The sequence below is a fragment of the Sarcophilus harrisii genome, chromosome 6 (assembly GCF_902635505.1).
Source record: "Sarcophilus harrisii chromosome 6, mSarHar1.11, whole genome shotgun sequence".
Classification (NCBI taxonomy): Eukaryota; Metazoa; Chordata; class Mammalia; order Dasyuromorphia; family Dasyuridae; genus Sarcophilus; species Sarcophilus harrisii.
In genome coordinates, this window is record NC_045431.1 from 27,243,865 (window position 1) to 27,315,953 (window position 72,089).

General features: G+C 40.4%; 2 protein-coding genes across 6 annotated transcripts in view; one reads left to right on the forward strand and one right to left on the reverse strand.

Annotated features, from left to right (window-relative positions):
• The first annotated feature begins 11,075 nt into the window (after positions 1–11,075).
• KLF3 (Kruppel like factor 3) lies at positions 11,076–42,346 on the forward strand. 5 transcript variants are annotated; one of them, XM_031943089.1, is made up of 6 exons: positions 11,076–11,373; positions 22,200–22,295; positions 31,254–31,749; positions 32,753–32,906; positions 37,786–37,946; positions 38,739–39,238. In XM_031943089.1, exons 2-6 carry the CDS (start codon positions 22,239–22,241, stop codon positions 38,918–38,920), a joined length of 1,050 nt encoding a protein of 349 aa, XP_031798949.1. In that variant the 5' UTR covers positions 11,076–11,373; positions 22,200–22,238; the 3' UTR covers positions 38,921–39,238. The 5 variants fall into 5 exon arrangements, with proteins under 5 accessions (XP_031798949.1, XP_023361817.1, XP_012407744.2 ...); XM_023506049.2 differs by lacking the exon at positions 11,076–11,373 and adding an exon at positions 13,152–14,956; XM_012552290.3 differs by lacking the exon at positions 11,076–11,373 and adding an exon at positions 19,051–19,519.
• A 28,337-nt stretch (positions 42,347–70,683) lies between these two features.
• TLR10 (toll like receptor 10) overlaps positions 70,684–72,089 on the reverse strand; it is a 12,186-nt gene continuing 10,780 nt past the window's right edge. The window contains exon 2 of the mRNA XM_012552287.3: positions 70,684–72,089. This exon is cut by the window's right edge and continues 1,136 nt beyond it. Within this exon, the coding sequence (XP_012407741.1) occupies positions 70,775–72,089 (1,315 nt within the window). The 3' untranslated portion in view covers positions 70,684–70,774.

Sequence of the window (72,089 nt, forward strand, 5' to 3'; positions counted from 1 at the left end):
ATTGGAAAAATTTGGAGGGGGGAAGTATGATGAATGATTTCTAAACACAATGCAGTAGGGGGATATTTAAGTAAAATTATAGTAATTGCTACTGTGTGATACTGGGAAGTCATTTTTCTGAGCTTTCATTTCCTCATCGGTAAAAGGAGTAGTTTGATTAGATAAATGGAACTCCTCTCTCTCTCTCCTCTCCCTCTCTCTTCTCTAAGTTTCAAAACTATGACTCAAAAAATTTTTTTCCAGATATTCCTGATCAAATGATACACATTAAAATAACTGTTTTTGAGAATCCAATTGTATTTCCCTTCACAAGTTCCAAACGAAAAAAAATTAAAGGCATTATTAAGAAACAGAAAGATTTTTTTGTCAGTCAACTTTCATGAATTCAAAGGCAGAAATACATCATGATAGTGGGACTTCATTAGATTACAAAAGAAGTAACTTTGGAATCATGTAGGGTAAAGAATATATCCTGAGACTAGATTTAGGGGTGCCATATCTATCTCCCCCATAGCCTAATGGCAAGGACTGTGTTCAACATAACTTCTGAGTCATTTTGTTTCTTCCTCAACTTCAAATTTCTCTATTTTCTACCTACAGTGTGTGAAAGAAATGGTTCTGGGCTCTATTTGGTTTCTGACTACTGGTTTCTACTTCTTGTGACTCTTCCTTTTTATCATCATCAGCAACTCGACTCTAATTTATCACCTTTGCATCCTGGGGCAAATTACTTTGCACCCTCACTTTTGTTTATCTGTAAAACAGGCAAGTTGTACCACTAAGGTCTCTTCACTTCCTACATTCAAAGATATCATTAAAAAACATCAACAACAAAAACAATATGGTTAGCATTAAGGGATTGCTTTAAGGGTCAAGGCACTTTACATATGTTCTATCTTTTGGTCCTTACAACAATACTGCGAGGTAAATGGATCATTATCGCCATTTTACAAAAAGAGAAAACTCAGGCTAACTATAATATTAGGTGAAATTGCATGTGGCTAAAGTTTAACTTATTGAATTTTGATTTTCCTTACTTTTGTTCCTTAGCTCTTTTTCAGAAAATGAATGCTTTCTGTACAGTTTGACAATGAACTGGGTACTATGACCATAAAACTAAAAACATTTACAAGTAACTTCATTTAGTAAATGTGAAATAATTATATGAATAAGGTATGCTCTTAAATTTAATATACAAAACAGGAAATTTTAAGGAGCAACACTATGCAACGGAGGGAGGACAGAGGATCCAAGAATTCAGTGTTATCAATGATATTTCCCCTCCTCTTCTTCCTCCTCCCTTCACTACACAGAAGGCTAAATCTAAGTTTTCACCTCTCCACTGTAGCCTCTGCTTATTGCCACATAAGCAAGTCCACTTTGTAGGAACCTCTCTTTCAGCTCTGGTCTCTTGCTAGCTAAGGCTCAATTCAATTTTCTCTTATCTCCACTTTTATAAGCCGAAGTCAAGGCACAAATCTAAATTTAGAGAACAAGGAAGAAGAATCAGCGGTCCTAATGCAAGAAAATAAATTTGATTTCACAGTTCAGTTATGCTATTGATGGAGTAAAAACTACGATAAGACAATAGTCTGTATGGTATGCCTGATGATATGGGTAAATTTTATTCAAAAGAACTGAGATGGGCAAAAAGAGGGGTACAATAAAGTAGTATATTAAGAAGAGATATTCAATGTGCATAAATCCAGACAGCAAGGTGAGAAAAAAATTAGATGAAGATAAAAGATGGAGAAACAGAAGCGATTTTTTCATTGGGATGTATTATGGACCACCTGGACAAAAAGAGGAAGCAGATAAATTGGGGAAATAGAATACAAGCCAAGAGGCACGATGAAGTAGTGAAAGGAGACTTCAATTCTCCAGACATCTGGAGCTCTCTTCCTTTGCCAAAAGCAGAGCAGCTACCAACTTAGTGCCTTGCCCCTTGCCTTGCTGATAATTCCATCTTTAAAAGGCGAAAGAACCATCAAAATATATATATTCTAGACCTGCTTGTCCCTTTATGGAAAGAACTGGCTGCTGGAATATAAACGATGGGAATTTTGAAGCAGGGATGGATCGAATATAGAGAGTAATAGGGAAGGAGAGAAAAATCAGAAGTCAGTTTTCATGAATACCAGATTCTGAGACAGTAGATAGGATCCTTTCTCTCAGGGAAGTCAAAAGATGGCAGTAAGAGTAGGAGAGAGATTATGAAGAGAGGAATAAGACACAGACCTGTGAAAATAGCTCCAGGAGACACTTATATTAAAACTGAGGAGCTGTGAAGCTATTGAGGAAAACCAAGGACAGCAACAAAAGTGTTTTTGTTTTGTTTTGTTTTTTTAATCTATATCAGGGAGAGAAAGAGCATGATAGAAAGGATAGGTGTCTGGCTGAGGGATGGTGATGACTGATAACAAAGAGAAAACAGAATTGCTTAATTCTTATGTTGCTTCTGTTTTTTCTGTCAACAAGAATGACCTTTGTACATAAATGACAGAACCAAAATGGTTAAGACAGCGTGGAGACCAAAGTAAGGAGGTATGGCAGTTCATGGAACCCAAACAAAAATTAATTAGGGCATTAAACCCTCAAAATCAAATCCAGAAAGGCAGAAATAATAAATACATCTTTTTCAGATCATGATGCAATGAAAATTACAAGTAACGAAGTGCAGGGGAAAATAGACCAAAAATTAATTGGAAACTAAATAATCTGAGAGGATGAAACAACAAATCACAGACACAATCAATGGTTTCATCCAAGAGAATGACAATAATGAGACAGCATACCAAAATTTGTGGGATGCAGTCAAAGCAATAAATATTTAGGGGAAATTTTATATCTTTAGATGCTTACTTGCATAAAGTAGAGAAAGAGAAGATCAATGAATTGGTCTTGCAAGTAAAAAAGCTAGAAAAAGAACAAATTAAAAAAAACCCAAATACTAAACTTGAAATTCTAAAAATAAAAGGAGAGATTAATAAAATTGAAAGTAAGAAAACTATTGAATAAATAAAATTAAGAGTTGATTTTATGAAAAATAAAAACAACAAAATTGATAAATCTTTAGTTAATTTGATTAGAAAAAAGAGAAGAAAATCAAATTGTTAGTCTCAAAAATGAAAAAGGAGAACTTTCCACCAATGAAGAGGAAATTAGAGCAATAATTAGGAGTTATTTTGCCCAACTATATGTCAATAAATTTGATAATTTAAATGAAATGGAGGAATGCCAACAAAAATATAAATTGCCCAGGAAAACAGAAGAGGAAATAATTTATTTAAGTAGTCCTATTTTGAAAAAGAAATAGAACAAGCTTTTAGTCAACTCCCTAAGAAAAAATCTCCAGGGCCTGATGGATTTACATGTGAATTCTATCAAACGTTTAAAGAACAATTAATTCCAATACTATGCAAACTACTTGAAAAAAATAAGGAAAGAAGTCCTACAAAATTTCTTTTATGATACAGATATGGTGCTGATAGCTTAACTAGGTAGGGTTAAAACTGAGAAAGAAAATTATAGACCAATCTTCCTAATGAATATTGATGCAAATATCAAATAAAATATTTGCAAAGAGATTACAGAAAGTCATCCCCAGGATAATACATCATGACCAAGTAGGATTTATAACAGGAATAGAGGATTGGTTCAATATTAGGAAAACTATTAGCATAATTGACTATATTAATAACCAAATTAATAAAAACCATATGATTATCTCAATGGATGCAGAAAAAGCATTTGATAAAATGCTAGAAAATATAGGAATAAATGAACTTTTCCTTAAAATGATCAGTAGCATCTATTTAAAACCATCAGCAAGCATTGTATGTAATGCAGATAAACTAGAACCATTCCTGATAAGATCCTGATAAGATAAGGGGAGAAACAAGGTTGCCCACTATCACCATCACTATTCAATACTGTATTAGAAATGCTAGCCTTGGCAATAGAAAAAGAAAAAGAGATTAAAGGAATTAGAGAAGGTAATGAGGAAACCAAATTATGACTCTTTGCTGATGATATGATGGTATACTTAGAGAACCCCAGAGAATCAACTAAAAAACTAGTAGAAATAATCCGCAACTTTAGCAAAGTTACCGGATACCAAATAAATCCACATAAATCATCAGCATTCTCATACATCACTAACAAAATCCAATAGCAAGAGATAGAAAGAGAAATTCCATTTAAAACAACAGTTGATAATATAAAATATTTGAGAATCTTTTGCCAAGGGAAGGTCAGGAACTATATGAGCAAAACTACAAAATACTTTCCACACAAATAAAGTCAGATCTAAGCAACTAGAAAAATATTAAGTGCTCTTGGATAGGCCGAGCAAATATAATAATTACAATACTACCTAAATTAATCTACTTATTTAGTGCCATACCAATTAAACTCTCAAGAAATTATTTTACAGATCTAGGAAAAATAATAACAAAGTTCATCTAGAAGAACAAAAGGTCAAGAATTTCAAGGGAATTAATGGAAAAAAATTCAAATGAAGGTGGCCTAGCTGTATTATATTATATTATAACGCAACAGTCACCAAAACCATCTGGTATTGGCTAAGAAACAGACTAGTTGATCAGTGGAATAGGTTAGGTTCACAGGACAAAATAATTAATGACTATAGCCATCTAGTGTTTGACAAACCCAAAGATCCTAACTTTTGGGATAAGAATTCACTATTTGATAAAAACTGCTCGAAAATTGGAAACTAGTATGGCAGAAATGAGGCATTGACCCACACCTAACACTGTATACCAAGATAAGGTCAAAATGGGTTCGTGATCTAGACAAAAAGAATGATACTATAAACAAACTAGAAGAACATAGGATAGTTTATCTCTCAGATTTGTGGAAGAGGAAGGAATTTCTGACCAAAGAAGAACTAGAGACCATTGGACTGATCACAAAATAGATAATTTTGATTATATTAAGTTAAATTTTTTTGTACAAACAAAACTAATGCAGACAGGATTAGAAGGGAAGCAATAAACTGGGAAAACATTTTTTACATTCAAGGGTTCTGATAAAGGCCTCATTTCTAAAATATAGAGAGAATTGACTCAAATTTATAGGAATTCAAGCCATTCTCCAATTAATAAAAGGTCAAAGGATATGAACAGACAATTTTCAGATGAAGAAATGGAAACCATCTTTAGTCATATGAAAAAGTGCTCTAAATCACTATTGATCAAAGAAATGCAAATTAAGACACTTCTGAGATACCACTACCCACCTCTCAGCAAGATAATTATATAAATATATATGTAAATATTGGATTTAACATATATTTTTACCATGTTTAACATACATTGGATTACTTGCCATCTAGGGGAAGAGGTGGGGGGAATTTTTTTTATTTTTAATTTTTTTTAATTTAATAAAATAAAGCTTTCTTAGAAGCCTGTCTATCTCCTTGGTTCAGAGAGCTTGACTCCCACTGCCAGTCCTTTACCTCTGCCAGCTTCAGCCACCAGCCACCACAAAGGTGGACAATGGAATGAATCCAGCTCCGCCTCCGAGTGTGGGCTTCTATGTCTGGCCCTGAGAGCTTCTGACTTATATGCTTGCTCTACACTGAATATACACCAATCATTATATCACTAGGAAACCATTATTTGTTGTAGGATTAAATCAGTGCTAAATTAGATTTAACCACTGTCTCCTCAATTCTACTTAATACCTTGTTTCAAGTTCTGGCTCATAACAGCCCCCTCCAAAAAGAAGAAGAAATAATAAAAGTTTAAAAAAATATGCTTTGACTGCATGAAGACTCCATCAATTTTTCTTTCGAGGTGGATAGCATTTTTCACCACAAACCCTTCAGAATTGTATCAGATCATTGTATTGCTGAGAATCAGTCATTCACAGTATCTGTATTCAACATTCTCCTGGTTCTGCTCATTTCACTTTGCTTGGGTTCACAGGTAGGTCTTTCCAGGTTTTTCTATAAGCATCCTGCTTGTCATTTCTTATAGCATAATTCCATCACAATAACATACCACAACTTGTTCAGCTATTCTCCAATTGATGGGCATTCCCTCAATTTCCAATTCTTTGCCACCACAAAAAAAAAAAAAAGTTACTTTAAATATTTTTGAAATATAGGTTTACTCTTTTTTTTTTTTTGTCTTTAGACATTAAAGACACACTTTATTTTTAATGTCTTTAAGACACAGACTTAGTAGTAATATTGCTGGATCAAAGGGTATGCTCTTTAGGTATAGATCCAAATTGCTCTCCAGAATGGTTTAGATCAGTTCAGAATTCCTCCAACAGTGCAGTCCCACTTTCCCACATCCCCTCCAACATTTGTCACTTTCCTTTACTGTCTGTCTTATTAGCCAATCTGATAGGCATAGGATGGTAGCTCAGAGTTTTTTAATTTGTATTTTTCTAATCAATAGTGATTTAGAACATTTTTTTCATGTGGCTATAGATAATTTTGATTTTAATCTGAAAACCATCTGTTCCTATCCTTTGGCCATTTAGTAAGAATTGCTCTTATATTTTATACATTTGACTCAATTCTCTATGTATTTGAGAAATGAAGCCTTTATGAAAAAAGACTTACTACAGTTTTTTTCAGTTATGATTACTGTGTATTTTCTTCCATTCCTTTTCCCCCCATTTATTCCACTCTCTCTTCTTTCACCCTGACCATCCCCAAACGTGGTTTGTTTCTGTTGAGGAGCACAGCATGACGCTGTACCGGAGAAGAACCTCTACACCTCTGATCAGAAGGGGTTGGCTCTCTAGCAACGCAAAATTCCCTTTGGGGACAGCGGTGACCTTAGCTAGGAATGTTAGCTCAGAAGAGATCCCTAGGGAAAGGGGAAGTCAGGTTTCTGTTTTAATCCCACAGGGGGAAAAAAAGCTTCTCTACAGTTTAAAAATTTCCAGAAATTTTATACTTCTAGGACAATAATAGCCATATCTTCAAGTTTGCAAAATGCTTTGCATGTATTATCTCATTTAAACTTCTCAACAACACTGGAATAATGGTATCATTTATTCCCATTTTACAGATGGGAAAACAGGCTGAGCAGGCAGAATTTGGACTCAGATCTTCCTGCCTTCCAATGACTAAACTTAACCATAGTTAAAACAGAAATATGTGCATATATGGAATATGCATCAAAAGGTATTTGGAGAGATGGATAAATAAAATGTTGATTAGATCATGATTATTTCAATGATTTTATCCCTAAATAAAGCAAGTTTTAATGAAGATCATCATGAGGAACAAACAAAACATACTGAAAAGGGACTGAAAAGGGAGTGGGGAATGGGTGTGGCTGGGGAGAAAAAGCAGGGTCTCCAGGGAAATGAAGGTGCAAAGTGACAGGCCCTCTTCCAAATAACTGGCCCTACTGTGGAGGGATTCTGGGAAACAGAAAGGAATCCAGAACTTGAGTTCCTGAAGGACTGTCCATAAGCTGGCTGTGTCCACTGAAAGGCCATGAAAGGCCACGGGTCAGTCCCCAGCCCCGGCTCCTGTCCTGTCTTATGGGTAATTGCCAGCTCCTGGTGAAAGGCCAAACAAAGAGGCAGAAATGGACCTTGGCTCAAGGAAGTGCATTTCTGCTTCTTGAGAAGAAGGAACTAAAGCTTTGTCTACAGTGGTTTGCATTTTTCTTTTCTTTTTTTTTTTTTTGAGTGCTTTAAAGTAAACACATTTTTATTTACTGAAAGGAGAGGAACCCAGATCCACTGGCAGTGTGTTCTTTCCTTCTCCCACTGAATTTTGGGGGGACAGGTCAAAAGCAATTGTTTGTGCTGTTGTGTGCACACAGAGATACTCCAACAGTATTTATTATCTCTTCTAGGGAGTGAAGTCAGCAGTCCAAAGGAGTCCTTCCCTCCCTCTCTCCTTCCCTCCCTCATTAAGCTGGGTGGGGTAGGGTGGAGGTCAGAGGGGAAAAGGAGGGAAAGAGAAGGCGGGGCTGCTGCCACCTTACTGCCTGGAAACTCCTTTGTCTGCCTCAGGCCTGGCCTAGAGTCCTCTGGGTCCTCTAAGACAAAAGTCCCCAGCTCCCACTCAAGTCCCCTGAGTGTAAGCAGGGTGGGCCAGCCCTCCCACACGTGATTAAGATGGCCTGTCTGGGCCCACGAGAACCCCGCCTTGCAAACTTGCATTGTAGTTAATTTAGCACCTTATTACACACTTTTATTCCACGTTTCAAGTGTTCAAATTTTTTACAAGACGGTAAGGTCCTTGAGGGCCAGGGGTGTATCACAAGCCCTTCTATTAACCTGTGGGCTCCCCCCTCCCCCAGATCCAGCAGACACTTCATAAACTTTCAATTCAATTAAATTCAACGGTTTGTTAATTAAATTCCCAATATGTGCAATGCAAGGCACCCTTAAGCCCTGGGGATACCGAGCCAAAAAAAGCAGCTTTTTCCCCAAGAGTTGACTTGCATTTACCACAGTTACACTGAGAAGATACAAAATAATTTGGCACAATTCTTTTATTTATTTCGACAATTTTGAATTGGCTGTATCATCTCCTCTCCTACTACAACTGGCCCCACTCCCTTTCCCATTTCTTTGCAAGCCCAAGTTGTATCCATCCTTCAAAGCCTACCTCCAGTCTAGGAAGCCTTTCCTATCCGTCCAAGCCCACAGCGAGGTTCCCCTTTCAGAACTTTTTCCACATTCACTGCCTTGTACAAAGGTCACAGAATCATAGCTTGAAGCCTCCTAGATCCCTCCCTCAGCAGTTTCCTTGTTGGACCAGCTACATTGTAAGCTTCTTGAAGGTAGGCTTATATTTCTTTTATTCCCATACTACCTTGGATGGAGCAGATCCTAAATAAATACTCCACGCTGAATCATGATTTCATTTTCAAAGGTCAGTTTCCAAATCATCCTCTTTCTTACTGGAATCTCATCTCCACTTTTTCTGGATCACACAATCATCAAACCTTCCTACTCAGCGCAGAATCAGGCAAACAAAAGTCGTTTAATAAATGTCTATGGATTGATTCTGGCTCCTTCATCCAAAAGAACAATAGAAAAGAGATTTTTTTTTTTAATAGACAAAAAAATTTCCAATTCTAAACCTACTTTGAATTGTTCCAGAGAGTCAACACATAATGAATGCAAATAAACTCCCAGGCCACCAGAATTCAATGGACTTGAGCTAGTAATCATAATGCCCAGCATTAAAATAACATTTATTACCTGCATTTACACAGCACTTCACATTTTATAAAGTGGATGGCTTTTAATCCTGGTGAGGCAAATAGGGCCAATATTATTCTCCTCCTTTTATAGATCAGGGAATCGGGGCTTAGGAAGGGTAACTGACTTGCCCTGAATTACTTACTTAATGACCAGACCCCAGATTTTCTGAGACAAGTTTACAAGTTTGTAAACCAACTGCGTGCGTTTTGTGGGAGCCTTCTCTTTGTACTTTGGCTTTGTCTTTCGCCCAACCAAAACGCTCGCGATTTAAGTTTTAAATGTCATAGGTTACGCGTGGTTTATGGACATGTATCGAAAAGGTGAGTTATGGGCAGGCTAGTTCAGAGGCGGGCGTGCAAATCTCTTCCCCGCTGCAAGTGTCTCCGCGTCTGCAGGTACAACCTCCAGCGCGGACGAGAAACAGCGAAGCTTCCCCCAGTTCCGATTATCCGGTACTGTCAGAATGCCTCGCGGTTCTGGGTGTTTGGGCACATTATTGGGCCCGGGCCGGGGGAAGGAGCAGCACAAGGGTGAGCTTGCGGGCCTTTTCAAACATCTTGAATCCATAAAAAGTCATAGATGGAAGCAGGGGTGTTTTGGACTATTACACAGCGCTGAAACAATCGAGCCAATTTGTCCTTTGTTCTTTTTATTGCCTTCTTTATGGCACTAATGCTGTTTTAGAAGAAAACCAAAAGGAGCCAGGAACTATACGAGCGCCGCTCTCCGGCTCTGGCCTCCAGGCCCCCCCCCCCCCCCCCCCCCCCACCCCGGGAGCACACGCGGGGAAGGAGGCGGAAGAAAGGGCAGCCGGGGATGGTCCCTCCCCGCGGGAAGGGCACGAGATGCCGCGCGGGCCCCCGCCCCCAGGCCGGCAGAGCCTCGCGCAGGGGGAGCCCACTGCGGGCAAAGTTTGGGGGAGCAGGCGCGGCCGGGGGTGCTTTGCCCGGGGGTCTCCGGGCTCGGGAGGGAGGGGGGGGAGTCCCCTCCCCCACCCCTTCCTCCCTCCCCGGGACGGAGCCGCTTTCCCGGAGCTCAGCGCACAAAGGGGCCGCGAGCAAACAGGATGTAGCCGGGACCCGAAAGTCCTGGCTCCCTCGGGCTGCCGGGCAGCCCCGCCTCCTCCTGCAGGCGCATTCGGCCCCGGGCGCTCGCGCGCCTCCGGTGTCCGCGGCGCCGCGCAGCGCCCGCGGGGCTCCGCACCTCGGGAGGGGTCGGTGCCCTCGGCCGGCCCGGGCACTCCCGGGGAGCGATGCGGCGGCGGCGGCGGCAGCGGCTCGGCGCGGGCGGCCCCGCCCTTCCTTCCCCTCGGGCGCGGGGCGGGGCCGCAGCGGCAGGTTTGGGAGGCGGGGCGGGGTGGGGGCGTGGGCGTGGGCGCCCAGGGAGGGGGCGGGGGGAGCGCGGGGCCGGACGCACGCCCCATGCCCCGCGGCCCCCGGCGGCGGCGGCGGCGGCGGCCCCGGGCTGGGCCCGCTCGGCCTGCGGGGCGGAGCCGCTCCGGATAATAATGAGGGTCTGTCAGTCTGTCCCCGGGTGACTGCGAGGGGGCGGGGCGGCGGGGGGCGGGGTGACTCGGCCGCCGCCGATGCCTCCACCCTAGTGGGTGGGGACCCCGCCCCGCCCTGCCCGGGCTGCGGCGGCGGCTCCCGCTCCCCTCCCTGACCCTCCCACCCGAGGTCCCAGCCTCTACTTACCCGGCCAGCCCTGGGAGGCTCGCAGAGCGAGCGGCGCCGGCGTCATGTGACGGCCCCGGACTCGGTGCCAGGAGCTTGGGAGAGTGAGAGCGAGCGGGAGCGCGGCGGGGCGCGAGTGAGAGCCGGAGCCGGAGCCGGAGCAGCGCGCGGAGCCGGAGCCGGAGCCGGAGCCGGAGCAGCAGCGGCGCGCGGAGCCGGAGCCGGCGGCTGCCAGGGAGCCGAGCGGCGCGAGCCGGACCGGGAGCAGCCGCAGCCGCAGCCGCAGCCGCAGCCGCGCATCCCCGCCGCCCCCGCCGTGCGCCCCCCGACGGCCCGGCCGGCCCGGCATGGGCCCGGCACTTTTCCGCTGACACTGGTGCATTCGGGGGATTAGAGGGAACCCTGATCCTGGCTTTTATTTCCTGTCTGCTGCGCTCAGCACCGCGGCGCTCCGAGGAAGTTTCCCCGGCAAACGTCCGTCTAGGTAGGTCTGGAGGCAGCGCTGCTTGCGGGATGGAGACCGTGCGGGCGGCCCGCGGCGCCGCGCTCCGAGCCCCCCCTGCCCGGGCTTGTGGGGGATGGGGGGCAGCTTTCCCTCAGAGACAGTGCAACAGATAAGCGACGGGGAGGGGGGCAGCCCGGCGGCATCGGGGAGAGACCGTGCCGGGCGGGGGGGGGGGGGGGGGGGGGGGGGGGCAGCTGGGAGGGCGGCGAGGAGGGAGCCCGAAACGCTTCCTTACACCTGTGTGGTCTTTAACTCCCCTCCCCCTCCCCGGCCCTGCCCGCCTCCTCCCTCCCCGGCAGAAAGCTGGGAGCTGGCTGCGGTGCAACCTGGCTTCTAGGAAGGTGGACTGGACGCCCTGGGACGCGAGCCCCCTCCCCCACCCGCTTCCCCCTTCTGCTCCTCCCCCACCCCCTCCCTCGCCCGGGGTCGGAAGTTTTCCTCGGGCTCGGCTGCTCCGCCCAGGAGGAACTTCTCCGGAGACGGGCCCCGGGGGCTCGCCCCCTCCTCGGGAAGGTTGTCGGCGCCGGGATGCTCCCGGGACTGCTCCGTGGGGCGTGCGGCGCGTCCTGCGCGGGGAAGCTGCCGCAGTGCCTGCCTCTGCGCCGCGTGCTCCCCGGACCCTCCTCGGGGGACCCGCCGCGCTTCCCGGGAGACCCCCCTCCCCCCCCCCGGCCTGTGTGCGCGCTGCATGGGTATGGCCTTGTAAGCCGTGATGCCGGTGCGGGTCCTGGAGAGGGCCCCCCCTCAGAACGGAAAAGTGGGGTCTGTCTCCCATCGCCTCTTGCATTTTTAAATTATAGGATTATCTGGGAAAACGAGAAAGAAAATTGGCTATTGGAGAAGCGCTTACATGGAGGGCAACGGGAACAAAATCTTGGTTCTGGCCGCTCAGAGCGTTGCCATACCTTGGACTCCACTGGTCCCTTTGGGTGGAATTTCCTGGGAATTCAGATTAACTTGGGCTCTCCACTTGGACTAAAGAGTCTATTCCTTACTTGCCTAAAGGTTTTTGTCTGCGCCTTTTTATACCCCCCCCCTTTTTTTTTTTTTGATCTTGTCGAAAAATAGATAAGAGGTCCTGTGATTTCACTTAGATTTAGTTGCTGAGTCTTGTGCATTATCAAGTGGACAGAATTGCTGCTCCTAGAATTTTTTCCACAAAATAGCAGTGACATGTTGTTAGTGTTGTGCATTTTAGTGAGTAACATCTGGATTTAATAATCTGGCTACCCCTAAGGAAGATTCGGGGGTTTTTTAGTCTGAAAGCAATAACATCCCTCAAGTCTAAGAGTTCAGTTCCCTAGGTTATTTGGAGGGGGGGGGGGGGAAGTTCTGTCTTTATTTTAGTTTTTGGAGAGACAGGTTTTGGGGATGAATGCTTGGAATTTAGCTGTTGTAAAAATCTAAAGGGCTTTTTTATTCCCTTAAACTTAAACTACTGAGGTCACAAGCCAGGAGGTTATCATCCTGCAAAATATTTGTACATCGAATATGTTCTTCTGTACCGGGGTCCTTGAAGATGTGCGGTTTAATGCAAGTCACTTTGTGTCTGCTTTACTATGAGTAAAGGAAAACAAGGATTTAAAAAAAAACTAAGAGAATTGCAAAAAATCCAGATATTAGGGCAAGTAGCAAAATAATATGGCTATCCTTATAGAAATATATCTACTTCATATATAATTTGGCAAGTTTCTAAATCTGGATCAATGTTTTTGGTTACTATGGTCACAGTGATGCCATTTTTTTTTTTTTTTTTTTTACTTTTAGCTGTGTTCTCCACACATGGCTTCTTAAATGTCTAAAAGCAGAGTGAGACATTTCTAAGAGGTAGCAAAGAAATAGTCTAATTTTTAAAAGGTAATGAAGGTGGAGAGTCATATAGTTAAGAATTTTCCTCATCGCCATTTTTCCAGTGATAAATTTAGTATCATGTAACAAAATTACATAACATCTCTACTAATGAAATCACAAGTATCCGTGTGTGTGACAATCATCATAGTGAAATTTAGGGTTATTCTGAGCTTCCTACCATCCTCATTTTTCCAGGAATAAATCTAGTATCATATAACAAAATTACATAACATCTCTACTAATAATCTCAGGTATCCACGTGTATGACGATCATAATAGTGAAATTTAGGCTTAATTCTGAGCTCCCTACGTTTTTTGGCTCTGGCGATTCAGAATCATGAATGAATGAATGAATGAATGAACCCGATTTGATGAGTGTTTTAGTAACTGTGATCCCATTGTGCTCCTAGGAATGCTGGGGATGGATCTAGAATCTGTGTTCTTCACTGATTTTATTCCGTCACCAGCGCCTTCTCCTCCCCAAACAAACCTGTTTGGGGCCATAATAATAAAAGTGAGAAGTTGGGCCCCCCCTTGGTCCTGGCGAGGAAGGGGAGAGGAACAAAAGGGAAGGCTGGTGTTAATTACGGTGGGCTCCCCAGTTCACTTGGGATGGTGACTGTTTTGCGGTGGCTTCTATTTGTAAATAGGGTAGGTCCACGTCGAGGCTGGTGGTGGTGTTCACACCCATGGAACAAACACCTCCACCCCCTGTTGTTGTTTTAAAAACTCCAGCTGCTCATGAATATAGGGTCAGGGAGGGCCGGCTCAGTGGAGCTCTGTGCTTTCTCTCCAGCTCAGCCAGCAGAGCCGTTTCCTGTTCTTTGTTTCAAGGCTGGCGTTTGCGTCATACATTCCTAGTGGCATATGTGTGTGCTCTTTCCTGTTTCAGGCTGTTTTCTGGTCGAGCAGTAGCCCAGACCAGGCCCCCGGTCCCTGCCCCTGAACTCCCAATCCCCACCCAGGGAGTTATCATGTCTCCACACACTCAGGATTGCTTAAGATGCCTGGGTTATGTCATAATGAGAAGGCAGTTACCCTTTTTATACACACCCCTGCACTTCGGTGTGTTTATCGGGCGAATGCATTTTTTATTTTGATCCCAAATCATGGTTTTTGATGCCTATTCACTACTATTAGAGAAGGTCTCTGAAGGTTTGGTTTTGTTAACTATGTATAGTTTTGTGTGGGAGAGCTTCATCTGGAAAAAGATGGTCTACTTTGTTCAGTTGGAACACCAGCTACTCTTCATTGCTCTGTAATTGGAGGATTTAGGTACTCTGGGCCATCTTGAATTGTCTGCTGATATTTTGAAGAACACATTTTTTTAAAAATTGCATTGCATGACTGAAGGGAGGGAGATGCATTTTTTAAGGGAATATTAGTTTTTTTTATTATTCTGGATCTGACTAAAAAAGGATTAAAAGTGAAAAAGGAGAAGAAAAGAAGAGCTGGACATAGGGAAACTTACTCTGCTTTGAGAGCTCTTGAGTCCTTTAAGAACTTAAGGAGAATTTTAGCATTTGCAGCATTGACCACTTTTCTATGTCATTCCATGTCTTGATATGATTTTTTCTATGCCATTTGCAGTTTATCATTTTGGTTTGGCTTTTTAAGAAAAATAACATTTACAAGTTATTTTACTGTTGCCTCTGCAGAAACTAATTTTCAAGGAGCCATTTTAGTTGGAAGAGAAATAATTTAATTTTTGGTGAGTTTTTATGACTTTGTTAACCTCTAGTGGGTTTTAAATTTTCTTTCAGTAGGAGAGAATTAGAGGAGATTAGATCCTTCTGTGTGGTAGTATTCATAAAGTTTTATAGAAAATCATTTTCTATAATTTATCTTCGGTATCTGAAAAATCTCATTAATGCTTACTTTGACATCCTAGGAGCTGTTTTTAAACAGCACAGTTTTAACCTCTTCTACACTCTGTGAGAAAAATGTTGGGATCTAATATGTTAAGAGAGAAACTTTCCTTTAGCAGAAGATGAGATTTTTAGAAAGTGTCTACAATTGTGCTTTCTTTTTGGGAAAGGGAAAGCCATCCCTTTGGGCAGTGACTCCTTAAAATCGAAACTTCTGTGTTTTCATTCTAAAGCTGCTTCCAGTCCAAAATATGGTATTTGGCAGACATGCTTTCAGACAGAAGTTTAACCCTTTCTGAATAGGTTTTCCTTTGGCTTCAGAGGGAATATGATACCTAGCCAGCAAGATAAAACTTTAGCAAACTTTTAAATGATAAACTCAGAAATAATGGGAAATTTTAGTGATGTCTGGTGCACAGTCATTCTATTTACTAACAAACATTGGTATGCTGAGGAACGACAGTCTCATCTCTTGAGAAAATCCACATTTATTTAATCAATTTTCCATTCATCTTTGTTCTCCCTCAATGAAATCCCCTTGTATACTTATCCCCCATTTTTCTATAAAATTGCCAAACTGAATTGTTTGTTCTTCAGCTTTCCTTGATGCTAACTTCATACCCTGTTGTCAGATCTATTCATGGGTGACCCACTTTTGTTTGAGCAAGTAAAAAGGCAAATTCATCCTGAAAAAACTAGGAAATGGCATTATTTGGGCATTTTTCTTTAAAGAAGGGAATTGGGATTAGCCTAAACATTCAGCTCTTTTATTTCCCAAGATTTCTTCCTTAAAACGTACGGCCTAGTTTATTTATCTGTGTGATTCCAATCCAAATTAATTTTAAAGTCATGTGCAGAGAGGATTAGGAGACTACTCAGCATACTTGTTTTTAGAAGAATGATCTGTTCACTTTAGTAGACTTTATTTCTCCTCTCCATTGCGGAGACAGGAAACCAGACAGCAGTCTGCCCTGATAAGGCCGGGCATTGTCTAAGGGACGTAGCCACTGCTTTCCCCCCCTCCATTCTCCTCCTTCCTTGGAGTCTAGTGGTTATTAAAATAAAGGAGACACAGTGCTGTACAAATCTACTATTTCTGAGTCCAAAGTCTGGGTGAGCTATAAATACCTCTATATGAGAATGTATTGATTTCCAACCAGTCTTACATAAACTCTGGAAAATGTGCCATTTCTGTGCAGTCCTGAAGTTATCGGTGTCCTTACAAATGAGGTGCAATGTTTTAGCCTCAGAATAATAAAAAACACAAAACAAGGTGGGGAAGCTTTTTTGCCCCCCATTGCCTAGTCAAGCAAAGTCATCTCTCTCACCCCCCAAGACAAAGAAAGGGTGAGACACACAGTAGGAAAATGTAGTAAATTAATTGAGCATCAGACCATTTACATGCTTGGGGCTGGCCCATTCCGGCCAAATCCCTGGGTCTGGTCCAGAGCGTGTGTGGGGAGTGAATGAGCCTCTTCATCTGGGGGATGGATGGGGACCTCTGCTGGTTCTGGGACACCCTTGAGATTGTTGACAATCTGTGTTGGGCCTGAGATGTCCCCCGGGATGACTTGGGGCCCGTCTAGACCTCACTCCAAGGAATTGAGCCAGAACCAAGCTGACCTCAGAACATCCATGAGTCAAACAGTCATTTAGCTCAGTACATTCTACACATTAAAAAGGGCTGTCTGTAAAGAAAGGGTTTTCCCCCCTCCCTGCTCCTATTCTTTATTTTTTTCCCCAACCACTGTCCTTTGAGCTTAATCACCTAACCCAGCTCCCTTATCTCTTTCAGTAGTTTGCATCCTGACACTCCCCAAAGCTCCTCTTTCCAGTACCACCTTGGGAAAATGTCCTTTAAAAGGGAAGGCCATCTGCTATCTACTCAACAAGATCAGTTTTTCTCTAACTTTGTTCCTTTAAATTGTTGAGGATCATTTTTTTTTTTTTTTTTTTAGCAATTAGTAATAATTATTAATTAAATAAAGTTTGAATTTTGGTCATTTTAGAGCTACAAATAGACACTAGAAGGCTTTCTTCCTCAAGTGACACCTCTTTATCACCTGATTTTGGGGGATCTATTTTGAGGTTCATGTTGGTCAGTCATGATATCTTGCACTTAAATGAAAGGGGTATGAAATTCTTTGGGGAGCAAACCTGGAAAAAAAAAAGCATGTACAATCTGATTTCTTGCCCTGGAACTCTGCTGTGATGAGAACAGTTCACTGGAAGGCGGGTTTTTCTTGGACGTCGTCCAGGGAGGTACCCCCACCAAACTGCCCCCAGAGAGCCTCTTTGGAGGGTGATTTCACCTAAAAGACCTGGCCCTCAGCATGGGGCTGCAAGGTCCTCATTACATGGAAGGATCTGAAATAATTAGGAGGCCTATTTCTGGTCCTGGCTACAATTCAGACGAGTTGTTTGATCTTGGGCACCTCTGTCCCTCTTATTTCCTCATTTCTAAAATGGGGATGAAAGTGCCTGACCCTTGCAGCTTCATAGAATTACAGTGAGGATTTCCGTATTGACTTAGATAAAGCTGCCAATTTTTCCTTTGGATTTTTATGGACAAAAGTACAGGTGTGTCAGAGAGGCAGAATAATAGATAGCTTTAAGTTTGGGGGCCTGACTGGGCTATAATTACCTGCTTTGGGGGAAGGGTGCCCCAGTTGGGTCTCCCTGTTCATGTGTGTGTGCAGGCTGCCTGGAATTATTTTCGGGGCTCCTTTAATTCCTCCATGTTCAGAGGGTCAGTGTTGGGGACGCTCCTTGGAGAAGAGCAGTGGACCACTCACTCGGTTGACCTGAAGAACCCCTGGAAGTCACAGTTTGCAGCCTTTCCTTCCTTCCTCTCTGGGTTGTTGTTCTTCCATTGGCCCTTGGTTTTTTCCCATTAACTCCTTACAGATCTCATACCCTTGAGGATGTTAAACTTGCTTTGAGTGGTACTAGGCTGTAAGCCTTCTGGGGGCTGGGCTTTCTGGCTAATATACTTACCTGTTTACCTGCCCCCCACCCCCATTCTTTGCTGCTTGAAGACATCAGTCTATTTAGTAGATGCTTCCTTGGTATTTGTGGAGTTTTCTCTGGACTATTCTAAGTATTTCTGAATAATGATTCACATTTTGTGGACTTTGAAGCCTCTAAAGCAGTTTCTTCTGAATGACTGACTCATCCAACAGGTCTTTTCCCCATTATCTTTCCTTGGGTTCTGGGCTTGACCCATTTCTTGTAAGGTGATTACACTAGAAATACTTGGAGCTCCAGATCTATTGGCCCAAGCCACACTGACTGACTTACTGACAGAAAAAACAGCCATAATTACTAAACAATTTATCTACCTCACAAGGTGTTTGCAAGGAAAGCATTTGTGAATCTTCAAACACCATCTAAGTGCAAAAGAGGGATGGATGGTGGAGGAAACCATGATTTAAGTTCTTTTTCAGTTCTGACTTCCATTGTCATCGCTGTGTATATATAGAGCTGATTGTGTCATTCCTGTGCTTGGAAATTTCAGTTTTTTTCCAGATACCCAAATATTTCAGCTTTTCTGGTTTTGCCTACTATCTGAGACATCTCGTGCATCGCTTTGCACGCTCAGGGGGCTTCATAAGTATTTGTGGGAGGAGGGCAGAGAAGATAAATCGGTAAAAGATTTTTGAACACGAACTTTGATCATGTTCTGTGGTATATGATTAGGGCAAACCGGCTGCAGGTGGGAGAGGCTATAAATAGGTGGCCGGCTCTTTCACTGATCTCACTTGGATTAGGCCAAGGAAGAACAGAAGATGGGAAGGCTTCCTTTTGGGGTGGAAGGAAAGAGGGGGGATCCCAAGGGGAGGATTATGGGTAATTGGAGCATCGTATGCTATTGATGGGGAAAAATAGGGAAGCTAAAGAGGGAGGTGGGGAAGAGGGGAGCTCTATAAGGGCTTTCTTTATAGACATACTGGATTTTATTTTTTATTTTTATATCAGATGTTTTTGTTTTAAGCTTTACGATGTTTCTCGGAGGGTAAGGGCGATTATTAAAATATTCCTTCACTTTGGGTCCCCAAGTCTCATAAAATTAGTCCATTGGATGTGAGGGGAACTTTTTTTTCAGAGCCTTGAATAAATTACCCCAGTCATGGCTGATAATTTTGGTTATTTACAAGGTTGCCAGCTCTCCCTGTTCAGGCCGGAATTTCCAGGAACTGGCTACTGACTGAAGCCAAGGGGCCCTCCCATCCTCCCACACCCAGCTGGGTGGGACTCTGGGTGGGGTCCCCCGCTGGGTGGAGCAGGGTGGGACCGCCGTTCCAGGGAGATGTGGTAGGCCCAGATGAGAGAGAAATGCGCCCGGGACAGCAGGGATGATGTGGTCCCTGCGGCCTTCTCCAGCTGCTTATGTAACCCTCCTCCAGGTCTGGGACGTGCAGGGGGAAGGCTCTGGGGAGCGGGGTGAGGGGGGTCCCGCAGTCGGACACATTGGGGGCCGCCAGAGCTGCTGCTCCCGGGGGCCGCCGACTTTGTCCGACCTTTGATTAGGGATTTCTTTCTTTTCTGAAGCTTCAGACCCGAAATGGGGAGGGAGTGTGCTTGGACTTTACCTTTGCACCTGTCCTTATTTACATGCAAAATCAATTGCTTCACTTGTCTTTCCGAAGTACAGGGTGTGGGCAGAATCTTATCAAAAGCCATGTCCTGTTTGGACAAGTTGGCCGGGCCTTGGCGGCGCTCCATTGGGTGTAGCAGAATGGGTGGGAGCCCAGAAAGCAGAGTTGGGTGGCTTGTTGGAAAGGAGAGAGGGCTGCAGAAAGGGAAGGGATGGCCAAGTGTGCTTGGTAACTCTCTGGCCCGGCTTGGAAACGAAATAATTAACTATTTAAGACATTTTAATGCAAAGGGAACTGGTTTAAGTTGCAAAGACTCCCAGGCTGTTCCATATGGTTTTTAGTTTGCTGCTTGTGGTTTCTGGAGATACTAAGAGAAACAAAGTGAATTTCCCAGGAACGCGGCTCTTTTTCCATTGTAATATTGGTAAGGTGGGACCCTGCCAGATGATTTTTGGGGTGGGGGAATCCTCCTCTCCTGAGAACTTGAGAGTCTTTGGCAGTGGAAGATTGGGATCGTCTTGTTCCTCCTCCATGGCCAGAATTTGTTTTTTTTTTTTTTTACTTGTTCCATTAACATCCTCTTTTCGAAATTACATGATTTTTTACATTTTTATATTTATAAATATTTATATCTGCCTGGGCAAGTTAAAGGCTCTCCATTTACATATTCATTCAGCTTGCTTTCTTCCTGATACCTAAGAAGACCAGCTGTACTGGAGGGAGAAGGGGAGCAGTAATTCTGTAGCACCGCGTGTGGGCTGGGGGAGGGACGCCTATTGGGGGGGGGGATTCTGCAGCAGGGGAAGGTGGGAGGGGCACCAGGAGGCAGAGAAATGCGAAATCCCACCCCCTCGCCTTCACCAAATGGCCCCCACACTTGGGGCCCAGGCCTAATGGGAACATGCTAACATTTTTTTTTTCACTTCCAAAAAGCTGACTCGGACAACCTTTCCTAAATTGGGGGCTGGCGCTGCCTTAGGCGCTTTGGGGCCTTTCAGGGAGCCCAGACCAGATAGTGTGAATGGTACCAGTTCCCAAAGTTCATTGAATGGGAAACATTTACCGAGTTTTTAGCCAAACACTGGCCCTTGCCTTGACAGCTTGGCCAGATAAGAGCCTGATAAGATAAAGGGGATTTGCAAATCTACCTTCTGCTTTGGAGGGAAAATGCTTGGATTCTCTGATAGTCCCCCCCTTACCCCCTGCTTCCTCAGATTGTTACCTGGGGGCTGTGGCTTGGCCCAAATTTAAACCCTTGGAAAGCTCGAGGTGTAATTTCTATTCAACTTTAACAATCTTGTAAATCAGGGGAGGCTTTTGTCCGAAAGGTGGCTTTGTGGCTGTCAATAATTCAGGCTCTGGGGTTTGGTTGTGGATGAATTGATTAAAAATTGAAGTTAGAGCCTAAGTGTGACTGATTAGGAAGCTTTCCTAGGGGGAAACATTACATAAGAGCTCTGGCGACCTCTTTAAGAAGAGTCTAAGTTAAGGAAGTGATTGAAAATTCCCCTACATAAATCAGCCTTCCTGGCTGCCCACCGTGGCGGATGCGTGGGCGCGGCCTGCCATCTAGCGGACAGGCGCGGAAAAGCTCCCAGAGGCCTCGCTCAAACCCGGCCACACAAACAAGCCAGACTCTGCCAGTGCCTCAGTCATCTCCGAGACACAGGCCCTGAGCCCTTGGGCCCCGAGAAGCAGAGTTAAGGATTGAGACTGAAGGTTCCAAGCAGAGATTGCTCAATTTTTTAAAAAAAAGTTAGTTATTTTCGTATTCTTTTTTTAAATATTGACTTGTTGTCAACTGACTGATTTCTCTCCGGTACCGAACACTCCATCAACATCTAAAAGTATAGTAAAAAAAATTTTTTTTTTTTGGCTGAGGCAATGGGGGTTAAGTGACTGGCTCAGGGTCACACAGCCAGTGTCTGAGACCAGATTTGAACTCGGGTCCTTCTGACTTCAAGGCTGGTGTTCTTAGAATAATATTTTTATTTCTGACAAAATGTTGCTAGGCTTGTGAATGAAGTTACTACCCATGGCCTTTTTGCTAAATATGGGTATCGGAATCATGCTTCCACGTGAATTCAGCACCAGGCTCTTGGACACAAAGCTTTCAGCTGTGATGGTATATACTTTGTGCTGGGGTTTTTTCTTGTGATAATCATGAAGCTGCTGTGCTTTATTGTGTACTTATTCCCTAAAGGAAGCTAATTTCTGCTATATTAACACTAAAGTTAAAGTTAATCAAAGTATAGAAGATGGCTAGCTTAAGCAGCAAATGATTTAAATGTGTGTTCTTAGACCCATTATCTGATTTAATCCTTCCCATTTATCCCTGTGAACCAGGGCACTAGGCTGGTTTGTGGGAAACAAATACAGACATTCTTAGTATATGTTGGAGGGGGGAATATTTCTTAATTTGGGGGTAGCGGTTTATGTTTGAAATCAGTTTAGTTTCATCTGTTTCTTTTTTGTTTTTGTTTTCTAGACAAAACACAAGAGCATCTTGGAGGATTTAACTAAAAGAATGCTGATGTTTGACCCTGTCCCTGTTAAGCAAGAGGCAATGGATCCTGTCTCAGTGGTAAGGCCTTCCAAGATGAAAGATTGGCTTTCTTCATTCTCTGTATTTGGCTCCTGCCTGAAGGGATTGGTAGCTCTCTGATAAGTAGGTTTCCCAAAGCCACCGGGGTAAGTCGCATAAATAACTGGTAATGTGACTGGCCCTGTGACCTCCCAGGTGAGCAAAGTCCCTCTGCTGAGGCAGGTAAGTCACCTTCTGGGTCATTTATAATTGGTTGCCTGGAGACCTAAGGGACTTGGCCAGGAGAGGTCAAAGGGTGGGTCCTGCAGTAGATCTTTCAGCTCTCTACCTTGAGGTGTGGATTGTTGTTGTGAAAAAAGTACTTTGCTAACCACAGAGTGCTAGATTGATCCGATATCGTTACTAATCACTTGTTCCCGATTACACTTAGAACTGGTCGCCATGTTGCCTTAGCCACCTTTCGTGGACATCTTCAGGAAATTTCGGTCAGTTTGGGCTGCCAGTCATTTGTTTTAGTTATTCGGCCTTGAGAGTAGCAAGCCAAAAGTCCTGGACTTCAAAGAAGGGGTGTAGTTGAACTTTGGGAGGATCCCGCTTAGTCAATATTCAATAACAACTCTCACTCTTATTCTCTCTCCTTCCTTTACCTTGGGCTTGGAAAATATTCACAAGGGGAAAAACTTGGACCCAGGCTGGTAATGAGAAGCTTTGAAAATTAGATCATCTTTATGTATTGGCTGTGACTGTTCCTGCTAAAAGTGTTTATTATACAAGACACATAGAGGTCACTCTGAGGCTGCAGAAATGGAATTTCCATGGATATGACTATTTGTCATTTTTGGTAGAAAATCTTCAAGTAGCCCAGTGACATTTGAACACAATTGGCTACAATTAAGTGTAAAGCAAGAATTGTCTTAAAAGGAAATAATACTTTAATATTGAGATAGAGTAATTGTATGTTTGAACAGGTTCAGGAAAACTAGTGATGAAAAGTAATAATAATGTAAAAACTTAAATTGTTCTTTTCCTCAACTCTTGAAGGATTTTCTTACTGGGCTTCTGAGTACCACTAGAGAAAATCAAGGTATAAAATTTCCCCAGATGAGCTGACAGTTACATTAGTAAGGCAATACATTAAAATTGAAATAACCAGAAAATAGGATTAATTTTGTAAATGATGCAGAACTCTCAAATGATGCATTTTATCCACTGTGATTCTAGGACTTTGAATTTGGCTTGGAAATAGATCCCAGGAGTCTGATTTAAAGCAAAAACAAAAACTTGTATTGCTAAGTTAATATGATAATTGACAGCAAGGAAATTCACCCAGTAAAGTAAATTGTGATGTTATTACTGATTTCTGTAACATCCTAACTTGTACTCTTAAATGAAATCAAAATACATGGAGTCTCTTTGCAACTAATGGTTCCTTTCCAAATGTACTTTTCTTTCACCCAGAAATAAATTGAAACCCTTAAAATTGGGGGGACCCTTGGTTAAGATATAATCAGAATTTTAGTATATTAGAAAAGAGGGTATTTCTCTGGTTCATTATATTTCTAAAATAGATATATTCCCTTTGTAGGCAGAAGATAGTAGCAGACTTTAACTCTGCTTTCTATGACCTTAACAGTTCTAAATGCTAATTCTTATTCATACAGAAATATTAACTTAGGAAGCTTGTGCTGAAGCTGAGCCACTCGATATGTGCCCAGAATGTCTCTTTATCCCCAATTTCAAATCTTTTTTTTTTTTTTTTTTTTTTAATTTGACTCTGGATTCTTAGGAGCAGAATGGGGGGGACGGGGACCTGTTCCAGTAGGGGTTCAATAAATGCTTATTGATTTGATTTAGGTTTGTTGACGTTTTCTTGTAGTTCCAACTTTAGAGTTAGGAGAGAAAATTACAGTTTCTGACTTTATAATAGAATAGTAATATCCTTTTATGCCACCTTTAAAGTTTAAAACCAGCCAAATTGAGAGTGGCCACTCCTGGGATTCCATTGCAATTCAACTGAAGGAGATAGGAAAGGGGGAGAAAGTATTAAATAAGTTCTCTTTATAGAGTTCTCCTGGAGATATCACCAAAAGGCTTATTTCTTTTATGATTTTAAAAGTAAAAGGAATCCCTCTCACCCAGCAAGGGAGCTAAAATTATATTTATGGCTATTGGAGACTCTTTTTCTAGAAGGGAAATTTTATATGAAATTTGTGCATCTGGTTGAAGGAGCCCTTTCTCCCCTTCTGTTTACCCTGAAGGGTGTGGATCCTGCTCTTCCTACCTTCTGTTTGTTTATAAATAAACCACACCTTCCTGGCCCTGGACTCCACCCTGGCCTTGGAGAGCCTTTGGAGAAATTGAGCCCAGTCTTGAGTTATGGAGGAGCACTCCCTTCTTATTAATGAACTTTAAAAGTGTACTTTTACTAGTGAAAAGCTGAGGAGGAAGAATAGCATTTACTATGAGATTTTAAAGTATGGATGTTTTGGTTTTTAAAAAAATCCCAGTGAATTGCTTTGGCAGAGCTCCTGGGTACGGTGTTAATAAAATCATAATTTTGGTGGTTCTGGGCTGAATCTTGTTCTTAGATCTATGTCAAAAAGAATGGAAATGGTAGGTACTTTACTATTACAGCACATTTTGAGTCTGTTTTTCAGTAAAGCTTCTTTACCATTCTCATTTGCAAAGTGGCTCTATGGAAGAAGTCCCCTGGATTCCTTCCTAAATCCATCCCTTTCCTGTGTAGGATATTTGTTTTTGAAAGAACTAGTGAAGTTGGGTCTCCTTGGTAGAGGGAGGAGAAGGGCTTTAGAGTCAAAATATTGGGCTCCAGTTCTTCACCTATAAAATATGGGGGTTGACCAGAGGTTCTTAACTTGGACCATAAACTTGTTAAGTAAAAAAAAAAAAATTAGTTTAAATACAACTAATATTTTAAATAAGCCAATATTTTATTTTTGTATTTAAATACACACAATTTTCTTTTTTATTGAAGTTTTTTATTTTCAAAACATGCAAGGATAATTTTTAAACATAAGTGTTCAATGCAATATAGGCATCACATAATTTTCTTAAATACAAAAATATTTTAAAATGTTTTGGGCAAAGTTACTGAGCCTGATTCATCCATGAGAAGCATCAAGTTCCCTTTTCTCCCCATGGGCAGCAGGGGTCTTCCCCACACAGAGTTAGGTCCCCAGAGCCCCATAAAAAAAGGGGGGGGGAGGAGAAAGTTGAATTCCCAGGCTGGGGTGCAGATGTGGGTACTCCCAGTGCTGCCGTCAGCCCTCGGGGTCCAAGTGAGGGGTGTGAGAGCCCCCCAAAGATCCCTCACCTTGGGACAGGTAACCTTAGAGCTGAAGGTGAGCTTGTGGATCAGGGCTTTGTGGATCAGTTTTGTGGGTACTCCTTTGGCAGTGCAATACAGTCCACGAGTCCCTTCTCAGGGTGTTTTTCCTTTTGGCTCTAGCTTGGAGTGTTACATGGAGTAACCTGAGAAAAGGCTGGGGAGGTACCAGGAGAGATGCCAGTTTGGGGATTCTTGAGCTCCTTGCTTTTCCAGGAAATTTGGGAGCCACTGAAAAACTATTGGAGCATAAGCATCACTTGATCAGCTCCATTTATTCATAAAAATAGAATTCTGGCAATTGAACGTGTGGATTTCTAAACCAATACTGAAGAAAAAGGATAGAAAATCTTTGTTATGTAGCAGCACTGTGAGGAAAGGAGCATCCAGGATTTTTTGTTAAGACATGTATAGGAATTAGGATGTTTTGTTTTATTTTTTAAGTTAAACCTAAAACCACTATTTGGATGCATGTAACTAAAGTGAAGATATTTTTTTCTTAATATCAATTCCTTTTGAGTATGGCCTGAAAAGAGAGTTCCTTTAAAAAGGGGGGGGGGGCAATTATATTTGCCCAAACTCCTTTTTTTTTTTTTTTTTTTTTTTTTTTTAAAGGAAGGCCTGCTATTAAAAAAACTTTCCCTTCCACATTCAGATCACATTTCAGAGCTACATTTTTCTGGCCATCAGTAGTCCGGAGAAATGCTGGTTCTTTTTCTCCCTAAAGTAATAATCCTGCTTTGGATTTGCTTTCTTGGTAGTTTGCATGACTTTGTTATAAAGGGAGTGTTTCAATAGGGGGAGGTGATGAACAATAACTACGCTTCTCAGGTGATCTGGGGCACACACCCAAGGCACACCCCACTATGAACCTTTTATCAGTCATACAGTAGGGAGAACTGTATTGCACACAGAATTCTCCACAGTGTTAAGATAATACTAAGTGGTAGTGTAAAACCAAGCTAATTATAATTGCTTATTAGCTCCACCTAAATAATTAAAATAAATGCATCTTTTATAAGTCCAGGTAAACATCTCAGCAAAATTCTTTAGCAAGAAGGTTTAATAACAACAAATGTCTGTCTTTTGTGGTGCAATAAGACGATATAATTAGTCTTCAGGCCTGTAAAATAAGACAGAAGTCTTAAGCTTAGTGATTTGTCCTTGTGACCCCTCTATCCCTAAATGGTTTCCATTATTCAAAGGAGAAAATGAGTTGTTATAAGAGAAGAAGGGGATTCATTTGAAACCCAAGGCCCAAGCCAAGACTGCCCATGATGTTCATGAAGCTACGTCTTATTTATGTTTTTGTTTCTCCCCGAGTTTATGGTTTGAAACACTTGAGAATGTTATGAAGTTAGAAAATCCTCCCCTGCCTAAATTCCTAGCTCCCCAAGACTGGCCACATTGGAAGCCAACAACTGCGCCAACTATAGGATGTCCTGTTTGGCCAGCCGCGATGCTCGGGGCCAGGGGAAGTCCCCAGACTTGGGATGCTCTGCAGGACCGGAGCTTCTCCCAGGTCTCCTGGGACCCGGGGCTTCTCCCAGGTCTCCTAGGACCAGAGCTTCTCCTGGGACCCAGAGCTTCTCCCAGGCTTCTGGGCCACCTCCCAGACTGGCTGCAGACAGGCAGGTGGGCAGGTCCTTCTGCTTCTGTCACTCAGACTTCTGCACGGTCTCAAGTAGGAAAGTTATTGATTCCAGTAAATTAAAGACTTGTTCATGTTTGGTGCTTAGCATTGTGTATGTAGATATATATACATAAATACACAGGCGATATATATTTTGTGCATATGTACTTATAGATGTTGGAGATATATCTAGGCTTCTTAGGTATAAAAGGTGCCTTTCTAAATATGTAAATGAGTAGATTTTGTGTTCTGATTTCAGGATAGGCTCTGAAAGTCTGTTTTGAGCTCTTGGTTTTCAGGGTTTTTTATTCAGATCTATTGCTTTTCCTTAAAGCAATATAAAAGGGGGAAATTCCACTTAGTTTGAAGTTCTAGCTATTTGCAGTTTTATTAGGAAGAAAATTTATTAGAGAGAAAAGGGGGTGAAAATGGAAGAGGAAAGTTGCTCTTTGCTGAATCAAAACAATTAGAAATCGTTCCTTCATTTTTGTACAATTTATGATCCAAGTTGAGACCTATTGTCTTGAGTGAGGCTTGAGATTGATGGAAACTTGTTTTGGTTGCCATTGTGCTGTATTTAATTGCAGTGTCATAAACTTAAGCCTTCACTATACATTCCTTATTATGTTCTTTTGTTGACTCTGCAGTGAACCTGGTGCCATTTTGGCTTCTTGCCTGCTACATGTTCTAGGACATGGTCCTGTGATATCTTAGGGGCTTGGGGGGGGGTGTGTTCTCTATAAATCAGCGGCTGCCACAGAACCCCCTCCCTGCTCAGATGCCTCCTCATGACCCCGAGGCAACCCATGTTCCCAACATTTGCCATCCAAGTGCAAGCTCTGGCAAGGCCCTGCCAGGCTGGAGATGGGAACGTTGCAGGCCACGTGTCTGCTGTTTAAGGACCGGCCTAGCCACAGACCAACATGCACGTTCTTGAAAATGACCTCCCCAGTTGCAGAGGTTTATGAGGTGGAGGGAGCATCCATGTCTGCAAAATCATAGACCCTTGACTATTGGAACAGCCCATGACTGATCTTTAGAACACACATTTCGTGTGCATTTTAAGGTTGCTTTTCCACATCCCCTGTTTTTCCAAGTGGGAATAGTGTCGATTATTGATAGAGAAACTGCATCTATGATTTACTTCTGGTATGGAGAATTTCCAGATAAGGAAACTCCCTCCACCAGTTCAATTAGGTGCCTTTTTTTGTGACTTGGAGAAATTGTCCAAAGTCTTGAAAGGCAAAGACTTGCCCAATGTGTGTGAGGGATAAGAACTAATGCTACAGACCAACAAGGAAATTTTCAAAGTTTGCCTTATTTTAATTGTTTAAAAGTTTACTTTTTTTCCTCTCCCATCAGAATATCCAACTTCATTGCAATGAGAATTTCCATATCACTTAAATCAGTGGGGAACTTTTATTTCACAAGACCATCTATTTAGAAGGCCTAGGGGCCTCATTAGTATGGATGAGATGATTAGGACCCAAGCAAGTTAAAACAACTAGTTAGTGGAAGAGACAGGATACACTTAAACATCTGGACTTTGCATTTCCAAAAAGTTTAAACTACACAAAATTAGATTACTCTGAAACTATTAAGATCAGGTCTATAATTAAGGAATTTGGCTGTGCTATGGGTGTGGCAGCTGCTTTAGGCTGGGAGAACTAACTTCTAGTTTTATAGGCCCTTGCAGGTTGTTAAACATGTTTATCTATGAGTAGATTATCAGCCCTGACCTGGGTATCCCCTGAAACTAGACCGTTCACATGAGGAGAGCCCAAGCCTGGAGTAGAAAGGGGTGGGGGGAATAAGGATAGAGTGAATTGCACTCATTCCAAGACCGAATAGAAATTATTTTGGGGGATTCTTATTGATCTTATTGATATGGACAATGAGACATAAAAGCAGTAAATTAGAAATGAAGAATTAATACCAGAATGATATGTGTCTTACTCAAGTCTGGATACAATGAGATTGGTAGGGTGGATTCGTGTGAGTTTTGAGGGAGAATTGTGTATTTTGAATGAAAATGATGTGATTTTCTGTGAGATACCACAGTGTAAAGTAATCATCATTTATGTATGCTACACATACAAAGTCTCTGGGAACAGCTGTCGATGGTTAAATGAAACAACACTTTGCAAGCCTTAAAGAGCCTAAGTAAAGGCTAGCTCTTGTTACTGGTGACCTTAGTAGGACAAATGTAATGTGTTTCTGGAGACTGGTTGTAGTGGAGTGGATACACCCATTATATGTAGCCATGGTCAGCCATTTCTAGGGGCAGGGAGGCAGTCAGATGTTGGGGGCGGGGGGGATCCTGACTGGTGACTGCGCCGAGACTTTTTCCATAAAACTGGAAGTTGGGTCTGGTTTTTACAGTGCCCCTCTCATGGTGGTTCTGTTGTTGGTGTTCTCCTTATTGGGAGGAAACAGACCTTGCCTTCCTGTGACCTGTAGGACACACAGGTGACATTTGGTGCCTCAGTTTCCCAAATGGAAAATGGAGGTAATCATAGCACCTGCCTCCCCAGGTGGTTTTAAGGATCAAATGAAGTCATAGAATGGTGTCTGGTACATAGTAGGTGCTTAATAAGTACTTATTTCATTTCCTTCTTCCCTTACGCTATATTCCATCTAATATGGATCGTAATCCGAACAATTCACCATCCAGTTTGTCAGTGTTCTTGCACCCAGAATTAATTACAGCACTCTGGGTATCGGTGGTTTGGACACCCTACCATCATTCACATAGCCCGTGATTGCATTAGTTTTTTTTTTTCTTTAAGTAGGTGCATTATGCTATTGCTCCATGTTGAGCTGTCATGTCCAGTCTTGTGCCATTTCCATATTTAATAAGCGGAGCATCCATATCTTGATCCTGGTGGTGGTTAAAAATGTTGAATCTACTCCCTGTGGCCTCCTGAGATCCTCGTACCCTTTGAGTACATTTCTTTATCCCACTCAGAATTTATTTAAATGCAGCCCACGTGTTTCCATTTGATCCACAAAATAGACTGAGTCATTTTTGTCAAATGCTAAAAAGTCAAAACTGCTTTACAAATATTATCTTATTTGATCCTCACAATAACTCTGGGAGGAAAGTGCTCTTAACAAGTCTGTTTTATAAATAAGTGTATTTGTAAGGGTATTTATTAAATACACGTAATAATTAATAAAGTGTATTTATTTATAAATAAATTTCAAAAATAAAGCTGGATTTGAACTCGGACCTTTCCAGGGTCAGTGACATCCAGCTGTTTCTCCAGCATCTTACTGTTCAATTTAATTATAAATGGGGGCAAGGATTCTATTGGAATTTAGGGTTTTAGAATCCTGTTCTCCTTCTTAGAACATTGTGTACATGTTATTTGTGGGGTTAAAGTTCTCTCCCTCTCATTGCTTTCCCTCCAGCCCCATGGACGAGTCAGAAACTCTCCCACTATTAGGTGTAGGCCAGCAAAGCACATTTTGCTGTGGGCCGGCTGCAAGCCGGATTGTAAGTCTGCAGGAGGTGGGCGGTGTGATTCATCTCCAGAGCTGAACTCCTGCTTTATCGTTGCAGCCATCAGTTCTAAAGGCCTTCAAAGCTGTTTTTCTTGAAAATGTTGTAATACAAATTGTTCTTCCAGCCCTGCTCTCTTCATCTGCATCAGCTCATAACTGTCTTCCCACTTTCTTCCGAGACTGTTGGTTTCATCGTGACTTAGGACAGAATAATAAATAACCTTTTACATTTGTATTCCACAATTTTTAGTCGTAGTTTAGTAGGTTTTCACTGCCTTAGTTTCCATTTTTGGGATCTTACAAACACAGTTTTGCTGTAAATGGGTCCTTTTCCTCTGAATTTTGGGAGTATAGTAGTGGCTGGATCAAAAGTTTGGGATTACTGGGATACAGGACCACATTTAAAACCATCAAACTTGTTTTTTTTTAATCAGTATTTTTCTTCTTAATAGGCTTTCCCATATACATGTTTTTTGCTTACACAATTCTTTTTTTTTTTTTCTTCAAATAGTCCTATCCATCTAATTTCATGGAACATATGAAGTCAAACAAGTACAGTGTCATTTATTCTACACCGAACATGTTACACAATAAATTCTATCCGACCCCGGAAGGCCTTAATTCTAATGGAATCCAGATGGAGCCCGTCGATCTCACGGTGAACAAGCGGAGTTCCCCACCTTCGGCCGGAAGTTCCCCTTCCCCGCTGAAATTTCAGACTTCTCACAGGCGAGCCTCACCTGGATTAACTATGCCCTCGCCTAGCCCACCTATGAAAAAGTTCACACCGCCCCCGCCGGGCGTCCAGCCCTTCAGCGTGCCGTTGCCGATCCCACCAGTAATGGCGGCCCTTTCTCGACACGGAATTCGCAGCCCTGGAATCCTTCCAGTTATACAGCCGGTTGTTGTGCAACCTGTACCTTTCATGTACGCAAGTCACCTTCAGCAGCCTATAATGGTTTCTACTGTCCTAGCAGATGAATTGGAAAATACAAATAGCATGCAAGGTAAGACACGCTCTCTTTTATTATTATTGTGGCCATAATAGTATGTTTTTGGCCAGTAATTTAAATTATTTTTTATTATCATTGGCCATTATTGTGGCCATAATAATAATATTATTTTGGCCAATAATTTAAAGTTTTTTTTTTTATTATCATTGGCCATTATAATAATGTTATTTTTTTTGGCCAATAATTTAAAGTATTATTATTTTTTATTATCACTGGCCATTATTGTGGCCATAATAATGATATTATTTTGGCCAAGAGTTTAAATTACTATTATTTTTTTTATTATCATTGGCCATTATCGTGGTCATAATAAATGATATTTTTATGGCCAAAAATTTAAATAAGTTTTTATTATTGCCCATTATAATGGCCAATAATTTAAATTATTAAATTAAATAATTTGTAGAATTGAGGTGCACATCTGAGAGAAATTCTGGGTATGAAAGGAAAGGAGCCAGGAACAAGTGAAGTATTAAAAGATGTTGATGGTAGACTCAACTTAAGATGCAAAAGTGTTGCATCTTATGTTGCACCAATACGATGCGTCTGTGGCCTCAGACACCCTAGAAAATGTCATTGCTGAGATTATTGGGGACCATGCTCTCCAGAAACTTAGAGGGCAGCTCCCTGGCCTTACAGGCATTTAAGATAAAGCCAATAGTCATTTACTAAATATCTTTTAAAAAGTTGGGAACTGTGTGGCCATGTTTGCATCCTTTATTCTTCAGCTGGTAGAGAGCAGGAAGCTTGACTGTAGATGGGAAATTTTCAAAATCAAGGTTGAAAAGCATGAATTTCTCCTTTTGCCTGCTTCTATGTGGCATGATAATTAGTCACTAAGACTAAGTTCTAGTGAGATTTTACCCAGAACTTTATCATGTTTGTGAGAGGCAAGGAGAGCATTGGTATTTCCTCACCGAGACTGGTAGAATCCTGGCATTTCTCAACAAGGGCCGGCCTTTAAACTGATTTCCCTTTCTCTTTTGTCCCCATCCAGTACCTGTAATCGAATCCTACGAGAAGCCTATTTTGCAGAAAAAAATCAAAGTAGAGCCTGGGATTGAACCACAGAGGACAGATTATTATCCTGAAGAAATGTCACCCCCACTAATGAACTCAGTATCCCCTCCACAAGTTGCAATGTTGCAAGAGTAAGTATATTTGGATCTACCTGTCATTCGTACAAAATTGTTTGCCATCAGGTGGCCGAGGACATGGCGGCAGCAGGATCAGCCATCGGCTGTGAGCCAGAAATTGGGATTTTGTGCCTAATGACAAATTAAAGGAATACCAAGAGAGGCTGAGTAAATAATGACTACAGTTACAAATCAAAGAACCTGGGGGGACTTCCACTAGAGAGCTCCCATCTTTTCTCCTTGGAGCCCCACTCTTTAGGGTTAAGTTCATCTGGAGTTGAGTTCAGCATGCAGTTTGATGCCGGGGACCAAAACTGCAGTCTCCTATCCACTTCCCACACTCCCTGCATCCTCTTTTCAATTTCATTCTCTTTTATTAAGCCATTTTTCAGAGCAAAGTGATCCCTTTTTTCCATTTTTATAACACTTGAATTTTTCAGATTCAAAAGACCAATATTTCCTAGAATTACAGGGATTCTTGAACTTTTTCCACTTGTGACTTGTGGCCCTGACCCATTTTCACCCAAGAAATTTTTACATGACCCTGCATAGAATGTACATATATACCAGATATACAGATTAAAAAATGGATATGCAAATCAAACATTTACTGATTTAAAAAATCAATTTCATGACCCCACATTTAGGTACAAGACACTTTAAGAAGTTGGGCCCTAGTAGAGTTCACATTCAATCCTGTTCACGTTAGGTTATGCTTTGATCATTATGATTTTCTCATTTTGGTAGTAGGAATGTGAAGTCCCATTAGTTAAGAGGAGGGAACAAATTTTTGCCTTAATTTATTTTACACAAAGACTTTATTCTTTTTTTAATGAGAAAGGGTTCATATGTTTCACCAAGATGCCAGAGTAATCCATGATAATCAAAAGCAAGGGCTGTGATATTCCTAAATATTAGTTGTTATGGATTTTAATTTTATTTTGAAAATAGCACCCCATTACTTTCAGAATCTCATTTAAAATTGGATGAAAAGTCTTCATTTTGTTGAGGAGAGCCTGAAAATTCATTTTGTTTTGAATGATCTCGTCACTCAGGAAGTAAATAGCAGCGCTGGATTCTTATTGAGGTCTCTGACTCTAACAATTACTCCGCAACTTGCAAACCAACTTTCGTTTCTGCTCTTTAAAATTTCTGTGCTAATTTTTATTACTGTAACTGATAGTCTTTCAGTGATCTCTTTACATTGCTGTACGATTAAGTGATTGTTATATTTCATATTAATTCCAAGTGGTAAAATGCTGGTTTTTAACAATACCAAAAACTTAGACCGGCTAAGTCGCTCTATAAATGAGTGGTTGTTAAGCAACGTATTGAATCTTCACCAGTAAGTTTTCCACCGTTTGGACAGTGCGCTCCTGGATGAATGCTGTTCACACACAGATGTGATTAAGTCATGTCTTGGACCATCCCCAGTGGTGTCCCACACAGTCAGTCGGCGGGCCAGGAAAGAATCACTTGTAGCCCTCAGCCTATAGTTTCAGCCCGCTCCAGGATGTTTCCATTATGTATTCCTTACTCTGGAGGCATCGAATAAGGCTTCAGAACTAATTTCTTTGAAGCATGCCATGCTGACACGGCATACTTTCGAAGGCTTCAGGAAGGCAGTTTTTGTGAGAGAGTTCAGTTTTATACATTTGCAGCCATATTTGGAAGGAAAAGTTCTAGGGGATGGAATGTCTGGTCTTTTTTTTTTTTTAAGTTTAATTTTTTTATTTTTTACTCTAGCCAACTTGAGGGGAAACCAGCTTTAAAAAGTCAGTTTAAGACTGAAACAGCTTGAAGATTGCCACCTTTTCCACCAACTACCCCAAAGGTCCCATAAATGAGAGCACCCAGCCTCCTCACTCATCTCAGAAGTTTGGACTCTGGGGGACTCAGGGGATTTGGAGGAGGAGCTTCTCACCATTAAGGAGGCTCCCCTTTTGGCTTTTAAATAAACCCTGGAAAGACCAGTCCAAAGAGGTTCTGGCATACCCTCTTATTTCCAATATCCTCGAGAGCTTTTTGCTTGTTTATAATTCTTAAAACAGTTTTTACAATTTAACATTAATGGACCTATGAATAGCTTTAAAAAGTGGTAGGAATATTCTACTGTCAAAGCATAACATTAATTACTAAAATGTGGGGCAAAGGTAATATTGTTGACAGTAGTTAATAAGTAGCTTATAGACGTGAAATATTTAAATATTGATTTATGAAATTAAAGACACATGTTGCTTTGGTTTTTGTCTTAATGAAAAGTGAAGTATTGTGTTCAAATATAAAACATAAAATCTGAAAAGTCTTCTCAACCCCCAAAAAGAAGGAAACTTAAAAGTTTCCCTTCTTATTGCTTCCTCCTCCCTCTACCTCAGTTGGCCATACTAGTTCATCCATTAGTCCACTGGTTAAATTATTACACATATCAATCCCAGTACTTTTTTTAAGGATCATAATCCATTATAATTCACAAATATAGATTATAAATGTAACAAGTGCATATATGATTTATATGAGTTCCTCTAAATGAAAGTTAAATTTAGAAATAAAATATAGATGAAATATAATCAAAATATAGACAAAGTAGACTTTTTTAAAAAATTAACTTAATAAAAATTAACGTAATAATATTACATTAAGTTCGAAATTGTCTTGCTGCCCACCACACATATCTTAATACTTATTTCCTTAGAGGTGGGGTAACAATATTGCTGTCACTATATACAGTGTTCTCTTGGTTCCTCTTGTTTCAATTCATTATTTTATGCAAATTTTTTCATGACTTTCTAAAATCAACCTGCACATCATTTTTTTATACCATATATGCACATACACACACACTTCAACTTGTTCACTTTTTTTTTTTTTTTTTTTTTAAAGAAAAATGTTTGATTTTCAAGTTGAAGCACAAGGATAATGTATGTAGGATGGCTAACTGGTGCCATAATCTGGAGTCAGGAAGTTTAGATTGACCTGAACCATTTACTATGTGATCTTGGGCAAGTCACTTACTTAACCTCTGTTTTCCCCAGTTTATTTGTAAAAGAGGGTGATAATGGCACCTGCCTGTCAGAGTTGTTGTGAGAATCAAATGAGATAATAATTGGAAAACACTTTGCACAGTGCCTGATGCACAGTAGTTTTATCAGTGTTAGCTAGATTAAAAATCATTTTTTATTTTAACCATCATAATTGATTATCAATGATATCAACTATCATTACAGTTGAACACGATTAGAAGAGTTTTTTTAAGGTAATTTACTCCCAAGACAGCATTGTCCCTCTATTAATTTTTAAGAGGTGACAGATTTCTCTCTAAAGCCTTGGTCTAAGTCGATGTGGAGGAAAAATTACGCTATGGAGAGGAATTGTTTCTGGGATTTTTTATATCTGGATTTCTCTTCTCCTTCCTTTTCTTCTTCTTTAGATAATTCTTAGATACACCCTCATTTTTTCTTGTAGACTATCTACCTGCAATTGAAACTCTCCAGTTTTATTCCTGAGCCCTTGATTCATTTCTTTGATTAAACACCTCCTTACTGTAGGAGCAGGGAAGGTGGATAGTCTAGTTGGAGAATACAGTGAGAATGTGATTGACAGGTTTCAAGGCGGGCTGGAGGAAGACTTAAAAGGAGCTCAGAACATCCAAGCTTATTCCAAGGGGTCTATACCCTTCTCCTTGCCTTTTGTATTTATTTGTTTTTTCCATTGTGTAAACCCAAAGGCATAAAAATTAATTTACTAGGGACAAGTTGAGATTTGTTGCCATTTCAATGTCTATGTCATCAGCTATGAAAACCAAAAAATGTTTTTCATTGAAATTGGAGCCAGTTGCTGTATTAGCATGTGATCTTTTAATTAAAAGTATCAAGTAGACCATGTGAATCTGGGAGGATTCTCGGTCCTTAGAAAAAAAGATTTTTCAAAATTAGCTAAGCTGCTGGGCTGGATTTCAACTTTTAAGTAGTAGGGAAATTTCACTTGATCTTCCTATTGAAGAATAATATCTGCTGTTTTTATAAAGTTTTAAAATACTTCACTCAGGGATCTCATTTGAGCATTTAGTTATTTTTTTTAAATTAAAGCTTTTTATTTTCAATTTATCAATTTATTATCAATTTATTTTCAATTTATCAATTTATTTTCAATTTATCAATTTATTTTCAATTTATCCCTATTGGATAAATTTTCACCATTCACCCTTACAAAATCTTGTGTTCTACATTTTTCCTTCCCTCCCTTAACAAGTAATCCAATATATGTTAAACACAGAGCACTTACTTAAAAGCACCTACTGTGTGCAGAGTCAAAAACCAAAATATAGCTGATCAGCCTTTAGGAATCCGATTTCTGACGTTAATTCAAAATCTCATGTGAGAGAGGTATGTCTTCCCAGGAATCTGTGTACCTGTGGAGCCAGGTAGAGCGGCTGGGAAGGTGGAGAGCCAGCTTCAGACATCCTGTGGGGGGGAATGGCCGCCTGAACCCTGCTTCCCAGCCTGGGGTGAAGGAGACACGCCCGCCACCAAACAGGAAATTCTCTGCTAGGAGCGGCCATAAAGCCTCTGTGCAAACAAAGGAACTATTGCTGCAATGATACAGAAAAGCTGTTATTTAAAAATTAAAAGCAAATTTTCTTTTATGAGAGACCTCTCTGCAAGGCAGAAAGTATTGTTATCTGAGACACAGGAATCTTGGCTTATGGGTTTATTTTCTACAAGCTCAGCTTTTAGGATAAAATGCTCTTGAGCGGACAGAACTAAATAAAAAACAAAGGAGATGATGGCTGGTGCTTATGAGTAAGATAAATTAATCAGCTTAGAATTCTTGAAGAACGTGAGGTAGGCTTTCTGTTTGCCATTTTAACGTTTTCTGGTTTTTTAAATTTTAACAGAAACCACCCTTCAGTCATAGTCCAGCCTGGAAAAAGACCTCTACCCGTGGAGTCTCCAGATACGCAAAGAAAACGCAGGATCCACAGATGTGACTACGAGGGCTGCAACAAGGTGTACACCAAGAGCTCCCACTTGAAGGCCCACAGAAGAACCCACACAGGTACTACTGCCAGTGAGCCCAGAGCGAACCAGATGCTTAGAGCCCTAATCTGTGTCCGACTGGACTTCTGTCTAAGTTATCTAAGTATCTAAGTAATGAAACAGAATAACAACAATTAGGAAAATAATAATAGCATCCCTGTAGCGCACTGTACCACGTGCAGAGGGCTTTACAAATATTAGTTAATTTGCAGGAGGCTTTACAATTACTATAGTTAGTTTGCAGAGGGTTTTGCAAATACTGGCTAATTTGATCCTCGCCACGGTCCTGGGAGGTATCCCCACTTTATAGTTGGGTAGAAGCTCTCCGAGGCTGGATTTGATCCGTTGCACCACCTAGTAGCAGAGATAATGTGGAATACATGAGTAAAGGTTAGGATTATGGGGGGAGAAGGGCTTTTTTGTTTTCTTTTGTGTCCCTTTAGTAAAAGAGAGACTCCTTGGAGTCGTGGCCAGCCAGGAAAGGTCCCAGTAACTAGCCATGTCTGGTCCCTTGCCATGGGGTTTGGGGGGGCAGTGCCTTGTCTGCCTGTCTGCATGTTCCAAGGGCTGCTTGGAGTGTGAGCCGTAGGTGGGCCTTGGGTGTGATGGGGTTCAGGGGCTCCCCATTGTGATGTGGCTTTGGAGTGGGTCTAGCTGCTCGACCTGGGCCCGGATGACTAAAGGCAAGACCATGGCCTCCTCGAGGAGGCCCTGAGTCTGCACCGGGGGGCTCCATTGCCCATCCTTCTAAGGAACAGAAAATGTTAAACCGTTTGGCTGTGGAGTCAATCCTTTTTCTTCTCTTTTGCAGGAGAAAAGCCCTACAAGTGCACATGGGAAGGCTGCACGTGGAAATTTGCTCGGTCCGATGAACTCACGAGGCATTTCCGCAAACACACTGGGATTAAACCCTTCCAGTGCCCAGACTGTGACCGGAGCTTTTCGCGTTCCGACCACCTTGCTCTACATAGGAAACGCCACATGCTCGTCTGAAGTCCGCCAGTCTCCGTATCCACCCTTCTCTCGCCGCCTCCCTCCCTTTCTCTAACTCATTTTTTTACATGTACATTTTAATTTGGATTCAGCTGGTCTGAATCGCTGAGTTTATACCATTAAAAACTTCCATATGGTCAGTAATAGATGGTATCTAACCCTCCTTTCTCCTTGCCACGGGTCAGACCTAAAGAATGTGAACACTTCTTGTTTCTGGGGATGCTAAGCAAACCCTCCTAGACATGTTTAATGTACTGCATAAGGGAACGTGTAAACTAACCTAGCCATTTGTCAGCGTCTCCATGTATTCACTCATCATATATTGACAAACCAGTAAATGTATTAGAAATCCAGTATCCAGACTGCTAGTTCTTGCAGAACTCCATGCTTATGGGCCCTAGAATCTGGTTGGAGAGAGTGGAACCTTCCCCACGGGCTTAACCAGAACTGTGGCGGGACGAGACCCGATCGGTCGGCTCCTCCTTATCGTCACTTGTCAGAAATCGCATTTGTGTCCCACCTAAGTTAGAAACAGTATTTGTTGTCTCGGCCTCCTGTGTTCAGCCAACAGAACACGTTCAGGACTGGGCGGTCAGCGCGGCTCCTCCTAGAAAGTGTCCACCATAAAGTGGGGAGCAGGAGAGGGCTTGCGGGGAGGCCGGATAGCTCCCCTCCTCCCCCCCCAGCATAAGCATGCTGGGGGGGGCTGGGGTCCTGGGAGCGTTTCCATCAGCCCCTTCCTGAACTCCCACCCACTTCCCCAACCCATGTTCCATCCACATCTCTGCAAATTTGTACGATGAGAAAGCACAATCTTAGGTTCTCCACACTGGGTGCTCTGCTGCCAGAGGGATGAAAAGCTGAGGTGGTGACGGGGAGATCACAGAAGCCCCTTCCTTAGCTTTGGGGTCCCACAGGGCATCGTGTACGTTCCCGTAACCTAATGGGGTCTCACATACTCTCGGGGGTGTCTGTGAGAAGCAGCTGTTGATGCTTTCATAGATCCGTCCCTCTCTGTAAATCGAGCTAGTGAGCCCAGAGCACACAGAGACACGCCGCGCAGATTTCCAAATGCACCCGCCATTCGGGGATCCGCGCGTGTCCGCTCGGCCCCTCCCCTCAGCGAGCAGCACCCTGGAGGTCCCAACAGGAGGATGCTCGGGACTGGTGAGATCAGCTGACGGGGTCCCGGCCATGGGACGAGCAGAGCCGCCAGAACCCTGTTGGAACTGGGATCCCTGAGGAAGTTCTTCCTCAAAAGCTGGCTTTTGAGCAGTACTGTCAATCTGGGATATTGGGGTGGCCCGATTTTCTGTTCTCCATTAGCAGATGGGGCACCCAGGACTAAAAGGGGGCACCTAGGATCTGAGGTGTGGCCGTGCAGAAGTAGGGAGAGGAGAGGCGCGAGTGAAAGTTGTACCCCTTGGGACCTCTCGACTTCTAAGGAAAAGAACGTGGGTTCAGTAACGACTGAAAGGGGGCCGGTGCGTTTCACCATCCTGAAGATTCCATCACCTTTTGAATCCTGCAAGAGTTATGTGGGAGAGCCAGTTGCTATGGCAATAAACTAAGCATCAGGAAATTCAAATGTGGAACAGTTGTACATTTTCCAAACCTATTCCGTTTCTCCAACATCGATGACCCACATTAAAATGACTGTTTTGGTTAAGATGTTTTCGAAATGAATGTATTATCTTGGCTTATCTGAATTATTTGGGTTTTTTTTTCTTTAGTCCAGAATTGATAATTTTATGGATTAAAAAACGGATTCACAATTTGATTCCCCCTTCCCTTCTCTTCCACCCCTTTCCCCCCCAAAAAAATAACATGAAGAGATACCATTCAGGCCAAAACACCAGCTTGAAATTCAGTTAATGTCCTCAAGAACCAAGATGGAACGAAAATAGGAAGGGCGTGTCTGATCCAACGAATGTAGTTTGTGCTGTTCTACCCCCCAAAAAGTCATTTTTCTCAACTTGTATGGAATCTGTAGAAGAGAATGGAGTGCACTGAAATTTGAGCTTTCAGAGGTGATTTGTCAGTGCTTTTAACTTGTTTTGTATTGGTTTGTTTCGGTAAGAAAGAGCTATCAACAATCAACTTCAAAAGGAAAACGATCCTGAGACCTGATTACGCGTTCCCATATTACTCTATCTTTAGTTTAATATTTGGCCTTCTCTCAAATCTTCCTTTATAAATATTGTATTTTACTCATAGATGAAAATCCTAGTGTCTTAGCAGTTTGTAGCTGTTTATTGTGGAAGGAGTCAAATACAGCATAATCTCGAAATGCCCTTGAACGTATTTAGGTTGTATACCCTATCATTCTCGACGGTGGTTTTAGTAACAACATCCTTAATTGACTACAATTGTACACATGGAATTTTTTTTTCTTAATTCCATTTGCTAAAGGATTTCTCAAATTAAGTGTTATGGGGAAGAAGTCAGGAAATAACCATCTGTCTTATTAGAGTTTTAAAATGTGAATCTACATCTTCAATGGGCATTAACTATCTAATGGACTTTGGGGCTAGGGGATGTATTAGCAGAATAGCTACTACATACAACTAAGGAGATGCTAAATTAGCAGAAGGTTCTCAAGAGCCTTGAAACATTCATAGGAGAACTAGAGGGATATTTTTTAAAATGGAACACTCAACTGCACTATCAGTATTGCACTAACAAAGGATTCTAGGTGATTTTGCTGATAATGTATAGCCCTGTGTGTCATTTGTGAGCAGTTTATTTTTTGACAATCTCTTCGAGGAAAGCAGGTTTTGGCAGCGATTTGATTTGTTTAAAAAATATACCATAGTTCTTGACTAATCCCCAGAGTACATAAAAGTTGGTCAGAGTATGTTCTCTTCTTTCTCCTCAGTCAAAGTTAACGACTTCTAAAACGACTGAAAATTCTAAAATTAAGCCATTTTACACACATTAAATGAGGGCTACGCCAATCTTATGTTTTACAGATACTAGCACTTTTTTTTTTTATTTTGCTATTTATGTACTTAATGTTAGAGGGTCAAAATAATCTTTCTGCTTAGCATCTCTTAAACCATACCTGCCAGTATAGCGGGATATTACATTTACAGTACTTTTAATACTTGTGTAAACTATGCAGAAATTTTTAATAAAGTGTAATATATTTTATAAGCTAATAAGACTGAATGGGTAAGAGGTTTTTAGCATGCATTAGTATAACTTGCAAATACTGAAACATTTTGGTAATCTTTCTTACTAAAGATGTGAATGTTTAATGTACCTTCACTGTTTCTACTTTGGTAGTCCAATGGGAATTCAGTAATGACATTTTGTCATGTCAAACTGTGAACATAAATTTGTACTGTACAGTCCTCATATACTATATACCATATGCAATATATGTATTATAAACTTGTTAATAAAACCATCTGAATATTAAATGTGATCACATGATTTTTACATCAGAGGGGATGAAAGACATTTCCTCAAAGAAGAAAAGTCCACTGGCGGAGGAGACCTTCCCTTGCCCACGTAATTGGTTAGAGAGGAAGGGAGAGGTAATAAAATGGTGTGAGGTTGAAAGGATTTTTATAAGTAATAATTCAGGCATGAGCAATACAATATTAATATAGCAGGAAAAGATAAAATGATAAGATTAAAAGTAGAAAAGAGTTTTATAAGTAACAATGAGGTTTTAAGTAATACATTTTATAAATGATGGCTATCGATGTAGCAGGGAAAGGCAACAAAATGTTAAGATGAAATAGAAGAGTTTTATAAGTAATGAGGTTTTAATATATTTTATAAGTGATAAATAATTCAATATAACAGGGAAAGGTAACAGTGGTAGAGTTCTATAAGTAATGAGATTTTAAGTAATGCATTTTATGAATGATAAAGGGAAAGGCAGCAAAATGGTAAGATAAAAGTTTTATAAGTAATGAGGTTTTAAGTAATACATTTTATAAATGGTAAATAGCTATTAATATAGCAGGGAAAGGCAACAAAATGGTAAGATAAAGTCGTTTTATAAGTAATAATACGGTAATGAGTAATGTGCTTTACAAATGATAAATAGCTATCATTAATATGACATTACTGTGTCAGGTATTTCACAGAAACCTCATTTGGTTCTCATCACCCTAAAAGGTAGGTGCTGTTATTCCCATTTTAGAGTTGAGGAAACGGGCTTAAGTGACTTGCCTACGGTTATAACCAGGGAGTATCTGAGGCTGGATCTGAACTTGGCTACCTTGGAGTAAGGGACCCGGGTCCATAGTCCCGCTACCTGACCGCCTGTGACTTGTAACAACCTGTGTGTCTGAACTTTGGTTTCTTCTGCCTAAACTGGATATTGTACCCATGTGCTCTCTAACCCCCATCTGCTTTTGAGCCTGCCTCCTTAGCTGAGTAACTTTATTATTTTTAATCTTGGTGGAACTAAGATTTTGTCCCCTTAACTTACTTCAGTTGAAGCTATATTTCTGGGAAGCAGAAATAGGATTTAAAAATAAAAAAAAAAACTCATTGAAATTTTTGCTCCAGCCATACCTTAAAGGTAGGTGGGAGACAGAAACGTCAGACAAATGAGTCAGAACCAATAGGGGTCAAAAGAAAAAGGATGCTGGGAAGGCATGAGGGAGGGACGCTTGCACAGTCCAGGTGAGCATCATTGTGAATCTGTTTTTATACGAGGGTAGGAAGGAAAGATGAGTGGGTAGAGTGGATTCCTGCTCACAGTGTTTCTTGGTAGGGATGCAGTTTATGTTGTCATTGAGTGTTATTTTAACAGAAATGTGGGTATATTCTATAAATTGCAAATTACTGGTAGAACCTATCAAAAATTAAGAACAATGGTCAACAGAAAACAAGTTCTATCTCATGGGAGTTCTTTATTTTTGTTTTTGATAGCCAAAGCACACACTACATGCCCGTTACTGCCAAAATCCCTAGAATACAAATATAAACAAAATAGATCCTGCCCCTAGAGCAGCTTACTTTCTAGCTATGTAATAAATACATAAGTTAAATAAGTTAAATGTAATAAAGAAGAGCAGGATGGGGCTGAGGGAGTCAATATGAGGAGTACACCGGTTCCCTCGGGGCAGGGAAAGGAGGGAAAGGCCAAATTTCCAGTGGGGATGAAGTCCAGAGTGGAAACATAAGAATATATGGTCCTCCAAATGATGGAAGCCAAGTTATATCTGATGTGACCTTGGAATGACAGAAAGGGAGAGAAGGAAGGAGGCAGCAAGTCATGGATTAATTAAATCTCAGAGAAAGCAGTGTAATCAAGTGGAAAGAAGCCGTGCTGTAATTATCTGAGAAAGCTTGGAGTGGGGAGGGAAAACTAGAAGGGGATCCTGAAGGACTTCTAGAACTACTTAGAAGTACATTACTGGAATATATTATGGAAGTGCATGATTCATATTGACGTTTTGGCTCAATATAACAATATTTCACAACATAAGATAGAATAATAAAGCTAACATTCATTTAAGATTTGTGATGCACTTTACAAAAATTACTACATTTGATCCTCAAACAATCCTGGGAAGTAAAGTGCTATTATTCCCATTTTACAGAGGAGAACACCGGGGCAGACAAAAATGAAATGACTAGAGACACAGCTAATCCATGTCAGAGGTAGGATTTGAATCCAGGTGTTCCTAACTGCATCTTTCTATCATTTCATAGCTTCCCAGCGAGTATACTCCTGACAAATTAAGTTAGGGAATCCTCTTCTGCCTCCTTCTTGCTAGACCAGACTGCATTTGAGATAAAGGGCATATCTCTGCCTTTCCCCCATCCCTACAAGTTGTAATTATGCTGAGGAAGTTCTAAAAGTTTGTCCCCTTGGCCATTGATGATCTATCTAGCTTTGGGTTATTTCTCATGGCTGTAAAAGGTATTCATTTGTTCCTCATCAAAAGTTTGGTATAGATAAATGATAAAATGAGTTGTACTTTGAGCTCCTCAGAAGCTCTCTAAACAGAGTGGATTATTTTCCTTTAAAAATAAAAAATTAGCCCCGGAATGACTCCAAAATCAATGAAACCACAGGTCTAACCCTTATCCCTCCCCTTTGACACAACACCTATTTTTTCACTCCAGCTTCGATCCATCTTATTTTTGGAAGTCACCTAGAAAGGAAAATCAATTTAGCCATACAAAATAGGAATTCTTTTTAGAACTGAATTATCTTTATTCATTTTTTTTTGAGGGCTGTCAAAGGCCAGACACACGAAGAATACACTTCTTCATTGGAAGGCAGGTCCACTTTACTTGGACCCATTCAGAGTCAAAGATGAGGAAATGAAGAACATTTTAGAAGTAAAAATTAGATGCAATTCATAAGCCCTTGCTGAGACTGCTTAGGAAAAAACCAATCTCTGAAATCCCAGTTCCTACCAAATCAATGAATCTATCCATGGATGTTTGTTTGTTTATTATTTTTCTAGAATCAGAGTCTCAAAAAAAATTGGTTGGAAGAATCTGGTCCATTGGAAAGCTAATGGCTTTTCCCCCAATAGCACCCCAGGGGCTCATTATCTCTATGATCTTGGGCGTGTCATCCCACCTGAAAGGAAGGCATTGATCAGGGGCTTCGGAGGTCCCTCCCGGCCCATGCCCTCTAGTCCAACATGCTAGAGCCTTTGTGGCGGTTCGGTTGTGTCCAGTTCTTTGTGAGCCCATTTGGGGTTTTCCTGGCCTGGTTTTGCTGTTTCCTTCTCTGGCTCATTTTACAGATGAGGAAACTGAGGCAGAATTAAGTGACTTGCCCAGGATCACATGGTGACTAAGTGTCTAAGGCCAGATTTTAACTCCAGAAGACGTTTGTTCCCGGTTTCATGCTCCCACGCTCTTTGTCCTATGGCGTGACCTGGCTGCCCCTAGACCAAAATCAGTGCCTTCTACAGCATTGCTGATTGGCCATGACATCAGGGGGGTGACATCTCCCACGTGACGCAAGTGAGGCTCTGGTAAGTAAGTCAGCTGCCTCTCCTGGGCAGAAGGAACGACCTTTCCAGACAGTAATTCCAGATCTTTTAGCAGCTATCTTCCAGACTTATTTCAGGCTCTTTGGTTTGTGAAGTATTTTGTGAATTTTATGTCAGTGATCCTTACAACAATCCAGGGAGGTCAATATTATCATCTTCATTTTACATAAAATATAATATTGTGTGGCCCTGGGCAAGTCACTTAACCTCAATTGCCTCAGCAAAAATAAATAAAATAAAATATTCCTTATTTTCAAATAATGTACTAATTTTATATTAGAATTAATATATTATTTCCTCATTTTTCACAGGAGGAGCCGAGGCTGGCTTTGCCAGCTATGTATCAAATAAGCCTCCAAGACCGAATGCAGACCAGGATTTCCCAGTCCCCAGCTCTCTGCTCATTATCGCAGAGCGGCTGATCAATGAAGCCGGACAGGAGGACTGCTGCGGTACTTTATAGGAAGGGAAACTGAGGCTCGTCTAAGTTCTCATAGCAAATAAAGGTTAGAGATGGTATTCCAGCCAGGGTCCTTCCAACATCTTGTCCAGAGATCTTCTCCCCTGGATTGGTCTCCATTTATGTATATGAGGGCTTCGCTCCTCAGAGCACATGAAGTGGGCGAAGGAAGTGCAGGGGGACAAGTAATCGAGGGCCCCTGCCCTCAATTCAGGGGCAGCCAGGGGTGCAATGGGCAGAGTGCCAGCTCTCACCTCAGGAAGATCTGGATTTAAATCCAATCTCAGCACGCACCAGCTGTGTGACCCTAGGCAAGTCGCTTCCCCGCTTGCCTCAGTTTCCTCATCTGTCAAATGGCCCTGAGAAGAACCAACTATTCCATTATCTTTGTCAAGAAAACTCCAAAATGGGGTCACAAAGAGTCAGACTTGACTGAAAGGACTGGACAAAAATCAAAAAGCCTCAGCTCACTGTGCAGAGGTAAGTGCTGCTCAATCTGCTTAGCTGCCCACTGCTGGGAAATGGCAGAGTGGGATTCAGGTCCCGTGTTCTTCTGTCCGCTCCCTGCACTCGTTTCCAGCCCGTTCCACCTTAGCCATTCGGTTATTTTTGTCCTTCACAGTCAGAGCTCAGAGAATCGTCCCCAGCTCAGCTTTTCCTGGGGCCCAGTCTGCGCCTGCACTCTGAAAACATTCCAACCACGCCCTGACTTTACAGGAAAGGTAAGCAAGGAGAAAAGGGCCCCATTGTTGCACCATTGTGTACATATCCCCAGAGACCTGGGTGATGAGCACATTCGGGGAGAAAATAGCCCACAAATCCATGCACATTATAAAGTTGTCACTAAGAATGGAGGAACTTATGAACTCCACTTGACCTCTACTTCATAACCAGTTAATCAAAATGCTAAATAACAAAGAAATGAAAATGAGGTGGCAGAGAAATTCTGTATGTCAACTGGATACAACTGTTCAAAACGGGGATAATTTTATTTTTATATGGGTTTTCTAATTTTGAGATCTAAGATGCTCTTCGTTACTGAGGAATCGGTTATCCAGAAGACAAACAGTAAGGAACAGGATTGCAATCTCTTTTTGAAGTACAAACTGTTACTTACTGTTTCTAGCTGACTTTTTCTTACAGTTGTGGTTTCCAGTAGAATTTTACCAAGGATCTCATCTAGTGTGTAGCATATTCATTCAATCATTCATGTATTCATTCATTCACTCATTCATCCATCCACCCATTCATTCATCCAAACATCCATCCATCCATCCATCCATCCATCCATCTATCCATCCATCCATCCATCCATCCATCCATCCATCCATCCATCCATCCATCCATCCATCCATCTATCCATCCATCTATCCATCCATCCATCCATCCATCCATCCATCCATCTATCCATCCATCCATCCATCTATCCATCCATCCATCCATCCATCCATCCATTCATCCATCCATCCATCCATCCATCCATCTATCCATCTATCCATCCATCCATCCATCCATCCATCCATATTTTCATTCATTCATTCATCCAAAAAGCATCAGATGGCAGTCATTAAGTTAGTTGCTAGGGATACAGAGAAAACAAAAGTCTCAGTTTTCATAGAGCTCATATTCATCTCGGAGGAAGCAACATATAAACAGACAAGCAAATAGAAAATATTTTTGGACGTGAGGAGGCCATTTTCAACTGGGGGAAATTGGGACAGCTCTTGAGTAGAAAGAAATTCTGAAAGAAGCTAGGGATTTGCAGGGGTAGAGGTAAGAAGGGAGTGCATTCCAGGTATAAGGTACCATGTCCACAAAGGCATGAAGGGGAGAGATATGAAGTGCTGTGAATGGTCTAGCAAATAGGCCAGTTGGAATAGACCATTGAGTTGGTAAGGCAGGTGATGTGTAATAAGCCTGGAAATATAAGGTTGGGCCAGATTGTTAAAGGTTACAAGTCGCTTTGTATTTAATTTCCAGATTTCATTATCTCAAGTACCTAGTACAGTGTCTGCCAGTTAAATGCTTGTTGAATTGAATTCTTCCATAATGGCCACATGCTTTCCTGGACTGTGGAGCACATTTTCAGGATAACTCAGAAATTAAATTATTCTTAGTACCCTAGAGGCTGGCGTTATTTTATATTGCTCTCTTCTCATCCAATATTGTGCTCAATTTGTTGGAAAAAAACATTGAACCGGAAGTCTACTTCTGGCACTAACTTTGTAACTTTAGAAAAATCACTTCCCCTCCCTAGACCTTGGTTTCCTTATTTGGAAAACAAAAGGTCGAAATAAGGGATCCTCAAGTCCCCTCCATCTCTGACATTGTGTTTTCATTATTTCTAGCAGAAGGATCTAGCAGAAATGAGGGGGAGTCATATAGAACCAAGAAAAGAGTAAAGAGGGCCGCTGAGATTGCCAGAATTACAGGGAAGGACACAAGGAGCTCATTAAATTCTCATTATGTGGGTTCAGGTAATTCTGGACTCCTTGAATATCATAAAAGTATAATGGAAGGTCATTTGCCAAGGAATAAGCAGACTCGGAACAAAGAAACTGCTGCTCCAAAATCCTTTGGAGATTTTGAATTCCATTGTCTCCTTTGGCTTAGCTGTTTATTTTCTCATAAAATCCAGGCCTTGATCTGTACGAGATGCTCCTCAAAACTGATTTCCTGAGAATGATGGTTTGGAGTTTGGGAAAACCAGAACCAGAAGTTCTAAGAACTTACGAAGATATGAAATACTCCAAAATGACAAAGAGGGGAAGGTTCAGAAAGCTCTTTTTTCCCTCTGATGTATTCTGGAGAGTATGCTGGAACATGACAAGACAAAGCCCTGAGGCTGGCCCCTTTCTGGATTATTTAGAGCCACTGCATGCTCAGACAAGCCCGTAGCCCACTGCCTGGGTATGAGAATCAGGCTCTTTGGGAATACAAGAATCTCTGCCAAACAGTCCAACCAGAAATGGGTGTGGCTCTTAGTGTTTTCACAAGTCACAAGTGAATGACCTGCTAGTACCCTTAATTAATACCCTATTGCTTCTTTTAAACATATTAAGAAAAATAGAGTGAATATAGAGTTTGGAATATTGTTTGTAAAAGATAAAGTGGTTTTTCTTTGGTTGGTTTTGGGGGGTTTTGGTGGGGGGGTTTTGTGGGGTTTTTTGGAATTTATTCTTATTCAAAGTCTAGAATAACCTTGGTTTATCGACCAGAAAGAATTTTTTAAGTCTTATAAGTGGTCAGTACATTTGGCTCCGGAACCAATGGCACTGGGCTGTGTTTGGCTATTATCCCACATTAGGAAGTTTATTATTCAAACACTACATCTCATTTCCAAGGAAAATACTGTTGATAGATTTTGAAAACCAGAGCTGATCTTCACTTAGCCCCAAGACCAGCTTGACTTTTTTGTCCTTGTAAGTTCTTTAATTCATGTGCTTTTATTTCATAATAGAGAAATTTTTTTTTTCTATCAAGGCTCATTAATCCACAGGAAGGAAAAATCAATCAAAAGTCTTATAAGTTAAAAAGTTATTTAAGTTTTAAAAGAAAGGAAGAAAATTCATAGGAAACTTTGAAAACAGTTCTCTCCAGTAGAAATTAGTGGAGATGATGTCTGCAGGGGGCATCAGGGCAGAGTTGGAGAGGGAAGGAAGAGAGACAGAGAGACAGAGAGACACAGAGAGAGACAGAGACAGAGGCACAGAGACACCGAGACAGACACAGATACAGAGACAGAGAGAGGAAGGAGAGAAGGAAATAAATAGAATAAATACATATTCCCTCAGCTACATGCTTCCTAATAATTACTTTAATCTCGCCTTCAAAAATAAATAAACAAATGAACAGCATATATCAACAAAAAATGGCAAGAAAAGGTTTTCCCTTCCCCTATATACATATAGGGTATTCTCTTTCATGGGTTATCATACTATAAGTGGGAGACTATGCACAAACAACATACTTGGCCAGGAAACATGAAAAGCTAGTGATCATCTCCTCTAAACTTTCCCCAAAACTTTCCTGTTTCCCTTTGAGCTCTGACATCCATCCATCCACTCTGATCTTCATCCCCATTTCTGACTCCACCCCTCCAGCATCCAATCACTTGCCAGGTCCTGTCAGTTTATGGCTCTAATACCTCTTGACTCTGACTTCCCTTAGCTGGTGCACCAGAGAGGAAGGAGCCATGGGCTCAGAGACGGAGAACCTCGATTCATTTTCTGGTTCTTTCATCTTAAAAAGTCACTCTCTTTTCCTGGGACTTGGTCTCCTCATTTTTAAAGTGAGGGGATTGGATTCGCTGACCTGTAAGATATCTTCCAGTTCTAATCCTATGATCTTACACGAGATCCTACCTTAGTTGGGGCACTTATTACCTCCAGACTATTACAAATCTAAATTATTATAAAGTCTATAATCATGTCAAGACTATTATAAGAGCCTCTTAATTGGTTTTTCTACTTTCAGGCTCTCTCTTCTCCAATTCATCCTCCTCGGTAGAGTGCCAAAATATTCTTCCTAAGATACAAGTCTGAATATATCATTATTCTGGTTAAAAATCTTCACTGAATCTCTGTTCCTTCTAAAAGAAAATGTAAATTCTGTTTATATTCAAAGATCGCTACAATTTAGTTATAATCTGTTTTTCCTTATTTAATTTACTTTAATATTTAATATACTTATATATTTAATATAGATATGCTTATTTAACAGACATATATAATATTATACATAGTATATATAAGTAGAATGTACATATATATATATATATATATATTTATATTTAATGATACTCCCCTTCACACATTTTACACTCTAGCCAAACCAGTCTACCAGCTGGTCCTCAAACTGAGTATTCCCTCTCTTTGCCTTCACTAAGATCTCCCTTATCCTAAACATAAACAAAGAAATTCTTTTGATCCTGCTACCTGTTCAGTCTTTCCTCACTTCTTCTCAAACCCCATTGACTCCTATATTCAAATAAAAATCATGGTTACTGGTAAAATAATTCCTTAATAGTGTTACAATAGCACAAAGCCCATAAAGCATTTCAATAATGTATCACAATGAGAAAGTTAACTCTTAAAGTCATTCCCCTCTAACCATTAATTATGACTACTGACTTCTCATACATTCTGGAAATATAGTCCCATCATTCAGCATGCTCAGAATAATAGTCAAATTCTCTTAAAATTTATTTTTGGTAGATCTTCTCCCCAAAATAAAAGCCAGGAGCAACTCTGTCAAGAAATGTCATTTTCCTTGACAGGTAACTTACCTAACTTCTCAAGAAAGAAATTCTTTTTGTACTTTTTCTCATTTTTTTCTCACAATCTCTCTCTGGCCAGAATCATTAACTCTACAAATATAGTTAAATGCCTCTCCTTCAAAGATCTGGTTTAAAGATATAGTTAAATATGTGTGTGTGTGTGTGTGTGTGTGTGTGTGTGTGTGTGTGTGTGTGTGTGTGTATATATATTCTGTCTCTGTCTCTGTCTCTCTATCTATATCTATATCTATATATCTATATATCTATATCTATATATAATCTCTGTGCGAAAGGCTATTGGAACTGGTTTTAACACTTAACAAATCCATCTTAAAGGGTGAAGATATGTCCCTGCTGAGGAAATAATTTAAATGTGTTTTAATGTGGTGCAACCATACTGAAGTTGAAAATCTAGATTGAAAATCAAGAAAACATAATTGGTTCTGTCTCTATCACTCATTAGCTATATGAAAGTGGGAAGTCATTTCACCTGGGTGTCCTGAGGGGTAGCAGTCTTGTTTGAATAAGGATGGAGCCTCCTGGGGTGACTACAGTCATTTCAAGGGGTTCAACACTCATTTTAGCAGCCTAATCTCTGGTATGTTTGTTTAAAAACCAGTCATGTTACTTTCTAGTCACACCTGATTTGAATTACAGTTAATGTCCATCAGCTGGATAATGTACAATGATTTATTCTTAAGCTACTTATTTGCTAACTAAATTAATAGTTGTTGGCTTCGTTGGGAGGTGTTAATAATTTAAAATAGTATTTGTTGAAATGATAATTTATGCTTTTCAGGCTTATAAAGCTAATAAATATTGTTGAATATTCTGGGAGCCCCTCACGAGGATGGTTAAAAAGTTAAAAAGAACAATACCACACCTTGAGAACTGACATAATGGGCATTTATTTTTGTTGATCTGTGGTGAAGTTATATCAAGTTTCTCTTTAATTAATTTAAAAACAATTTTTAAATTATGAACTTGAAAAACACTGAAATATTTATTAACTTACTTTTCAACTCAAAAAAATGGTTTTAAAAAGTACTTTCTTTTAACTTCCAGATTTTTTCTCTTTACAGGTTCAGTCTGACCATGTGTAAATGGTCTCATTGTGTGCATCTTATTATTTGGTTGTGGTTCACTGGATAGAATATTGGGCATGGAGTCAGGAAGACATCTTCTTGAGTTCAAATCTCGCTTCAGATACTACCTATGTGTTCTCAGGCAAGTCACTTAACCCTGTGTGCCTCAGTTTCCTCATCTGTAAAAATGAGCTGGAGAAGGAAATGGTGAACTACTCCAATATCTTTGCCAAGAAATCCCCGGATGAGCCAAGAAGAATCAGACATGATTGACCAACAATAACAAATGAGAGAAGTCTTTGAAAGTAGTTAGAAATAGACTGTAGAGGGCTCTAAATGACAGATTGAGGAATTTGAGGAAGTAGGAAGCCAATGAATATTTTTGCTTGGTGGAGAGTGGAATAGTGAGATCTGTTTTACAAAGATTACTTTGGTAACTAGGAGGAGAAAGGGAGAATCTAGATATAGGGAAATTAATAATCATCCGGGTTAGAGATGAAAGCTTCTTGACTAAAGTTTGGCTATTTGAGAGAATGAATGAAGAAAAAGATGCTTATTAAACATGGATCAGGCACTGTGCTGATGCGAAAACAGTTCTTGTTCTCAAGTTTTTGTATTTTAATATGAAAAGACAACACATGCAGAAGATTGTTAGCCAGGGAGGAGTGTTTTGGTCTGCGAAGTCACAAGACAATTGTTTTACCTTCTCCTTTCCCAGAATGGTAGCATTGATTTGATTAAAGATGGAAACAGGGAAGGAGCAGAAGAAGAGGAAAATAGGTAGGCACAGAGACACAGTAGAGCAACTTTAGGAGAAACTGAAAAATGGAACTATTTGGAACTGATGGAATATGGGAGATTGCAGCAGGTGGGCGGACGGGGGAAGAATTCAAGGATATCTTTCTGGTTTTGAACCTGGGAAACTGAAATGAGAGTGCTGTGTTTGACAGACAGGAAAATAGAGATGATGGATACTTTAGGGGAGGACACAATGAATTTTTTTTGTCTTTACATCCAGGAGGTTAAAACTAGCAGATAGCTGGTAATACAGCGCAGAGATGAAAAGAACTGGCAGAAGCAGCTGGAATCACTGATAATACACAGAACAGGACTTCTTAACTTTCTTTTCTATCATGGATATCTTTGCCAGTCTGGTAGAATCCATGGATCCCTTCTCATAATAGTGCCTTTTTTTTTTTTTTTTTTAATTCATGATACAAAATACATAGGGAAATTAAATACAAAGGAAAATGAAAATTTTTTCCTGTTTGAGTTCATAAATTCCATGAAATCTATCTACAGGCTTCTTAAGGGTCTGTGGAACCCAAGTTCCACAGCTAAGAACTCCTGATAGAGGAAGAAGAAGAAACACCCACACATCTTGCAGCAAAAAAGGAGATGGATTTTATTTTCCTTTGTTTTTAATAGAATAGGAAACAAAACAAAAAAATAGGATAGGATAGGACAGAAAACTAATTTTCTATTTCTTGAAAGTATGCTTTTTGATACATATCCAATTTCAAATGTAAAATTCTAGAGGGAGAAATACTGTTATATTCACAATTTTCTAAGGTAACTCTTATGTACTTTGTGTGGAACTCTAGGTCTTATGGAATATAAAATCCAATTTAAACCCAATTTCAAACCATTTAAATTTAAAATCCAATTTAAAATTTGAGTTCTTTATGACTAGTGTGGAAATATGTTTAATATGGTTGTATATGTATAGCCTATAGCAGATTACTTGCTGTCTTGGGGAGAGGGGAGAGGTGGGAAGAAAGGAGAAAAAATTGGAATATCAAAATCTTATTAAAGTAAATGTTGAAAACAGAAAAAAGGAAGGAAGGAAGGAAGGAAAGAAGGAAGGAAGAGAGAAAGAGAAAAAGAAAGAAAGAACAAATGGAAGGAAGGAAAGAGAGAAAGAAAAAGAGAGGGAGAGAAGGAAGGAAGGGAGGGACAGAAGGAGGGAGAGAGGGAGGGAGAAAAGAAAAGAAGGGAGGGAGGAAGGAAAGAAGGAAGGTAGAGAAAATAAGAGAAAGAAAAAAGAAAGGAAAGAGAAAAAGAAAGAGAGAGGGAGGGAGAGAAAAAAGAAAGGAAAAAAGGAAGGAAGTTAGGAAGGAAGAAAGGAAGGAAGGAAGGGAGAGAGAGAAAGGAAGGGAGGGAGAAAAGAAAGGAAGGAAGGGAGGAAGGTAGAGAGAGAAAATAAGAAAGGAAAAAGAGGGAGGAAGAGAAAGAAGAAAGAAAGAAACAAAGGAAGGAAGGAAGGAAGAAGAAAAAAGCTAATTTTTTTTTTTTTTTTGCACAAAGAAGGGAGGGTTCTGTCCCCTTTTTCTACATCCAGTGGTCTCTCTCTTATGCCAAAGGATCATGTGATTTAGAGATTTAAGATGTCATCTAATCCATCTCCCTCATGTTACAGATCTGGAAACCGAGGCCTGGAGCGGTTAATAACACACCGTATTTATAGAATTCCTTGAGTTTGCAAGGCCCTTTGTAACTATTCTCTGATCCTCTCACAGCCTCGGGGCCGTCACTATCCCTTTTATCCACGGGGAAACATTTGACCAATTGCTTGAAGAACTGGAGCCTAAAACCTGTATATTATTTGGCTATTCTTCCATATGTCCTTGTTTTAAGCAAGTTACTTTTTTTTTTCTAACACAGATAATTCTGAGCCTTAGTTTCCAGATCAGTAAAGTGAGAAAGTTAGAGCAGTCTTGTCGGCCCCGCTGAGCTCTCAGATACTATAATTCTATTACAATCTATGCAAATTCTTTAATTGCAATCCTTGCAGAGCACAGGCCATGGTGACTTGCTTTGGACACAATATGAATAAGTCCCTTTGGACCATGACGACGATCCGGGGACTTTCAGGGGAGTGAAAGGAGGTATCCTTGGGGGAGGGCCCTGAAGCTCCCAAATTCAGGTCCTTTGGGAGGACAGCAAGGTTAAGCTGGACTTTCAGGGCCCAAACAATGGCCATCTGGCTTTACGCTCCTTTTTGATGGCTTTTTGATGTGATTTGATTCAGAAAAGCTAGTCAGTAGAGCTGCCACGAGGTGGCACTCAGTACCCACAAATTGTAGGCAAGCTGGGGGTTGGGGCGGATAAAATGCGAATTCATTTGTTTTTTCTGAAACTTGGAAGAAGCTTAGATTTTAGCTCATTGGTTCAGCCTCCGAAGGCCAGAATGAAATAGGATTCCCACCCTTCCCAGCCAATGCTAATGCCAACTTGGTAGAGAGAAGGAAGGAGACAAAAAGTATTGGAAACGGCCTTCATTTTCTCTGAATAGTCCAGCTCTTTGAGGTTCTGATTTCTGAGAATTGACTCTGAACACTGAATGTTCTTGATTTTGGCTTGAGAGGGTAATGGGAGGATCAGTGCCTTTCATTCTATTGTATTTTAAAGAAAATGGAGCCCCAGTAAAGAGACCTCCCTTAAGAATTCATCCAAAAAATAATGTTTTGAGTTTGAAATACCAAAGGATTCCAAGTGTAAATGTTTTGAAGGTTCTATTACAGGACAGAAAACCCTGGTTCTAAATAGAGCTTAATTTGGAGGAAGTAGGAACCAAGCAGCCCCAAGATTTGAGAAGTCATCTGACAGGAAGGTACGCTTCAGTGCTGTTCTAAGTTCCCATAGGGCATTAGTTCTGTTTTTGTTATCCTGAGACATTTCTTTCCCCACCTGATTGAGGACTTAGAGAGAGACAGAAATCTAACTGAACTGTGTGATTGCATCAAGATTGGAGAATAAATTTTCAAGTTGATTCTGTTAGATTAGGTTTGGCTAAAATGTGGTTATGTTCTTGGTGCAGATGAGGGAGTGGAATGAGAGAATTTCAGAGGAGAAAGGAACACTGGACATCATCTGGTCCAACTCAATTTCACAAGCACTTATTAAGTGCCTACTATATTAAATGCACTGGACTAGATGTTAGAGTTACAAAGGCTCTAAAGTGGAAAAAGAGTCCCTGACCTTAAAGAACATGCAATCTTGGTAGGGGTGGAAGGGGAGAGAGAAAGAACAAATACAGCATTGGATCTAAAAGACACCATGGGTTTCATGAGATATTCCACGGAACTGGATTTGATGTCATTACAGATAAAAAGAAAATGTATTTTCCTTTCACAGAAACTATAAGATCACATATATAATATACTATATATATATACATATATATAGTATAAGATCATATATATGCATATATATATGTTTCTGTGAAAGGAAACTTTATATTTAGCAAAATTATTGATATTATTTATAAAATAAACAATATTTGCCCATTGCCCATACATACCAACTTTGAAACATGGCAGACATTGAATATCTGAAATAATTCAATAAAAAAAGAGTTCTCACTGAGAAAAAACTGCGTGTGCTTGAGCAGCCTGACTTTTCTGTGGTGCTACCCAATTCAACATTCAAGGTACCATAATTCTTCTAACAAATCATATTGTACCATGACCAAACAAGTTTAAAACCTTTGATGTACGGGAGTAAATTTAGAGTTTTAGGAGTAAACAAAAACAAAACAAAAACCTCTCACTAGACCCTACTATTCTTAGTAGCTATCAATCAACCCATATCTCTCCTCTCTTTTAGTCAGTCAATAGTATTTATCTGATTATTATGTACCAAGGACTGGGCTTTCATAGCCAAACTCCCAGAAATAGAATCTGTACACACTTCTCCTTTTTCTAGTTTCTCAATTCTTTGTCACCCAGTTCCTGACTTCAATACTGAACTAAAATCACTCTGCAAAATTACCAGAGATCTCTTAATTGTAGGGGCTGATATCCTTTTTCTTAATCCCTTTCACTTTTAACTTCCTGTGCTAGCTGATAGTTTTGAGTACTATCTTCTTTTAGGAACTCTTTCACCTCTGGGTTTTACTGAAACTGTTTTCTCCTGCTTTTCTTCTCCATCCAACTGCTTTTTCTTGGTCTTTGTTGGATTTTCACCCATGGCATGGCTTTAACTGTAGATAAACCTGAATTCTCTATTCTGATATCATCTGATAACCTCATCGATTCCTGTAATTTCCATGAACATCTCGGTGCAGCTAGTGTCCAGTCTGTATGTCCAGTTATTGCCCGGTGAACATTCTGAACTGGATGCTCATAGAGGCACCTCAAACTCGACAATTCAAGATCCCTCCCCACCTATCAGACCCACCCCTCTTCTTCATTTCTCTATTTCTGGAAAGAGCACAACCAGCCTTCAATGGAACATTATCGCAGGCTCACAACTATGACATTTTCTTCAGCTCCTTAATTGCCCTCATTCACAGAGCTTTCCAGTTGCCAAATCTTTTCACTTTCTCACTTTTCACTGCATCCCTGTAGTCATTCCCTTCTCTCTATTTGCTCACCAGCCCAGGTTAGGTCCTCATCACAGCTCTCCTAGACTCTTACAATGGGCTTCATCCTGGCTCCCCTGCCTCCATCCTGTCTTCCTTCCATCTTTTACCCAACTGCCAAAGGGATTATCCTAAAGCCCAGGTGGGATGGATCACTCCCTTACTAAGTAAATGTCAATGGCTCTCTATTGGTTTTAGAATCAAACATAAACCCCTCTGGTACTTAAAGCCTGATCCCAACCTACCTTTCCAGTCTTACTCTAAATAACATCTTTTCAGACATTCTCTGGTCCAGCCCTTTGTCCTTTTGTTCTTCCATAGGACGCTCCGTTTGTGCCTTTTCACCGACACTCCCCATCACTTCATGCAGTCCCTTCTCCCCTGTACCTTTTGGATCTCTCCTTTCTTATAAAACACAGCTTAAGAACCACCTTCTACACAAAACCTTTCCAGTCTTCCCTCTGGGATTGGCTCCATCTATTCTTGTGTGGAATAGTCTACATAGTCCCCCTCCCCCTCCCCCAATGTGAGCTCCTTAAGGGCAGACCAGTATTTTTTAATTTCTTTGCATTCCCAACATTTGACTTGCTACCTGGCAGGTAGTAAATGCTTAATAAAACTTATTGACTGATCTGATCTCTCCAGCTACTATTAACCCACATACTTGTTATATACTTAGATTGGTCCATGTTATCCCCACTCACAGAATACAATCTCTTTTGAGGACAGGGATGTTTCCTTTTTGACTTTGGATCTGGAACAACTTGAGGATGGGGATGTGTAAAGGGATGAAACTCTTGAGTTAATGCACTGAGGTTGGACAACTGAGCACTTAAGGCTAATTATCGATTGGGCAATACTCTATTAGCATATGCTTGGAAAATGGATCACCCCACCATTCTGTGCTGGTTCAATCTTTTGGTGCATACAGAGGATTGTAGGAGGGATTAGGGGGTGTAGTAAGACTAGCCAGAGTCACTTTTGGGCGGGAGACCAAGAGAAGGAAGATTGTGGAGATTCTGTGTCCATCCAATTCATTCCTACCTCTAAAGACCAAGAATAAAGACCAAGGACTTTTGCTTATCCTGACTTCAGCTAATTCTAAGGTATCCAGGGTGCTAATGCGGTCTTCACAGGGATGTTTCCTTTTTGACTTTGGATCTGTAACACCTTATAAAATGCTCAGTACATAGTAAATACTTAATAAATGCTTGGTGATTGGTTGATTAGAAGGTGGGATTGGAAGGAGAAAGATGATTTCTTTTTAGACAGATTGAATTTGAGATGCTTATTGGCACATCCATGTGGAGAAACCCATCAAGCAGTAATGCAGAACTGGAGTGCAGGAGATAAGTTGGGGGTGGGGGAGACAGAGAGAGACAGACAGGGACAGACCCGACACAGAGAGACAGAGAGAGATAAAGAGACAGACACACAGAGACAGACAGAGACAGCGAGAGAGAGAGAGAGAGAGAGAGAGAGAGAGAGAGAGAGAGGAAGGAGAGAGAGAGGAGAGAGAGAGAGAGATTAGATACGGTTCCGGACCCAGGGGCTGGGTACTGCCTTTATTTCTCTCTCTCATATACATTGACCAGATGTGTGATTTGTCACATGTCCCATCTGGGGGAAATTTGCCCTCTAATAAGATGGAAAGCAAAGCTCCCTTCCCTCATATACTTCAATTCTAAGTTCATTAAACTTTGACCCTGGCACCCAGGGACAAAGTTACATATTCTTTAAGTTGTAATTCATATCTGAAGTCTTCTCAAAGGGAAGAATAGGAAGGTACTCAATGTACAACATAACTGAGGTACGAAGCAGATGAAAGGCAGCATGGGATAGTGAACAGAGAGCCAGACTTGAAGCCAAAAAGACCTGAGTTCAAGTCTAGTACTTGACGCACCCTGATTAGTTAACCCTGGGTAAAAACCCTGGGTAAGCCTTGGGTAAAAATAGTTTATTATTTAAGGTTTTATGTTGCAGAGAGTGTGTGGACTTGCATTGGGAGAAATGATTCCTTCATCTGGGAGTTTCTCATATTAATGAAACCACAAATTTAGTCCCTATTTCTTATGCAATGAGTATTTATTTCCCATTCTCAAAAGAAATACTGAAAGACTCACATCGACAGAGTGGCTTAAAACAGGATTCCGTAATTTTACTCAAAATCATTGTTACATTTTTCCAGGAGGAAACCTCATCTAAACATGGAGTGGTTTGTGGGATTATGAATTAGGTAGTTTACATTTCCTCTTGGTTCTATTCTGTACAAAAAATCCCTCTTCATCTGGCAAAATAAGGTTGCCATTTTCTCTGAGTGCTAGCGTCGTCCTGGGGATGCTTCCCTTTGCTGCCAGTCAGCTACAACCGAAACGATCCAGGAGCTCGGAACCTTCAAAAATCACAAGGTCATTTCCAAGCCTGAATGCATGGGGCTCGGGATAAATATTTGTTTACTGAGGATCAGGGGAGAACACACATAAAGCAGGACTGCTCAAACAAACCCAGACTTAGGCTTGATTAGACAGGACATGTTCTTTATCTGCCATGTGAGCACTAAGTTATGGTTTCTAGCTGGAGGTAAAGCAAGCTGCCCCTCCACTGTCCCTCATGGAAAGCACATTCGGACAGGATGTGAAATATGAAGGGAAGAGAGTGCTGAGGGTGGAGTCAGACCCTTTTAAACAGCCACCAAGCTTCTATTCTTCCTTTTTTTGGCAGCTTGGGCAATTTTGACTTGCTCGGACTACTGTGGATAGAGACAACTAACAACCCAGGACAAAAAGAGCACTAGAGATGCAAACAAAAAAACTGAAATAAAAGGAAAAATAAAGAAAAGGATGAGAAAAGGGGAAAGGGAAAGAAAATAAAGGGGGAAAAAAAGAAAAGCCAAAAGAAAGAGCACTAGACTTAAGAACTGGAAGACTTGACATCTGTCTTTAAAGCCCAAGCTTTTTTATTTGTGACCTTAGGCAAGTAATTTTCCAACTCTGGGCCCTCAGTTTTCCCAACTGTAGAGAGAGAAAAAAAACGGCAGCACACATTTGAATTAGGGCCTTGGTGGTTGGGTACATACTAAAGGGGAGAGAGAAAAAATAAATTATGCCAGTGGACTCAGCCTTTGCCTGGAATCTTGGGACAGCTGTCTCATCTTGTTGTGGGCTTCTTCTGGGTCTGTCCATTCAGGAACAGGGGCTTGCTTCAGATGATCCAGGTTTAAACAATGCAATAATTTTTTCCATAATTCCCATAATTGCATAATACTATAAAGTTGGATACATATTAAATTATGCAGAGGATTCACGTTGAACTAATTTCTGAGAAGAGAGATTTATATATCACTAGCGTAACAAGATTTCTTTCTTTGGACAATATGCTTTATTCTCAGGACAACTCTAAATGGAACACTGTCTAGTTCAAAATTTAGAGGTTCTGACCTAATCTAATACAATCACTTAAATTTGGTTCCCCAATTTTCAACTTCAGAGAATTTCGGTTTAGATATCATTTTCTGTCTCTTAACTTTACTTAAATCCTGTACTTGTTTTCATATTTGATAGAATTCACTTGTAAATCTTTCTGTCTAATGCTTTTTCTAGGGAAGTTCATTTATGGCCTGATCTTCTACCTTTTCAATTTATCAGACAGATACTTAAAAATCAGAAAATAATTTCATTTTATGTACCATTATCAATACAATTTATATGTAAAATCCAAGTAATTCTTAACTAATAAAATCTTAGAACTTATTTCAATATATACTTAAGCCCTGAATTTCTATCACTGATAAATTTGAAAGCCAATCGCATACATCTGAATATAGTTTTTAGAGAAAATAATCTAATCCTGTTGCTGTTTTCTAAATTTACTATTCCACTTAATTAATAACTTTTACATTACATCTTTGTCTTATTATCTTTGTTCAATCATTTCCTCCTTTGGAGAATATCATCCCTATATTATACTTTGAAATATAGGTTAAAAATCGTAAGATATTCATACTTGCATCCTATTATAATTAACTCAGAGATGTTCCAGTATTAAAATATTTAATAGATTCAGTATTATATGTACAAATTCTTGATTATATAATTTTGCTATAAAAGGAAAAAGAGGGGCATAATTAAGTGGACTTTACAATCATTATATCATTTTGATCTCACAACCACCATTATTATTCTTTTCTTTACAAATCAGGAAAATGGAAAAAAAATAGAGATAAAATAACTTGCCATAAGTTACACAGCAATACATTTATGCAGCTGGAACTTATAAAACAGTGGGTTTACCAAGGACAGAGATTATCGGGCTGCTGCACCTCATATTACCATACTGGACATTGCAAGGGACATCGGTCTCTCAGTACTTTCTGGGCTGCTTTCCTTTTTTTAGCATCTATCCTAGCCTTTATTTGAAGGGGATCATATTTTCCTCTCCTAAAAATGCAGAAACGAACAAAATGGGAAATCAAGAAAATGTATTTAACTAATTTTTCTTCATTTTTTCAATTTCTGGGTTCTCTGCCAACTACATTTTCTTCACTGCCCTAGACAATAAAGTTATTAATCTTGTTAATTATTTTTAAAACATAAAAAAATGTATATGATTTCATCCCGATTTTTCTTTAAATTCTGCAGAGTGATACTCAAAATTTAAAAAGATGTTTCAGAAGGGGATGAGTTCTTAGAATCATTCCAGTGTCTCAGAAGTTTTCTCCTGCAATCTTATAATGATTAATTGCCAAACTCCTTAATGATTAATCTCAAAACCTCCATCGTCTGTTAAAATGTTTTTTTTTTTTTAGCAGTTCTACAACTTTAATTATCTAACTTTATTTCTGTAGCTCCAACTTGGCCAGTGTTGAGAAATGTATCTTAATTTTCTTCTTTTCTTATAATCTTCCATGAATTCCATTAAGATGGGAATTAGTAAAATTAATAAATCTTTCCCAGTGAATGTAATCTCGAACTACACCTCTTAGAAGTTTTTCTGGGTGACTGCACTTTAAATCTTTCAATGTAACTTTCTTTTAAGTAAGTTTCTTAAAACTTTCAAGGCAATATGCTTTTACCATTATATCTCAAATAACTTTCATTGCACAAAGTGTATTTTCTCTCTCTCATTTATCCATCCTGATGTAATCAGGGAAGGGGGGTGGGAAAGGCATCTCCTTTTAAGGTCTTATAAATCTAAATAAAGTCCTTGTCACATGCCTACTTTGGGTTGGAGAGGAGATGAGTCACAGGCTTTGCCCCACGTTGGTTGCCAGAAATATTGAGGTATCAGGTATATTCAGGTATGATCTGGTAGGCTCAGTCTCCAACCCAAGCAAAGGTTTTTAATGAGATTTATGTACTCAGGGGACTGACCAAGGTCTCTGAAAGAGTCAGCAGTCCAGCAAAGCAAGACAAGGGTTTTGATAGATTATATCACAAGATATCAGGAGATTATATATCTGCTATCACAAAATACGTAAATTCTGAGGTTCAAGGAGGAGTTTGCTAACAGAAGGAGTCCTAAAGCTTTGGGGGAACAGTGCATACAGAAAAGCCCACTTGGGGGAATCTTAATTTATGGTCATGATATTTTAACTAGCATAGGTTCACTCAAGAATGGCAAAGAAGGGGAACTGTGCAGGAGCCATCTTGGGAGAAAGCTTTATTGAGGGCTGCAGTCCAGTGTCCTGCTCTGCATCCCATTGGGGCTACTTTCTTATTGGCTGATTTCTGTGTTGTGTTTTATGGTAATTACTATGTGATTACCTGGTAATGTGGTTACAGAATATCCTGGCCTTCTTACTGTCCTAGTGGGACCCATGAATATTGTTTACTATAGAGCTCAGAGTTGGGGGACAGGGACGGGCTGGGGGCAAACAGTCAGAATCCCATTAATTAGACAAGAAGATTTCTAGGTCTCTTCTACCTTTAAATCCTCTGATCTTCTCAGTATTATTATTCCCAAAGCCTGAACTATTTTCTGGCTTAATTAAAGCCTGATAAAGATTAAACCAGGGCTTCTTAAACTTTTTTCATTTGTAACTCCTTTTTGGCCAAGAAATTTTTACGTGATCTTGGGTATTTAGGCATATAAATAGGTATACAAAACAATATTTACTGGTAATAAATCATAATTTCTTGATCCCCACATTCAATTATAAGACCCATATAGGGTCATGAACACAATTTAAGAAGCTGGGGCTTATATAGTCTCCAAATGCTTAACTTCCTTCTTTGGAGAAAACATGCAGTTTTTAATTTTATGATGACCTAGAAAGGTTAATTTTTCTTCTTTTTCTTTTATTACATCATGCAACTTCCTAATGATACGCAATTGTTCTTTCTTTCTTTTTCTTTTTTTGGGTTAAATGACTTGCCCAGGCTCACACAGCTCAGAAATATATGAGGCCATATTTGAACTCAGCTCCTGACTCAGGTGCTCTAACCACTGGGCCACTAGAGGCCCTTGTTTATTTCTAATATTTGTCAAATCAGGGACCTGTCACCAGACATTTCTGGCATTTAATTTTATCAGATCACCTTTCAAGTAATGAGAAGATCAATTTAAATGACAAAATTAAGAATAACTTGTTTTGAAAATGAATCTGCTACTGAAAAATGAGATGAAGAAATCTTTTTTCCCATTACATTTGTTAACTGGAGAGAGAGTTTACTTTGTAGAGCACATTATATTGTTGTTCCTTTCCTAATCTGAAGTAGAAAACTGCTCTTCATCAAGGAGAAAAGGAGGCCCATGGAGGAATCCCCAGAGAGATGTCCATATGCTCCATCTCCCCGTCTTAGGGTGGCCAGTATTCCCCCACCCAAAATCTGGGTGCCTTACCCCTTCAATCCAATGCAAAGTGTGCCAAAGGAGGTTGTTAAGAAACCCCACTGAAGCCCCCATACCACCAGAAGCAATATTCCAAATTCTGTTTAACTATGGACTGGATTAATTCAGCAAATCTTTTCTCATTCAAGTCCATCTAAAAGATCATGTCATAATACCGGTAGCTTTGTAGATGGACCCAGGTCCCAGATACCTATTTAATCTATAATATTAAATTGTTAAGTTTGCAAAACAAAAGACAATATCAGATCTTATGGGAAAAGTAATTTTGAACCATGAAAATATTTTCCACTAAATCAGCCCTCCCCATTTTAATGGGCACAAAAACTGTGGCATTTGGGTTTGTATAGGGACAGTTTACTTATATCAAAATATAGGAGCATGTGCTCCAGTGGAAAGCTCTGAAGTGCAAGGAACTAGCTTAAAACCTGCCTCCGGTTCTTATTCGTGTGACTTTGGGCAGGTTATTTACCCAAACCTCCTTTTCCTCTTTTGTATGATGATAGAATTGGACTGGATGGCTTCTGAGGTCACCTCTACGTTCCTATAAGCAGACCTCTGCCCTTTGGGATTGGGTAGAATTAAAATGTTAGACTTAAAATTTGAGAAAAACCAAAAACTAAGGTAATTCCTTTGGCTCATCTTGAAATGAGTGTGGGCAAGGAGGGACTTCCCCCAAGTTCTATGATACCTCCCCCTAACTCCAGACCTTCCTCCTGCCAGCCCTTCAACTGTCCTTCCATCTCCAGTCAAGGTGTGACTATGTGTGGTATCCATATTAAAGTGTCTTTTCTTTCCTTTTTCATTTCAAATACACCCAAAATAAGGAGTCTGTCTTCTTCATACTCTGTAAATACTCATAAAACCTCCTTTACTACATCCATGCACCTTCCATTTTTTAAAGTGTCCATTTTAATAGTGTATTCTCACTCTTTTTTTGTTGTTGTCCTTTGCTTTCTTTCTCATTTTTTTCCTTTTTGACCTGATTTTTCTTGTGCAGCATGATAACTTGTGGAAATAGGTTAAAAATTTTATAATAAAATATTAAAAGAAAAAAATAAACTACATGTAGTTTCTCATAATTAGTCAGTTGCCAACATTTAGGGAAGGGATATTTCTATAAGAGAAATTTAAGAAATAGTCTCAGCTTTGTTAAGCAGATTATTATAGAGTACTGCCTAGGACTACCTTTTTTTTATTCTTACAATTATTCATCAGTTTAGCAGGACCAGTATAATATCATAAGATTACTAAAAAAACAAAAAAAAAAGGCTTCTTTTTCTTTCCTTCCTTCCTTCCTTCCTCCCCTCCCTCCCTCCCTCCTTTTTCTTTCTTTCTTTCTTTCTTTCTTTCTTTCTTTCTTTCTTTCTTTCTTTCTTTCTTTCTTTCTTTCTTTCTCTTTCTTTCTTTCTTTCTTTCTTTCTTTCTTTCTTTCTTTCTTTCTTTCTTTCTTTCTTCCTTCCTTTCTTCCTTCCTTCTTTCCTTTCTTTCTTTCTTTCTTTCTTTCTTTTCTTTCTTTCTTTCTTTTTCTTTCTTTCTTTCTTTCTTTCTTTTTTCTTTCTTTCTTTCTTTCTTTCTTTCTTTCTTTCTTTCTTTCTTTCTTTCTTTCTTTCTTTCTTTCTTCCTTCCTTCCTTCCTTCCTTCCTTCCTTCCTTCCTTCCTTCCTTCCTTCCTTCCTTCCTTTCTGTTTCTTTCTTTCCTCCCTCCCTTTCTCCTTCTCTCCTTTCCTATTTTCTCTCCCTTCCTCCCTTCTTCCCTTGAGTTTTTTGATGAGAGCAGGAGCCCTGATTCTTGTACCACTAATTTTTGTATGAGATTAAGTAAGTCATTTTAGTTTGTAGTCTTTCCATCAATATAAGGGTTGTATTGGAGTGCATCCTACACATGTACATAGGGATAGATCCAGGGGAGCCATCTCACGTATTCTGGTTTAGTGCTGAAGTGATGATCCAACGAACCTTAACTAGTCCCATGAATTCACACCTGCACTTTGGGATGATGCAGAAATCCTGGCTGTTTGTTGTGTCCCTTTGGTGTCAGTAGGTTAGGGCTGCCAGAGATGATTGGCCACTTAGCATAAAGAATGACCCGTTCAGTTGGTTTAAAAGAAGAAACAACTTCCAATTTTTCTTATCCAAAAATGTGATTGAGACACCTTTCTCATTCTTCTGTGCAGAAGGGGAGGGAAGTTTCTTACCCCCACCCCTATTAGCAGCTATGGGGGCTGCTTGGGCATGTAAGAGCTTCTGTTCCTCTAGCTGAATCTGACCACAGACATCTTCTACTTTGTATTTATTTCTTTAACCATCTATGACCACCAGTAATCATGAGGTAGCAACCTTAGTAATTCAAGAAGCCAGAAGCTCTTGGGTCTAGATGCCAATTGCCTAGCAGGAGGTGCCCTCTGCCAAGAGAAATTTTGGATCTTTAGTGAATTGTTCATATAATACAGGGCTAAGTAGAGAAAAGATATTACCTTAGAAAAAAAGTAGAATATTGCCTGGGCGTGAAAGAGTGAGCCAAAGTTAAACGTGCTACAAGATATGTTATAAAATGGGAATAATACCTTCCCATGACTATGGGACGATTGTAACAATGAAATATGATAATATATGTGACAGGACTCGGGAGAGTATAAATATATTCCCCCAAATAAATAGAAATAGCAAGGGATTATTGTCCCTATCCCTGAAATGTGCATATAGTTCTAGATACTGAACTTAAAAAAAAAAAACTGGCTAAAGATCAAAGAGTTAAAACTAAAGCAAGAATGACAGTAACAAGGCTTCATATGGAAATGGGCAAAAAACTCTAGTTCAGAAAGAAAAAGAATGAGTGGGGAATGTGACTGATATGAAATCACAGCAAAGTAGTTATGTGAGAATTTGTGGTAAGAGATTGGCCAGTTCTGCGGGTATTAAGCCTCAGAGCACTTCCATGCAAAGGGCAGAAGAAAGCCCTTAAAGTCCATGAGCATTGAAAGACTGGGATCTGAGGATTCTTGGAGAGCAGGTACGAGGGAGATGAGAATTCCAATTTGTGTCAGTGAGAGGAAAAGATGATGTCGAGTGGTTGGACAAGAACTAAAAACTCCTGAGCCAAGCTGGAGGCTGTGGAAGCTGTGACAATCTGAGGAGGCTGTTAAAAGCCTTCATACCCTTCACACCTACCTATTGAGGATTAATGCCCTTTATGTCCCTTTACATACCCTACAATCCAGCATTATAGTGGATTGCCCCCTTCCAGCTATTATCCCATATGACACTCTCCTTCCAAGTCTGGGCCCTTTTCAATGACTGCCCCTTCTCCCTTTCCTTAGAATGGTCTTCCTCCTTACCTCCAACCTTCTGGCTTTTTCTGGATTTCTTTCAAGACTCTCACTTTCTTCAGTCCTCCTTCCCCCTTCCTTCTATTCTTCCCTTTATAGTGTACATATCTTGTGTACATAGTTTGCATGTCTTTATGGCAGGGATTATTTATGCCTTTCTTTGTAGCCACAGCCCACAGCACAATGCCTGGTATATAGTAAGCAGTCAGTAAATGTTTGTTGATGAGGAGGCAGAAGAGGATGCTGATGGGCTGCAGGACTGCTGGCAGAAGGAGAAAAGTAGAAAAATGGATTGCAGCTTTTGGAATAAAGGAACAAACCAAAGCTCCAGAGAAAAAGAGATTAGAGGCAACCAAAAAAAAAAATCAACAACACACAATTCCTACTGTGCTGCTCTTCAGTGAGGTCTTCAATTCTTCTCATACTCCTGAGATTTACCTATGGGTGTTATGACTTTATTCTTCAGGGCCTGAATGACTTTCTGGACAGAAGGAGAAAGAAACTACACTTACCTGAGAAAGAGTGTTCCCTTACACGATGGGCCAGGATATGAAGGACTCCTCTGTTTTTTACTTTGGATGGGATTATAAAACTAGAGCTAAAGGGCACCTCAGGCACCTATATAGTCAATTAGCTCATTTTATTGATAAGGAAACTAAGACCCAGGAAGGTTAATTGACTAACCAACAATCACACAGAATGAATTAAGAGGGGTGCTTTGATCCTCTGTCTTGTGGCACCAGAAAACTTCTACTTAACCATACAACATCCTATCCCCATTAGATTTTACACAGGCTGAAATCCATATTTGCAGCATATTCCTTCCTCATTTCTACTTTGGCTTTTCACAACTTTTCTGTTACTATCTTTGTTGCCTCATTTTTTGCAGGGAAACTAAATATTCCTGGATCTATGCTAGACATGGATCAAGTTCAGATGCTTCCAGAGCTGCCCTCAAAGGACCAAATGAACCACAGTGTTGTGATTGAGACATCTTCAAGATTAAACCTGGATGATGTGAGTCCAGAGCTTGATTAACAGACCATCACTTATGATGATCATATCTCAGAATTCAAGAAGATGGGAATATTCTTTTTAGGTTGTAGAAGGTATTTTTTACCTTAATGGTACTAAAGATAGTTTAGCTACCTCAAAAGGTAACTAACTTACAAAATCCTGGGGAATGTGGGTTAAAAATGTAAACGAATTCAAAAGGATCATAACATTTAGATGATGTACAGCAGATCCAAATAGATTAGCAAGATTCTTACTGCATTGACATGTGGATTAATTTATTAACAAAAATAATCATGATTATTCAGGAATCTGTGACTTGGAGAAATCCAATAGTTACTTCTCATTAGATATCAATTTTCCTTCCTTGTTAATTTCAGATAGCAGTCTATAATATAATAGATTAAAGTTCTGCTTGCTCTTTCTTCAAGGCTGCTAATGAACTCTCATCACTTTTATGAAACTTTCTTTCATTACTCCAAACAAGAGCGATCCTTCCATTCAATGAGTATTTGGACAAGTCACTTTAACTATCTGGGTCTTGGTTTCCTCCCCTAAAAAATAAAGGAATTTAATGGAATGGCTTTTGAGGCCCCTTCCTGTTCTAGCTCTGTGGTCCTCTTGCTATAGTATCTAAAAGTCCAAACTATACAGTTTTGTACTTAATTATCATCCAATTGTTTCACGTACTTTTATTCATTATTTAGATTTTTCCTCCTCCTTCTCCTCCTCTTCCTTATTTTCCTCCTCCTCCTCCTCCTCCTCCTCCTCCTCGTCCTCCTCTTCCTCCTCCTCCTCCTCTTCCTTCTCTTCCTCCTCCTCTTCCTTCTCTTCCTCCTCCTTCTACTTCTCTTCTTCTTTTCCTTCTCCTCCTCCTCCTCCTCTTCCTTCTTCTACTCTTCCTCTTCCTCCTCTTCCTTCTCCTCTTCTTCCTCCTCTTTCTCCTTCTCTTCCTTCTCCCCTCCCTCCTCCTCTTCATTCTTCTCCTCCTCTTTCTTCCTCCTCCTTGTTTCTTATTATTATTATTTCAAAGACTGGGTCTCCCCATACTTCTCAAGCTGGAAGCTGAGTGGCCCCTGACAAACCACTTAGCAGACAGCAGCCCAATTCCAATATTGATCAACATGGAAGTTTTGACCTCTTCTGCTTCTTACCCTGTATCATTCATTCTCCCACACTCCCCAACTCCAACCACTATATTTAATGCAGAACTTAGTGTGGGCACCCAATTAGCATAGCCACCTGCAACTTAGAATTTCCAAGCTTAAGTGACCAGCCAGCCTCAGCTTCTGCAGTAACTGGAATTTACAGACATACCGCCATGATGGACTACATTGCAAATTCATGAACTACTTTTGTGCATATCATAGCACTTAGTGCTAAGTGCATAATAACTATTCATCAAATACACAATGATTTATTGAGGAGAAATGCATAAAAATGAAATTCAGTGCCAGGTATTTATCTTTCATGATGATGTTCATGGCTCTTCCTATAACTCTGAAATCGTCTGTGAACTGTTCATCTTTCCCGATTCTGACAAATTAATGCTTATGGCAGCCCTAAGGTTAGCCCAGAAAAGTCCATGCTTATTCTTCTCCTTGGGCCATTCCAAATAAGTTCTTTGTGCCATGAGAGATTTTAGCTTATGATATCTGGTAGGAATGATGTACTGGGGGATTGGTTCCAGTAATATGAGAATTAAATTATTAGAACCTTCATGAAATAGTTTGTGGTGAGCAAAGTAAAGTTCATAATGGCACCATTCACTCTGTACAAAGTTAGAGGACAAAACAAAGATAGATTTGTAGCTTTTCTCGATGCAGTTGATAATATTTTCAACAATACTCTTGCCAGGAATGAAGTGTCTCTCGTGGAGACAAAGCAATATGGAACTATCTTCTTTCTCTAGATTTGGTATCAGTTCATTCTTTACCCAGAGGGAATCCCCTTCATTGTATGAAATGAAAGCATGAAATTGGATTGTTCTCTTGAGTTCTTCTAAGGGCACATTCCTACTTCTATGCTGGGCCCGAGTCCACTGAACTATCATCCTCAGGTACCAGAGCAAATCCAAACGGATACAGAGCATCGCCATGATAACTGTCCAAATTAACCCGACTATCAGAATGACAGCAATCAGTAGAGGAGTGTTACAGGATAATTCTGGCAGATCAACATTCTCTAATAGAATTCCCTTTAATTCTAGAGGAAATTCACAGGTATAAGCATCCGGCCATCCAATCATCAAGCCCTGGGATTTTTTTTCTAGGTTGATGAAGTTTCTCAAGTCACAGGCGCATCTGAATGGGTTGCCTCCTGCTTTTAATGATTTTATTTCCTGGCAAGTCTGGAAGAAATCAAGAGATGGACTAATAATGGAATTCATTTCGATATTCAGCACAGAAAGTCGTTGGAAATTCTCACACCCAGGAAGATCAGTTAGAGAATTGGAGGCAATATTCAGTTCCCATAAAGCTTTCAGATTCTCAATTTCTCTGGGGATGGTTCTGATGTCATTATTACACAGATCAAGGACTTGGATGCTCTTTGGTATGCATTGGAAAACAGAGCCAGTAAATTTATTGGATGACAAATTCATGGTAGAGAGCGTTTCTGGCCAGTAGCAATCTTTTCCATCAGCATACTGCAGTAGATTCTGGCTTAGATCTAAGTGTACCAAGGATGTTTTGGTAGCAAAAGAACTCACTGTGGAAAGTGTTTCTAATTTATTCCTTTGCAAAATGAAAGTTTTCAGGTATGGCAGCTGAAGAGTGTTTAGAAATAATTCGTCCGTCAAGGCATTG

Bases quoted from the DNA above. Each gene is read 5' to 3' on its own strand.
- KLF3 (XM_023506048.2), top strand. From the start codon at position 21,732: ATGAAGTTACTACCCATGGCCTTTTTGCTAAATATGGGTATCGGAATC. The intron at 31,750-32,752 runs GTAAGACACGCT...GTCCCCATCCAG, and splicing joins AAATACAAATAGCATGCAAG to TACCTGTAATCGAATCCTAC. The intron at 32,907-37,785 runs GTAAGTATATTT...AAATTTTAACAG, and splicing joins CAAGTTGCAATGTTGCAAGA to AAACCACCCTTCAGTCATAG.